General features: G+C 42.3%; 1 protein-coding gene and 1 long non-coding RNA gene across 3 annotated transcripts; both read left to right on the forward strand.

The window, feature by feature from the left end:
• Positions 1 to 17,203: 17,203 nt before the first annotated feature.
• LOC109885889 (zinc finger protein 2 homolog) lies at positions 17,204 to 57,004 on the forward strand. 2 transcript variants are annotated; one of them, XM_031820268.1, is made up of 3 exons: positions 38,307 to 38,993; positions 54,775 to 56,461; positions 56,501 to 57,004. In XM_031820268.1, the coding sequence occupies exons 1-3, from the start codon at positions 38,675 to 38,677 to the stop codon at positions 56,502 to 56,504; spliced, it is 2,010 nt and encodes a 669-aa protein (XP_031676128.1). In that variant the 5' UTR covers positions 38,307 to 38,674; the 3' UTR covers positions 56,505 to 57,004. The 2 variants fall into 2 exon arrangements, with proteins under 2 accessions (XP_031676129.1, XP_031676128.1); XM_031820269.1 differs by lacking the exons at positions 38,307 to 38,993; positions 54,775 to 56,461; positions 56,501 to 57,004 and adding exons at positions 17,204 to 17,825; positions 29,598 to 34,049.
• Positions 57,005 to 58,182: 1,178 nt separating this feature from the next.
• On the forward strand, positions 58,183 to 60,727 carry LOC116371404 (uncharacterized). The gene is made up of 2 exons (XR_004208936.1): positions 58,183 to 58,603; positions 58,823 to 60,727. It is a non-coding gene; the product is annotated as an uncharacterized LOC116371404 (long non-coding RNA).
• The last annotated feature ends 221 nt before the right edge of the window (positions 60,728 to 60,948 follow it).

Below are 60,948 nucleotides of genomic sequence, written 5' to 3' on the forward strand. Positions count from 1 at the left end.
TCCGGGTCAAAAACAACACATAACACAAGACATTTAATGGAAAATGACAGCGAATCCTTAGCTACTTTCCTAGCCTGAGTACTAGTCTCTTTAGATAATATATTGCCAAAGTCTCAACGTTCAAGATGTGCTGAATTTAAGACGAAGTTGCTCTTTGGTTGTTGTAAATAACATTAGTATTTTTCCAGGACAACATGTGGAGCCTCAACAAAAAAAATGTAATTCGAATTTATAACAAAGTCAACGACTTTTATTAAACTGTTATTTAACAATGTCAAATAAAATAATCAAGACGATAACGTTTTGTGGTTGGAAATGCAGTGTTTATTTTTTAAGAATTTAGACATTGAGCCAGCAACTATTAGACAGACCGGTTGCTTAGTAACCGGATACCAACATGTTCCGTGGAGATAAAGTCATCCTTCCAATATTTACATAATCCTTGTTATTAAAAAAAATATATATATATATTAATAGCATGTCAAAAACATATAACATATATATTAATAACAACGATTATGCAAATAGTAGAACATTTGAGGTGCCGGGTACTCAGCTCTGGTGAGCTCCTGTCCAAGTTAAGCACGGGGGTAAAGGGGGAGTTATCTGGAGTTGACCTAATTTATTTATGACAGAAAATTGTATTTTGGGGTTCCCCTCACCATTTCCAATGAGATTGGTAAAGTATAACTTGTGTTCAGTGTTCAGTGCCACTTTGTATGCAGTCTGGTGATATACCAGGGACTGGGGATGCAGTTAGGTTTGTATGCAGTCTGGTGATATACCAGGGCCTGGGGATGCAGTTAGGTTTGTATGCAGTCTGGTGATATACCAGGGCCTGGGGATGCAGTTAGGTTTGTATGCAGTCTGGTGATATACCACGGCCTGGGGATGCAGTTAGGTTTGTTTTCCTCCATCATCATTCACCACTAATTTTAAATGATCACCAATCAATCAACACATGCTTTCCTTTGTACGTCTCAATACAATAATATATTAATGAATTAAATTAAATGAACCACGTTTTGTATGGAAAAAAAAAAAAAAAAAAAAAAAACGTGTCTCAACTGCGTTGACCACTCCAGTCAGCAGATGGCGATGTGCGTCTTATAGGTTCAGGCGACGCTGCCAGAGTGTGACGTCTAATCTAGTGGACGGGCCGCGTCATCAACATGAACAGTTCAGCCACCTCGGTAGCTTACTAGCCAACAGAGCCGAAATATTGGAGCTCTTTAGAAGCTTTCAGAAGGTAGTGCGAACGGCTTTCTGGCGTATATATGTGTTTTAAACACCTTTATGTCGTCTAGCTGTTACCCCGTTTAATTTCATATTGACGTTGTTAGACATCTAGCTAGCTGGTTAAGTTAGCAATAAGACTAAGCTAGTCGCTGATGCTAGTTAGGTAGCAAGCTAACACCCCATGACAGGAGGTCACTAAGTTAACTCTCCTCCTGTTACAGAAGAGGGGGTCTGCTGGACAGAGAAAGAAGAGAAGGCTGTCACAGTAATTAAAAACAAGTAGAGGGTGAGGATGTTACAATAAAAGAGGGAGAGGTTACAGTGAAAGGAGAAGAGGAAGACGCTTTCAGAGTGAAAGAGGAGGAGGATGTTGGCTGCCTTGAAAGAAGAAGAGGAGGATGCAGTTTTTGGAATGAAGGAGGAAAGAGACATGACTGTTACAGTGAAAGAAGAGGAAGACGTTTTTGGTGTGAAGGAGGAAGAGGAGGAGGAGATTACTGTCACATTGGAGGAGGACGAAGAAGAGAAGACTGGAGAACTGATTAACACCAGTAAGTACAGTGAGTACTATCTTATAAAACAGGGACATTGATATTATTAACACCAGTAAATACAGTGAGTATTATCTAATAAAACAGGGATATTGATCTGATTAACACCAGTAAATACAGTGAGTACTATCTTATAAAACAGGCACAAACGCTGCAGTTGTTGAACTAGTGTGTGATTTTAATTCTACACTTGGATATGTAGGAATTGGAAAAGGCTAACGTTAACGGTTCAAATGCTTCATTTGATTTTTTCACAACATTTTAAAACTTTGCTGAATACCTCTCTGTGGTGCTTTGCCCAGTCTCTATACTCAACATCACATGACAGCAAAGTCATTATATATATATATAAATTTTTTTTAATGATTAAATATCAATGGTTTGTTGTTGTTGTTGTCAGTTAGACAGACTGATCTGACTGAAATTGTCACGTTCGTCATATGGATGAGACCAAGGCGCAGCGTGATAAGCATACATTCTTCTTTTAATGAAGGAAAAACACCTAAACGAACTAACAAAGAAACCAAACGAACGTGAAGCTATATAACACGAGTGCTGACAGGCAACTACACATAGACAATAACAACGCAAAAAATAACCAAGGAATATGGCTACCTAAATATCGTTCCCAATCAGAGACAACGATAAACAGCTGCCTCTGATTGAGAAACCAATCTAGGCAACCATAGACATATAATCACCTAGACTAGCAAAACGCCTAGACATACAAAAAAAACCTAGACAATACAAAAAACGCCTAGACATACAAAACCTAAACCAACCACCCTTGTCACACCTTGACCTAACCAAATGATAAAGAAAACTAAGATAACTGAGGTCAGGGCGGGACAGAAATATCTATGATATCATGTATTACAGTCAACTCTGATTTCAAATGATGAAGAGGACAGAATCAAGACAAGGAAGGATCATTTTGATCTGGAATGTTCTAAAATAAAACAAGGCTGGAGAACAGGTTGTAATTGATATTGATGGTAGAAGTGGAGATCAGTTGATGAATTGCCTTGGCAGGGCTGTGGGACAGTGGAGATTAGGGATAATTCAAATGGAACTCTTAACAGCCATTACCCAGGGATCATCATGAAGAACTAACAGCTATTACCCAGGGATCATCATGAAGAACTAACAGCTATTACCCAGGGATCATCATGAAGAACTAACAGCCATTACCCAGGGATCATCATGAAGAACTAACAGCTATTACCCTGAAGAACTAACAGCTATTACCCTGAAGAACTAACAGCCATTACCCAGGGATCATCATGAAGAACTAACAGCTATTACCCAGGGATCATCATGTGCAAGTGCTGGTTAAGGAGTTCAGTTTCAATATTTTTTTTACGGAGGGGGGGGGGGGGGTCGAGGTGAGGAGGATTATTTAAGATGTTTTCGGAAGATGGGCGAGGCCTCTGTTGTCCTAGCTTCAGGGGGAAGCGTGTCTCATCATTGGGGTGCCATGACAGAGAAGAGTTTGGACTGGGCTGAGCGGGATCCACACTCCCCTAAGAGTGGGAGGGCCAAGAGACCTGAGGTGGCAGAGCATAGTGCTCCGGTTGGGGTGTAGGGTTTGAGCATAGCCTGAAAGTAGGGAGGGGCAGTTCCTCTTGCTGCTCTGTAGGCAAGTATTATTACCTGCGCTACTTCCTGTGTGAGGGAGGTGAGGTCGTAATCTACAGATGTTGTAGACCACGGCCCTGCAGGAGCGAGTCACTGATTTGACGTTTGCAGAGAAAGTCAGGGTGTTGTCAAAGGGTCACGCCAACGTTCTTTGCACTCTGGGAGGAAGACACCGTGTCAACCGTGATGGAGAGGTCTATGAGCGGGCAGGCCTTTTCCTGGAGGAAGAGCAGCTCTGACTTCTCGAGGTTGAGTTTGAGGTGGCCGACATCCAAGTTTCCAGGCACGCAGAGATACATGTCTTTATCTGGGTGTCAGAAGGGGGGAAGGAGAAAAGTAGTTGAGTTTCATCCTCATAGCAGTGATAGGAGAGACCATGTGCGCATATGACAGAGCTGAGTGACTTGGTGTATAGACAGAAGAAGAAAGGGCCTAGAACCAAGCCCTGGGGACACCAGTAGCGAGAGTACGTAGTGCAGACACAGATCCTCTGAACGTCACCTGGTATGAGTGGCCTGTCAGGTAGGATTCAAGAGTGTTTCAGACCCCGAGACGCCCAGTCCTGAGAGAATGGAGAGGAGGATCTGATAGAGCCTGAGACACCAGGTCCTGAGAGGATGGGGAGGAGGATCTGATAGAGACTGAGACACCCAGTCCTGAGAGGATGGAGAGGAGGATCTGATAGAGACTGAGACACCCAGTCCTGAGAGGATGGGGAGGAGGATCTGATAGAGACTGAGACACCCAGTCCTGAGAGGATGGGGAGGAGGATCTGATAGAGACTGAGACACCCAGTCCTGAGAGGATGGGGAGGAGGATCTGATAGAGACTGAGACACCCAGTCCTGAGGATGGGGAGGAGGATCTGATAGAGACTGAGATACCCAGTCCTGAGAGGATGGAGAGGAGGATCTGATAGAGACTGAGACACCCAGTCCTGAGAGGATGGAGAGGAGGATCTGATAGAGACTGAGACACCCAGTCCTGAGAGGATGGGGAGGAGGATCTGATAGAGACTGAGACACCCAGTCCTGAGAGGATGGGGAGGAGGATCTGATAGAGACTGAGATACCCAGTCCTGAGAGGATGGAGAGGAGGATCTGATAGAGACTGAGACGCCCAGCCCTAAGAGGATGGAGAGGAGGATCTGATGATTCATAGTGTTGAAAGCAGCAGATAGATCTAGGAGGATGAGAACAGAGAGAGAGAGAGTCAACTGCTTTGGTAGTTTCCAGGACACAGAGAAGAGCAGCCTCGGTTGATTGACCCGCCTTGCCGTCCTTCTGACTGGTTAGAGTCAAGAAGATCGTTCTTGGAGAGAGGATAACGAAAAAGTTGATCAGTGACAGAACGCTCAAGTGCTTTGGAAAGGAAAGAAAGAAGGGATAGCTCTCTGTAGTTTATAAACGTCAGATGAGTCGAGTTTTTGGTTTCTTGAGGAGGGGGATCGACTCGGCCATTTTGAAGTCGAAGGGGATGCTGCCAGTGTTCAGGGATGAGTTGAGGAGGAAAGTGAGGAATGGGAGAAGGTCTCCAGAGATGGTCTGTAGAAGGGAGGAGGGGATGGGGTCAAGCGGGCAGGTTTTTGGGCAGCCAGACGTCACTAGTCGCAGGATTTAATCTGTAGAGAGAGGGGAGAAAGAGGTCAAGGCGTAGGCGTTCTGTGTGAGTGAGACCAGTGGACTCAATAGGCTGAGTGGATGAGACCAATAAACTCAATAGGCTGAGTGGATGGGACCAGTGGACTCAATAGGCTGAGTGGATGAGACCAATAAACTCAATAGGCTGAGTGGATGAGACCAGTAAACTCAATAGGCTGAGTGGATGAGACCAATAAACTCAATAGGCTGAGTGGATGGGACCAGTGGACTCAATAGGCTGAGTGGATGGGACCAGTGGACTCAATAGGCTGAGTGGATGAGACCAATAAACTCAATAGGCTGAGTGGATGAGACCAGTAAACTCAACAGGCTGAGTGGATGAGACCAGTGGACTCAATAGGCTGAGTGGATGAGACCAGTGGACTCAATAGGCTGAGTGGATGAGACCAGTGGACTCAATAGGCTGAGTGGATGAGACCAGTGGACTCAACAGGCTGAGCGGATGAGTAGTGGATGTCATCAAAGTGGTTGAGAGAGAGAGAGAGAGAGTTTGCGGTGGTGCATGACCATCTGGGTACGGGCTGAGTGGTTAGGGGTTGGAGGAAAGAGAGACCGAAAAGGAAACAAAGTAGTGATTAGAGACCTGGAGGGGGGATGCAGTGAGATTAGTAGGAGAACAGCCTCTAGTAAAGATGAGGTCCAGCATATTGCCTGTCTTGTGAGTGGGAGGTGACTGTGAAAGTGGGAGGAGACTGGGAAAGTGGGAGGAGACTGGGAAAGTGGGAGGGGACTGTGGAAGTGGGAGGGGACTGGGAATGAGAGAGTTGGAAATAAATTAATTGAAGGCAGACGTCGGGAGGTTGAAGTCGCCAAGTACAAAGAGCGGTGAGCCATCGACAGGAAATTAGCTTATCAAGGTCTCAAGATCATTGAGGAACTCTCCAAGGGCACCTGGTAGATGGCAATGTTAAGCTTTAGTGGAAAAGTGACAGCATGGAATTCAAATGTGGAGATGGACAGGAGAGGGAGAAAAGAGAAAATCTCCACTTAGGAGAAATGTGTAGCCCTGTACCACCACCGCGATGACCAGTAGCAGTGTTCTCTGGGGTCATCCATGTCTCCATCAGGGCCAAAATGTCAAGGGACTGTAGGGCAGCATATAGGCTGAGATTAACTCAGTGTTCTTGAACAGCAGATCCGCAGTTCCAAACAATGCCAGAAATCCGGAATTCCACGCAGGGAACACTAAACTAGAGATCCGGAATTCCACGCAGGGAACACTAAACTAGAGATCCGGAATTCCACGCAGGGAACACTAAACTAGAGATCCGGAATTCCACGCAGGGAACACTAAACTAGAGATCCGGAATTCCACGCAGGGAACACTAAACTAGAGATCCGGAATTCCACGCAGGGAACACCAATCAACTACCGGCAATCAACAGAATCAATCAATCAACTACCGGCAATCAACAGAATCAATCAATCAACTACCGGCAATCAACAGAATCCAAATATACAGTTGAGACGATCTAGTCGAGAGTAAACAGTTTTATGTTGAGACGATCTAGTCCGGAGTAAACAGTTTTATGTTGAGACGATCTAGTCGAGAGTAAACAGTTTTATGTTGAGACGATCTAGTCCGGAGTAAACAGTTTTATGTTGAGACGATCTAGTCGAGAGTAAACAGTTTTATGTTGAGACGATCTAGTCGAGAGTAAACAGTTTTATGTTGAGACGATCTAGTCGAGAGTAAACAGTTTTATGTTGAGACGATCTAGTCCGGAGTAAACAGTTTTATGTTGAGACGATCTAGTCGAGAGTAAACAGTTTTATGTTGAGACGATCTAGTCGAGAGTAAACAGTTTTATGTTGAGACGATCTAGTCCGGAGTAAACAGTTTTATGTTGAGACGATCTAGTCGAGAGTAAACAGTTTTATGTTGAGACGATCTAGTCGAGAGTAAACAGTTTTATGTTGAGACGATCTAGTCGAGAGTAAACAGTTTTATGTTGAGACGATCTAGTCCGGAGTAAACAGTTTTATGTTGAGACGATCTAGTCCGGAGTAAACAGTTTTATGTTGAGACGATCTAGTCTGGAGTAAACAGTTTTATGTTGAGACGATCTAGTCGAGAGTAAACAGTTTTATGTTGAGACGATCTAGTCCGGAGTAAACAGTTTTATGTTGAGACGATCTAGTCGTGAGTAAACAGTTTTATGTTGAGACGATCTAGTCGAGAGTAAACAGTTTTATGTTGAGACGATCTAGTCGAGAGTAAACAGTTTTATGTTGAGACGATCTAGTCCGGAGTAAACAGTTTTATGTTGAGACGATCTAGTCCGGAGTAAACAGTTTTATCATGTGGAGCTTTAATTTAGATCTCTCTGTTTAACCAAATACTCTGTTTGTCTTTGGCAGGAGAGAGACCAGACTCTCACTCTGACAGCAGGGAGAGTCCTTCAGGGGAACCAGACTCAGAGACGCCCAAACCAGCGAGACGACACCCCTGCTCCCAGTGTAATAAGAGTTTTAAGTGGTTATGGAAGCTGAAAGAGCATGACAGAACACACACAGGAGAAAAGCCATACCACTGCTCTCAGTGTGGAAAAGGTTTTACCAACTTAGGGAACCTAAAAAAACATGCAAAATTACACACAGGAGAGAAGCCTTTCCAATGCTCCCAGTGTGGAAAGGGTTTTACACGGTTAGGGAACCTGAAGGACCATAAAAGAGTACACACAGGAGAGAAGCCTTTCCAATGCTCCCAGTGTGGAAATGGTTTTACTCAGTTAGGGAACCTGAAAAGGCATGAGAGAATGCACACAGGTGAGAGAACATTCCAATGTTCTCAGTGTGGAAAGAGTTTCACACGGTTATGGAGCCTGAAAGAACATAAAATAGTTCACACAGGAGAGAAGCCTTTCCAATGTTCCCAGTGTGGAAAGGGTTTTATTCTGTTAGGGAACTTGAAAAAGCATGAGCGAACACACACAGGAGAGAAGTCTTTCCAATGTTCCCAGTGTGGAAAGCGTTTTACACGGCTAGGGAGCCTGAAAGCTCATGAAAGGATACACACAGGGGAGACATTTTACAATTGCTCTCTGTGTGGAAAGAAATTTACCAAGTTAAAGAACCTAAAAAAACATACAAAATTACACACAGGAGAGAAACCTTTCCAATGCTCCCAGTGTGGAAAGAGTTTTACACGGTTAGGAAACCTGAAGGATCATAAAAGAATACACACAGGAGAGAAGCCTTTCCAATGTTCCCAATGTGGAAAGAGTTTTACACGGTTAGGAAACCTGAAGGACCATCAAATAATGCACACAGGAGAGAAGCCTTTCCAATGTTCCCAGTGTGGAAGTGGTTTTACCCAGTTAGGGAACTTGAAAAGGCATGAGAGAACCCACACAGGACAGAGAATATTCCAATGTTCCCAGTGTGGAAAGAGTTTTGCACAGTTAGGGAGCCTGAAAGAACATAAAATAGTACACACAGGAGAGAAGCCTTTCCAATGTTCCCAGTGTGGAAAGGTTTTTACCCTGTTAGGGAACTTGAAAAAGCACGAGAGAATACACACAGGAGAGAAGCCGTTCCAATGTTCCCAGTGTGGAAATAGTTTTAAAAGGTTAGGGAGCCTGAAGGAGCATGAAAGAACACACACAGGAGAGACATCTTACCATTGCTCTATGTGTGGAAAGGATTTTACCAAGTTAGGGAACCTAAAAAAACACATACAATTACACACAGGAGAGAAACCTTTCCAATGCTCCCAATGTGGAAAGGGTTTTACACGGTTAGGGAATCTGAAGGACCATAAATTAATACACACAGGCGAGAAGCCTTTCCAATGCTCCCAGTGTGGAAAGGGTTTTACCCAGATAGGGAACCTGAAAAGACATGAGAGAACCCACACAGTCTTAACAATGACCCCAGGAGTTGGAACCAGTTCAGAAAACAGAACAGAAAACCGCAAAAAAAAATGTTTTTATTGAGGAACAGAAACAGAACCGGGAAAGAAAGTGATCTCTTGTGTTCTGGAACAGAAACATTATTTTAAAAGTATGGTAACCGGTTAATAACGTTCTTTTAAAGTAACTGTCCTGTGAAAATCTAACTTTTTAAAGTTAATCCTCTCCTAACTCATATCCAAATAATGTTGTTGACTCGTCCGATTCTCGTATTTGAGGCCAAAGCATAAATTACAGATGAAAAAAAACCAAACCTCTTTTAAAAAATTACTATTTCCTCATAGAACATCTCCCTGAGGAGAATGAGCTGGCCAATCCACGGTCTACTCGTGTTATTTTTTGTGACCGGTATACGCCCACAACATTCTATTAGGAAGGCGTTCTTAATGTTTTGTCCACTCTGTGTTCCTCTGCATGATGTATTGTTACACCGCATAGGAGCAGTATAGACCTAGTCTGTTCATTATATACATCTACATGATGTATTGTTACACCATGTAGGAGCAGTATAGACCTAGTCTGTTCATTATATACATCTACATGATGTATTGTTACATTATGTAGTAGCAGTATAGACCTAGTCTGTTCATTATATACATCTACATGATGTATTGTTACACCATGTAGGAGCAGTATAGACCTAGTCTGTTCATTATATACATCTACATGATGTATTGTTACACCGCATAGGAGCAGTATAGACCTAGTCTGTTCATTATATACATCTACATGATGTATTGTTACACCATGTAGGAGCAGTATAGACCTAGTCTGTTCATTATATACATCTACATGATGTATTGTTACACCATGTAGGAGCAGTATAGACCTAGTCTGGTCATTATATACATCTACATGATGTATTGTTACACCATGTAGGAGCAGTATAGACCTAGTCTGTTCATTATATACATCTACATGATGTATTGTTACACCATGTAGGAGCAGTATAGACCTAGTCTGTTCATGATATATTTGTTAATCCGATCTGTTTGTTTGATTGAATTAATTATATTTATTATTATTATTATTAATTATATATAAAATTAATAAGACATTGCCTTAAATGCAGATGTGTTGGAGATGTTTGTTTTAAATCATTAAAATCTGCACTAACCCACTTGCCTCCCTTTATATGTCTCAATATAATATTACTAATTAATTAAATGAATGAAAAATACACGTTGTCAACTTCCGGGTCAGTAGCATCAGTCAAACCTTACACACACCCACACACACCCACACACACACACACACACCAACAGACAAGTGCCTGATATACTATCTCTGATAAGCAGGAAGGTGCTAAGAATAGATATAGATATATTAATTTATTAATTATTAATATATCTAGCCTTAGAAATAAGGTTCATGAAATCAATAACTTGTTAACATCGGATAACGTTCATATACTGGCCACCTCTGAAACTCACTTAGATATTATATTTGATACAGCAGGAGCAATACAGGGATATAACATCTACAGAAAAGACAGGAATGAAAATGGGGGAGGTGTTGCTGTTTACAATGGGGGAGGTGTTGCTGTTTACAATGGGGGAGGTGTTGCTGTATACAATAGTGGTCTGATACTCTTTCCATTTGAATATTATCGCTTGCACAGTGCTCCTTGGGATGTTTAAAGCTTGGGAAATCTTTTTGTATCCAAATCCGGCTTTAAACTTCTTCACAACAGTATCTCGGACCTGCCTGGTGTGTTCCTTGTTCTTCATGATGCTCTCTGCGCTTTTAACGGACCTCTGAGACTATCACAGTGCAGGTGCATTTATACGGAGACTTGATTACACACAGGTGGATTGTATTTATCATCATTAGTCATTTAGGTCAACATTGGATCATTCAGAGATCCTCACTGAACTTCTGGAGAGAGTTTGCTGCACTGAAAGTAAAGGGGCTGAATAATTTTGCACGCCCAATTTTTCAGTTTTTGATTTGTTAAAAAAGTTTGAAATATCCAATAAATGTCGTTCCACTTCATGATTGTGTCCCACTTGTTGTTGATTCGTCACAAAAAAATACAGTTTTATATCTTTATGTTTGAAGCCTGAAATGTGGCAAAAGGTCGCAAAGTTCAAGGTGGCCGAATACTTTCGCAAGGCACTGTATTTACGGCTATAGGCCACCAAGTGCTAAAGGTCTATATGGGATATATAGATACGGCTATAGGCCACCAAGTGCTAAAGGTCTATATGGGATATATATAGATATATATACGGCTATAGGCCACCAAGTGCTAAAGGTCTATATGGGATATATATAGATATATATACGGCTATAGGCCACCAAGTGCTAAAGGTCTATATGGGATATATATAGATATATATATGGCTATAGGCCACCAAGTGCTAAAGGTCTATATGGGATATATATGGATATATATATAGATATATATATGGCTATAGGCCACCAAGTGCTAAAGGTCTATATGGGATATATATGGATATATATATATGGCTATAGGCCACCAAGTGCTAAAGGTCTATATGGGATATATATAGATATATATACGGCTATAGGCCACCAAGTGCTAAAGGTCTATATGGGATATATATGGATATATATATAGATATATATACGGCTATAGGCCACCAAGTGCTAAAGGTCTATATGGGATATATAGATAGATATATATATACGGCTATAGGCCACCAAGTGCTAAAGGTCTATATGGGATATAAAGATATACAGTGGGGCATTTTTAATGAATTTATTTGCAAATTATGGTGGAAAATAAGTATTTGGTCACCTACAAACAAGCACGATTTCTGGCTCTCACTGACCTGTAACTTCTTTTTTAAGAGGCTCCTCTGTCCTCCACTCGTTACCTGTATTCATGGCCCCTGTTTGAACTTGTTATCAGTATAAAAGACACCTGTCCACAACCTCAAACAGTCACAATCCAAACTCCACTATGGCCAAGACCAAAGAGCTGTCAAAGGACACCAGAAACAAAATTGTAGACCTGCACCAGGCTGGGAAGACTGAATCTGCAATAGGTAAGCAGCTTGGTTTGAAGAAATCAACTGTGGGAGCAATTATTAGGAAATGGAAGACATACAAGACCACTCATAATCTCCCTCGATCTGGGGCTCCTCGCAAGATCTCACCCCGTGAATCAAAATGATCACATGAACGGTGAGCAAAAATCCTAGTACCACACGGGGGGACCTAGTGAATGACCTGCAGAGAGTTGGGACCAAAGTAACAAAGCCTACCACCAGTAACACACTACACCGCCATGGGACTCAAATCCTGCAGTGCCAGACGTGTCCCCCTGCTTAAGCCAGTACATGTCCAGGCACATCTGAAGTTTGCAAGAGAGCATTTGGATGATCCAGAAGAAGATTGGGAGAATGTCATATGGTCCGATGAAACCAAAATTTAACTTTTTGGTAAAAACTCAACTCGTCGTGTTTGGAGGACAAAGAATGCTGAGTTGCATCCAAAGGACACCATACCCACTGTGAAGCATGGGGGTGGAAACATCATGCTTTGGGGCTGTTTTTCTGCAAAGGGACCAGGACGACTGATCCGTGTAAAGGAAAGAATGAATGGAGCCATGTATCGTGAGATTTTGAGTGAAAACCTCCTTCCATCAGCAAGGGCATTGAAGATGAAACGTGGCTGGGTCTTTCAGCATGACAATGATCCCAAACACACCGCCCGGGCAATGAAGGAGTGGCTTCGTAAGAAGCGTTTCAAGGTCCTGGAGTGGCCTAGCCAGTCTCCAGATCTCAACCCCATAGAAAATCTTTGGAGGGAGTTGAAAGTCCGTGTTGCCCAGTAACAGCCTCAAAACATCATTGCTCTAGAGGAGATCTGCATGGAGGAATGGGCCAAAATACCAGCAACAGTGTGTGACAACCTTGTGAAGACTTACAGAAAACGTTTGACCTCTGTCATTGTCAACAAAGGGTATATAATAAAGTATTTAGATAAACTTTTGTTATTGACTAAATACTTATTTTCCACCATAATTTGCAAATAAATTCATAAAAAATCCTACAATGTGATTTTCTGGATTTTTTTTCTCATTTTGTCTGTCATAGTTGAAGTGTACCTATGATGAAAATTACAGGCCTCTCATCTTTTTAAGTGGGAGAACTTGCACAATTGGTGGCTGACTAAATACTTTTTTGCCCCACTGTATATATACTCCTGCGTTGTCTTGGCTCTGCGTTTAGGTCGTTGTCCTGTTGGAAGGTGAACCTTCGCCTCCAGTCTGAGGTCCTGAGCTCTCTGGAGCAGGTTTTGATCAAGGATCTCTCTGTACTTTGCTTCGTTCATCTTTCCCTAGATCCTGACTAGTATCCCAGTCCCTGCCGCTGAAAAACATCCCAACAGCATGATGCTGCCACCACCGTGCTTCATCGTAGGGATGGTGCCAGGTTTCCTCAAGAAAGTTGGTTTCATCAGACCAGAGAATCTTATTTTTCATGGTCTGAGAATCCTTTAGTGTCTTTTGGCAAACTTCAAGCGGGCTGTCATGTGCCTTTTACTGAGGAGTGGCTTCTGTCTGGCCACTATACCAAAAACGCCCTGATTGGTGGAGTGCTGCAGAGATGGTTGTACTTCTGGAAGGTTCTCCTGTCTCCACAGAGGAACTCCGAAGCTCTGTCAGAGTGACCTTCGGTGTCTTGGTCACCTCCCTGACCAAGGCCCTTCTCCCCTGATTTCTCAGTTTGGCCGAGCGGCCATCTATAGGAAGAGTCTTGGTTTGTTCCAAACGTATTCCCTTTAAGAATGACAGGGGCCAACCTGCAATGCTACAGAAATGTTTTGGTACCCTTCCCCAGATCTGTGCCTCAACAAAATCCTGTCTCTGTGCTCTACGGACAATTCCTTGGACCTCATGGCTTGGTTTTTGCTCTGACATGTACTGTCAACTGTGGGACCTTATATAGACAGGTGTGTGTCTTACCAGTCCACTCCTTTGCATGGCCTGATGCCCCTAATCTGGGTAACAGTCTCTTTAGGTAACAGTCCACTCCTTGTCATTACAAAAGAGACTGGCCTTTCAGCGATCTCAACTGTGAGAGTATACGTGCCTACATACAGATTGTAACATGTAATAATCAACTAACAACTGATAAGTCAATTCCGCAATAGAGTGAATATTGGAAGAACCAAGCCTCAACAGGAACGGAAGTGCTGACTGCTAAGGGAACAGAGTGGAGGATTTTAAGGGGACGTTTTTGGTACAAACTTCATTACAAACCTAAAGGAACATTTCTTTGGAAGACTGTTGTGGAGGGAGAAGAGTAGATAGACACAATGTGTAGCTACAACACAGACTGCTATGGAAGGTTGAGTTAAAAGCTATAGCATGTAGCTACAACACAGACTACTATGGAAGGTTGAGTTAAAAGCTATAGCATGTAGCTACAACACAGACTGCTATGGAAGGTTGAGTGAAAGCTAGGATGTAGCTACAACACAGACTGCTATGGAAGGTTGAGTTAAAAGCTATAGCATGTAGCTACAGGACAGACTGCTATGGAAGGTTGAGTGAAAGCTAGGATCTAGCTACAACAGACTGCTATGGAAGGTTGGGTGAAAGCTAGGATGTAGCTACAACACAGACTGTTATTAAAGGTTGAGTGGAAGCTAGGATGTAGCTACAACACAGACTGTTATGAAAGGTTGAGTGGAAGCTATGTAATGTAGCTACAACACAGACCTCTATGGAAGGTTGCATTAAAAGCTATAGCATGTAGCTACAACACAGACTGCTATGGCAGGTTGAGTTAAAAGCTATAGCATGTAGCTACAACACAGACCTCTATGGAAGGTTGCATTAAAAGCTATAGCATGTAGCTACAACACAGACTGCTATAGAAGGTTGCGTTAAAAGCTATAGCATGTATTTACAACACAGACCTCTATGGAAGGTTGCGTTAAAAGCTATAGCATGTAGCTACAACACAGACTGCTATAGAAGGTTGAGTTAAAAGCTATTGAATGTGTAGCTACAACAGACTGCTATGGAAGGTTGAGTGAAAGCTAGAATGTAGCTACAACACAGACTGCTATGGAAGGTTGAGTGAAAGCTAGGATGTAGCTACAACACAGACTACTATGGAAGGTTGAGTTAAAAGCTATTGAATGTGTAGCTACAACAGACTGCTATGGAAGGTTGAGTGAAAGCTAGAATGTAGCTACAACACAGACTGCTATGGAAGGTTGAGTCAAAGCTAGGATGTAGCTACAACACAGACTGCTATGGAAGGTTGAGTGAAAGCTAGGATGTAGCTACAACAGACTGCTATGGAAGGTTGAGTGAAAGCTAGGATGTAGCTACAACACAGACTGCTATGGAAGGTTGAATGAAAGCTAGGATGAAGCTACAACACAGACTGTTATGGAAGGTTGAGTGAAAGCTAGGATGTAGCTACCTGTAGAATTCTAGTGTCATCCAGGGGATGGATTGGAATGGAAAGTAAGAGGTTGGATATTGTGATGGCATGCTGCTAAATTGCTTAATTGTTTAGTTGGTTGGTTCAGCGTAACTGTAGCTAGCTATATGGTAACAGCAGCTAGCTAAACTAGCTAGCTAGATTACATTCAATTTGGCTCCATTGTGGCTAGTTAACTCTCTCTCACTAACGCTAGCTAGCTAGCTGTTTTAGATGCTAACCAGACAGGCCATCTTTTCTTTTCTAGCTAAACTAGGTAGCTAGCTATTTAGTGTGAGTGTGGCCCAGTGTCTTTCCCAGCCCATTCTTGTGACCAGCGTCCTCTGGAATCAGCCATGGGTACACATATCACTGGGACATTGTTATTACATTATCATAAACAGACAGGTTTACACATCACTGCGACATTGTAATTACATTATCATTAACAGAGCAGCAGGTAGCCTAGTGGTTAGAGCAGATAGCCTAGCGGTTAGAGCAGGTAGCCTAGTGGTTAGAGCATTGGACTGGTAAACCCGAAAGGTTGGTGGATTGAATCCCCGAGCTGACATTCTGCCCCTGAACAGGGCAGATAACCCACTATTCCTAAGCCAAAATCGTAAATAAGAATTTGTTTTTAATTCAAATTCAAATCAAATGTATTTATAAAGCCCTTCTTACATCAGCTGATGTCACAAAGTGCTGTACAGAAACCCAGCCTAAAACTCCAAACAGCAAGCAATGCAGGTGTAGAAGCACAGTGGCAAGGAAAATCTCCCTAGAAAGGCCGGAACCTAGGAAGAAACCTAGAGAGGAACCAGGCTATGAGGGGCTGGCCAGTCCTCTTCTGGCTGTGCTGGGTGGAGATTATAACAGAACATGGCCAAGATGTTCAAATGTTCATAGATGACCAGCAGGGTGGGGGGGGGGGATTCCATCTTCTTTGAAGCCACCTGTTCTTATGATGTCATCCTCACATCAGATGGCAGTGTATTAATTTGCTGCTACACAGATTACAGACACACAATCAGTCTGTTCATTTAGATGGAAAATCTAAAGGTTTTGTACTGAATAATCAGATGTGATCAAATCAACGTTTTATTGGGTCACATGTGCAGGATACAGGTTGTAGGCTAAAACGGTGTAGTGAAATGTTTACTCACGGGCTCTTCTTAACAGTACACCTCCACTATTGTGCAGTGATGTGTAAACCTGTCTGCTAATTGATCATGTAATTACAATGTCTTAGTGATATGTAAACCTGTCTGTTAATTAATAATGTAATTACAGTGTCTCAGTGATATGTAAACCTGTCAGTTAATTGATCATGTAATTACAGTGTCTCAGTGATATGTAAACCTGTCAGTTAATTGATCATGTAATTACAATGTCTTAGTGATATGTAAACCTGTCTGTTAATGATAATGTAATTACAATGACCCAGTGATGTGTAATCCTGTCTGTTATTTGATCATGTAATTACAGTGATGATTACAGTAATTTTAGTATTGTAATTACAGTCTCAGTGATGATGCAATCTCTATTGCACTCCACACTGCCCTTTCTCACCTTTCTCACCTGGACAAAAGGACCAACTATGTTGAGAATGCTGTTCATTGACTACAGCTCAGCGTTCAACACCATAGTGCCCTCAAAGCTCATCACGAAGTTAATAAGGACCCCGGGACTAAACACCTCCCTCTGCAACTGGATCCTGGACTTCCTGACGGGCCGCCTCCGGTACAGTAGGGGGCGGTGTTTCCACCTCTCGGTCCGCTGCGATCCGCCGATAAAAACTAAAAGAAGAAGAACAACAACAGCCATCTCAGCCATCTCGGTAGCTTGCTCGGAAACATAGCGGAAACATTCAAGCTCTTAAAGACTCTTTCTGGTATTTTAGGCACTGTGTTTTGATCACATTTCTGTCGTTTAGCTAATTATCTCATTTAATTTCCTATTTACGTTTTTGTTGTTATTATTTAGCTGACGTGGCTGGTTAAGTTAGCATTAGCATAGTTAGCTAACTGTTAGCTATCATCCTTGACCATGAGTTCACCAAGCTACTCTCCTCCTGATGAAGAGGAGGAAGTCTGCTGGACGGAGAAAGAGGGTCTGTGGCTGAATGTTGTCGTGAAAGAGGAAGAGGAAGAAGAGGATGTCACAGTAACAAAAGTAGAGGAAGAGGAGGTTGTTACAGTAAAACAAGAAGTAGAGGGTGAGGCTGTTACAGTGAAAGAAGAGAAAGACGCGTTCAGAGTGAAAGAGGAGGAAGAGGAAAAGGAGGATGTGACTGTGAAAGAAGAGGAGGAAGAGGATGATGCAGTTTTTGGAGTGAAGGAGGAGAAAGAGGAGGAGGGGGAGATGACTGTCACATTGAAAGACGAGGAAACAGGAGATCTGATTAACACCAGTAAGTACTGTCTTAAAAATAGGGGCATTTACTCCGCAGTTGTTGAACTGATGTGACAAAAGCAATGAAAAGTACCCAGATTTTTAATTGATAAGAAATAGTCATTTCATATCCACAAAATATGCTGTCAAATCAAACTATTTGTCACATGCGCCGAATACAACAATACCATGAAATGCTTACTTACAAGCCCTTAACCAACATTGAATTTGACCTTTATTTAACTTGGCAAGTCAGTTAAGAACACATTCTTATTTGCAATTACGGCCTGGGAACAGTGGGTTAACTGCCTTGTTCAGGACGACAGCCTACTGGATGGTGGACTAACTGCCTTGTTCAGAACGACAGCCTACTGGATGGTGGACTAACTGCCTTGTTCAGAACGACAGCCTACTGGATGGTGGACTAACTGCCTTGTTCAGGGGCAGAACGACAGACTACTGGATGGTGGACTAACTGCCTTGTTCAGAACGACAGCCTACTGGATGGTGGACTAACTGCCTTGTTCAGGGGCAGAACGACAGCCTACTGGATGGTGGACTAACTGCCTTGTTCAGGGGCAGAACGACAGCCTACTGGATGGTGGACTAACTGCCTTGTTCAGAACTACAGCCTACTGGATGGTGAACTAACTGCCTTGTTCAGGGGCAGAACGACAGACTACTGGATGGTGGACTAACTGCCTTGTTCAGAACTACAGCCTACTGGATGGTGGACTAACTGCCTTGTTCAGGGGCAGAACGACAGCCTACTGGATGGTGGACTAACTGCCTTGTTCAGGGGCAGAACGACAGCCTACTGGATGGTGGACTAACTGCCTTGTTCAGAATGACAGCCTACTGGATGGTGGACTAACTGCCTTGTTCAGAACTACAGCCTACTGGATGGTGGACTAACTGCCTTGTTCAGAACTACAGCCTACTGGATGGTGGACTAACTGCCTTGTTCAGAATGACAGTCCACCATTCAGTAGGCACTGAAAACATTTGAAAAAGGTTGTTTTATCTTGACGGTAAAACCTCAACACCAAAGTTTTTTTTGTTGCAGCTTTGAAATAGTACCCTCTAAAGAGGACAATCACAACTCTATCAATAACCTTATAATAGAACAACTGATTGGCTGATTGCCGGGGCGCAGGGTAGCCTAGTGGTTAGAGCGTTGGGCTAGTAACCGAAAGGTTGCAAGTTCGAATCCCATAGCTGACAAGGTACAAATCTGCCCCTGAACAAGGCAGAACGACAGATTTGTTCCAAGGCCGTCATTGTATAATAAGAATTTGTTCTTAACTGACTTGCCTCGTTAAATAAAGGTTAAATAAATAAAACCTCTTATGTGGATGACAACCAGATATGCTTAATGTGACTCCAAAGAGGGAAGTGGCCATAATGGGGCTTCTCAAAGTGGCCATACGGGGGCTTCTTAAAGTGGCCATACGGGGGCTTCTTAAAGTGGCCATACGTGGGCTTCTTAAAGTGGCCATACGGGGGCTTAAGTGGCCATAATGGACTTCTTAAAGTGGCCATAATGGGCTTCTTAAAGTGGCCATAATGGGCTTCTTAAAGTGGCCATACGGGGGCTTCTTAAAGTGGCCATAATGGGTTTCTTAAAGTGGCCATACGGGGGCTTCGTAAAGTGGCCATACGGGGGCTTCTTAAAGTGGCCATAATGGACTTCTTAAAGTGGCCATAATGGGGGCTTAAGTGGCCATACGGGGGCTTCTTAAAGTGGCCATAATGGACTTCTTAAAGTGGGTTTCTTAAAGTGGCCATAATGGGTTTCTTAAAGTGGCCATACGGGGGCTTCTTAAAGTGGCCATACGTGGGCTTCTTAAAGTGGCCATAATGGACTTCTTAAAGTGGGCTTCTTAAAGTGGTCATAATGGGCTTCTTAAAGTGGGCTTCTTAAAGTGGTCATAATGGGCTTCTTAAAGTGGGCTTCTTAAAGTGGGCTTCTTAAAGTGGGCTTCTTAAAGTGGCCATAATGGACTTCTTAAAGTGGGCTTCTTAAAGTGGCCATAATGGACTTCTTAAAGTGGCCTTAATGGGTTTCTTAAAGTGGCCATACGGGGGCTTCTTAAAGTGGCCATAATGGGTTTCTTAAAGTGGCCATAATGGACTTCTTAAAGTGGGCTTCTTAAAGTGGTCATAATGGGCTTCTTAAAGTGGGCTTCTTAAAGTGGGCTTCTTAAAGTGGGCTTCTTAAAGTGGGCTTCTTAAAGTGGGCTTCTTAAAGTGGCCATAATGGACTTCTTAAAATGGGCTTCTTAAAGTGGCCATAATGGGCTTCTTAAAGTGGCCATAATGGGCTTCTTAAGTGGCCATAATGGGCTTCTTAAAGGTTACGCTGTGTAAACAGTCTTCACATTTATGAGTTAGCACAATAGAATCGCTTCTAACAGAGAGTCACCTTGAATTGATTCAGAACACCAAGTCAGTTCTCTCATTAACCTGGTCTTCAATAAAGAGTCATTTTGAAATGATTCAGAACACCAAGTCAGTTCTCTCATTAACCTGGCTCTTCAATAAAGAGTCATTTTGAAATGATTCAGAACACCAAGTCAGTTCTCTCATTAACCTGGCTCTTCAATAAAGAGTCATTTTGAAATGATTCAGAACACCAACATCATTGCTGTCATTAACTCGGCTCTTCAATAAAGAGTCATTTTGAATTGATTTACGAACACCAAGTCAGTTCTGTCATTAACCTGACTCTTCAATAAAGAGTCATTTTGAATTGCTTCAGAACACTAACATCAATACTGTCATTAACCTGACTCTTCAATAAAGAGTCATTTTGAATTGATTCAGAACACTAACATCAATACTGTCATTAACCTGACTCTTCAATAAAGAGTCATTTTGAATTGATTCAGAACACTAACATCAATACTGTCATTAACCTGACTCTTCAATAAAGAGTCATTTTGAATTGATTCAGAACACTAACATCAATACTGTCATTAACCTGACTCTTCAATAAAGAGTCATTTTGAATTGATTCAGAACACTAACATCAAATCAAATCAAATGTATTTATATAGCCCTTCGTACATCAGCTGATATCTCAAAGTGCTGTACAGAAACCCAGCCTAAAACCCCAAACAGCAAGCAATGCAGGTGTAGAAGCACGGTGGCTAGGAAAAACTCCCTAGAAAGGCCAAAACCTAGGAAGAAACCTAGAGAGGAACCAGGCTATGTGGGGTGGCCAGTCCTCTTCTGGCTGTGCCGGGTGGAGATTATAACATCAATAATGTCATTAACTTGACTCTTCAATAAAGAGTCACCATGAATTGATTCAGAACACCAAGTCAGTTCCCTCATTAACCTGGCTCTTCAATAAAGAGTTGCCATGAATTGATTCAGAACACCAAGTCAGTTCCCTCATTAACCTGACTCTTCAATAAAGAGTCGCCATGAATTGATTCAGAACACCAAGTCAGTTCCCTCATTAACCTGGCTCTTCAATAAAGAGTCACCATGAATTGATTCAGAACACCAAGTCAGTTCCCTCATTAACCTGGCTCTTCAATAAAGAGTCACCATGAATTGATTCAGAACACCAAGTCAGTTCCCTCATTAACCTGGCTCTTCAATAAAGAGTCACCATGAATTGATTCAGAACACCAAGTCAGTTCCCTCATTAACCTGGCTCTTCAATAAAGAGTCGCCATGAATTGATTCAGAACACCAAGTCAGTTCTCTCATTAACCTGGCTCTTCAATAAAGAGTCGCCATGAATTGATTCAGAACACCAAGTCAGTTCTCTCATTAACATGGCTCTTCAATAATTATGACTTAGTTTAAAATATCATCAGCTGATCCAGGAAGTAATTTTCTGAATGACATTTAAGTGATGATGTGATACAGCACGACATGCAACAACAGCCAAAGTTCTGGAAAAACTGTGTTCACAAAGAATGTCATTCGCTACGCTGGTGAAGACAGTTGGTTGCGTGCTCCACGTTGGCCCTAATATCCCTACATTGATGTTCCTCATCTGTTATTGTGTGATTGATTTACAGGAGGGTCTGATTGATTTACAGCAGGGTCTGGTTGATTTACAGCAGGGTCTGATTGATTTACAGTAGGGTCTGGTTTATTTACAGTAGGGTCTGGTTGATTTACAGCAGGGTATATTCTGGTTGATTTACAGCAGGGTCTAGTCTGGTTGATTTACAGCAGGGTCTGGTTGATTTACAGTAGGGTCTGGTTGATTTACAGCAGGGTATATTCTGGTTGATTTACAGCAGGGTCTAGTCTGGTTGATTTACAGCAGGGTCTGGTTGATTTACAGTAGGGTCTGGTTGATTTACAGTAGGGTCTGGTTAATTTACAGTAGGGTCTGGTTGATTTACAGCAGGGTCTAGTCTGGTTGATTTAAAGCAAGGTCTGGTTGATTTACAGTAGGGTCTGGTTGATTTACAGCAGGGTCTAGTCTGGTTGATTTACAGCAGGGTCTATTCTGGTTGATTTACAGCAGGGTCTGGTCTGGTTGATTTACAGCAGGGTCTAGTCTGGTTGATTTACAGCAGGGTCTAGTCTGGTTGATTTACAGCAGGGTCTAGTCTGGTTGATTTACATCAGGGTCTAGTCTGGTTGATTTATATCAGGGTCTAGTCTGGTTGATTTACATCAGTGTCTAGTCTGGTTGATTTACAGCAGGGTCTAGTCTGGTTGATTTACAGTAGGGTTTGGTTGATTTACAGCAGGGTCTAGTCTGGTTGATTTACAGCAGGGTCTAGTCTGGTTGATTTACAGCAGGGTCTGGTCTGGTTGATTTACAGCAGGGTCTAGTCTGGTTGATTTACATCAGGGTCTAGTCTGGTTGATTTACAGCAGGGTCTAGTCTGGTTGATTTACAGCAGGGTCTAGTCTGGTTGATTTACAGCAGAGTCTGGTTGATTTACAGCAGGGTCTAGTCTGGTTGATTTACAGTAGGGTCTGGTTGATTTACAGCAGAGTCTGGTTGATTTACAGCAGGGTCTGGTTGATTTACACAGGGTCAAATCAAATCAAATTTATTTATATAGCCCTTCGTACATCAGCTGATATCTCAAAGTGCTGTACAGAAACCCAGCCTAAAACCCCAAACAGCAAGCAATGCAGGTGTAGAAGCACGGTGGCTAGGAAAAACTCCCTAGAAAGGCCAAAACCTAGGAAGAAACCTAGAGAGGAACCAGGCTATGTGGGGTGGCCAGTCCTCTTCTGGCTGTGCCGGGTGGAGATTATAACAGAACATGGCCAAGATGTTCAAATGTTCATAAATGACCAGCATGGTCAAATAATAATAAGGCAGAACAGTTGAAACTGGAGCAGCAGCATGGTCAGATGGACTGGGGACAGCAAGGAGTCATCATGTCAGGTAGTCCTGGGGCATGGTCCTAGGGCTCAGGTCAGTTGAAACTGGAGCAGCAGCACGGCCAGGTGGACTGGGGACAGCAAGGAGTCATCATGTCAGGTAGTCCTGGGGCATGGTCCTAGAGCTCAGGTCCTCCGAGAGAGAGAAAGAAAGAGAGAAGGAGAGAATTAGAGAACGCACACTTAGATTCACACAGGACACCGAATAGGACAGGAGAAGTACTCCAGATATAACAAACTGACCCTAGCCCCCCGACACATAAACTACTGCAGCATAAATACTGGAGGCTGTGACAGGAGGGGTCAGGAGACACTGTGGCCCCATCCGAGGACACCCCCGGACAGGGCCAAACAGGAAGGATATAACCCCACCCACTTTGCCAAAGCACAGCCCCCACACCACTAGAGGGATATCTTCAACCACCAACTTACCATCCTGAGACAAGGCTGAGTATAGCCCACAAAGATCTCCACCATGGCACAACACAAGGGGGGGCGCCAACCCAGACAGGATGACCACATCAGTGAATCAACCCACTCAGGTGACGCACCCCTTCCAGGGACGGCATGAGAGAGCCCCAGTAAGCCGGTGACTCAGCCCCTGTAATAGGGTTAGAGGCAGAGAATCCCAGTGGAAAGAGGGGAACCGGCCAGGCAGAGACAGCAAGGGCGGTTCGTTGCTCCAGAGCCTTTCCGTTCACCTTCCCACTCCTGGGCCAGACTACACTCAATCATATGACCCACTGAAGAGATGAGTCTTCAGTAAAGACTTAAAGGTTGAGACCGAGTTTGCGTCTCTGACATGGGTAGGCAGACCGTTCCATAAAAATGGAGCTCTGGTTGATTTACAGCAGGGTCTAGTCTGGTTGATTTACAGCAGGGTCTGGTTGATTTACAGCAGGGTCTAGTCTGGTTGATTTACAGTAGGGTCTAGTCTGGTTGATTTACAGCAGGGTCTAGTCTGGTTGATTTACAGCAGGGTCTAGTCTGGTTGATTTACAGCGGGGTCTAGTCTGGTTGATTTACAGCAGGGTCTAGTCTGGTTGATTTACAGTAGGGTCTAGTCTGGTTGATTTACAGTAGTGTCTAGTATGGTTGATTTACAGTAGTGTCTAGTCTGGTTGATTTACAGCAGGGTCTAGTCTGGTTGATTTGCTAAACGACTAATCTGTACCTCCGCACATTGACTCTGTACCGGTACCCCCTGTATATAGCCTCCACATTGACTCTGTACTGGTACCCCCTGTATATAGTCTCCACATTGACTCTGTACCGGTAGCCCCTGTATATAGCCTCCACATTGACTCTGTACCGGTAGCCCCTGTATATAGTCTCCACATTGACTCTGTACCGGTACTCCCTGTATATAGCCTCCACATTGACTCTGTACCGGTACCCCCTGTATATAGCCTCCACATTGACTCTGTACCGATACCCCCTGTATATAGCCTCCACATTGACTCTGTACTGGTACCCCCTGTATATAGCCTCCACATTGACTCTGTACTGGTAGCCCCTGTATATAGTCTCCACATTGACTCTGTACCGGTACTCCCTGTATATAGCCTCCACATTGACTCTGTACCGATTCCCCCTGTATATAGTCTCCACATTGACTCTGTACCGGTAGCCCCTGTATATAGCCTCCACATTGACTCTGTACCGGTAGCCCCTGTATATAGTCTCCACATTGACTCTGTACCGGTACTCCCTGTATATAGCCTCCACATTGACTTTGTACCGGTACCCCCTGTATATAGCCTCCACATTGACTCTGTACCGATACCCCCTGTATATAGCCTCCACATTGACTCTGTACTGGTACCCCCTGTATATAGCCTCCACATTGACTCTGTACTGGTAGCCCCTGTATATAGTCTCCACATTGACTCTGTACCGGTACTCCCTGTATATAGCCTCCACATTGACTCTGTACCGATACCCCCTGTATATAGTCTCCACATTGACTCTGTACTGGTACCCCCTGTATATAGCCTCCACATTGACTCTGTACTGGTACCCCCTGTATATAGCCTCCACATTGACTCTGTACCGGTACTCCCTGTATATAGCCTCCACATTGACTCTGTACCGGTACCCCCTGTATATAGCCTCCACATTGACTCTGTACCGGTAGCCCCTGTATATAGCCTTGTTATAGTTAGGTAATCTTATTGTGTATATTTTATTTTATATTTTAGTAAATATTTTCTTAACTCTGCATTGTTGGTTAAGGGCTGGTCAGTCAGCATTTCACTGTCTACTAAACCTGTTGTATTCTGCATTTCACTGTAAGGTCTACTACACCTGTTGTATTCAGCATTTCACTGTGAGGTCTACTACACCTGTTGTATTCAGCATTTCACTGTGAGGTCTACTACACCTGTTGTATTCAGCATTTCACTGTGAGGTCTACTACACCTGTTGTATTCATCATGTGACAAATCATATTTGATTTGATTTACAGCAGGTCTAGTTAGATTTAACTGAGAAAGCATCAAGGTAATGTGTTTTCAAATGTTACTGTGTCAGTTTGGACACACAGATACTTAGCTCATAATGTGTAGAGAACTGTTCCTTGATGGATAGGCTATTGTACAAAACACAGAGCTATTTTCCTTTTTTCAGGACATTTAGAATGACAGCACATTACAGAGTAGCCTAGTGGGATTATTCACAAAATTATTTGGTGATCAGGTTATGAAATGTCATGACAAAGACATTTTAGTTTCCATGTTTCACCTGAAATATTAAATGATTTATAGTCCTAGGTCTGTTGTAAGGGTCCTACAGTAGGTCTGTGTTGTAAGTTATGGGTTCTACAGTAGGTCTATGTTTTTGCTAGGTGAAGTTATGGGTCCTACAGTAGGTCTGTGTTGTCAGTTATGGGTCCTACAGTAGATCTGTGTTGTCAGTTATGGGTCCTACAGTAGGTCTATGTTGTATGTTATGGGTCCTACAGTAGGTCTATGTTGTATGTTATGGGTCCTACAGTAGGTCTATGTTGTAAGTTATGGGTCCTACAGTAGGTCTATGTTGTATGTTATGGGTCCTACAGTAGGTCTATGTTGTAAGTTATGGGTCCTACAGTAGGTCTATGTTGTAAGTTATGGGTCCTACAGTAGGTCTATGTTGTAATTTATGGGTCCTACAGTAGATCTGTGTTGTCAGTTATGGGTCCTACAGTAGATCTGTGTTGTCAGTTATGGGTCCTACAGTAGATCTGTGTTGTCAGTTATGGGTCCTACAGTAGGTCTATGTTGTAAGTTATGGGTCCTACAGTAGGTCTATGTTGTAAGTTATGGGTCCTACAGTAGATCTGTGTTGTCAGTTATGGGTCCTACAGTAGGTCTATGTTGTATGTTATGGGTCCTACAGTAGGTCTATGTTGTAAGTTATGGGTCCTACAGTAGGTCTATGTTGTAAGTTATGGGTCCTACAGTAGGTCTATGTTGTAATTTATGGGTCCTACAGTAGGTCTATGTTGTTATTAGGTGAAGTTATGGGTCCTACAGTAGGTCTATGTTATCATTAGGTGAAGTTATGGGTCCTACAGTAGGTCTATGTTATCATTAGGTGAATTTATGGGTCCTACAGTAGGTCTATGTTGTCATCTGAGACCATTCAACAGTCTAGATTTACCAGGTTATTACTGCTAAACAATAAACAGTTTTTGGGGTTGTCGTAGACTTACAATTGTTGTTTTGATTATTTCTTACATTTTCTAAGATACTATTTGGTTGTGATAATTGCAAAACATGTATTTTGGATGCAGCAGTTGTTAGCTTAAATGCTAATGCTAGGCTGGAAGCATAGCTGTTAGCTAGAATGCTAAAGCTTATTGACATAGGCTGGTAGCAAAGCTGTTAGCTAGAATGCTAATGCTAGGCAGGTGGCAAAGCTGTTAGCTGAAATGCTAACGCTTATTGACATAGACTGGGAGCAAAGCTGTTAGCTAGAATGCTAATGCTAGGCTAGTAGCAAAGCTGTTAGCTGGAATGCTAGCGCTTATTGACATAGACTGGTAGCAAAGCTGTTAGCTAAAATGCTAATGCTAGGCGAGTAGCAAAGCTGTTAGCTGGAATGCTAGCGCTTATTGACATAGGCTGGTTGCAAAGCTAGCCAAAGAGCTTTTTACTGGTTGAAATTAAAGTAGTTGTTTTTTAAATATAAAGCATTTGATTTGAAACAATGGCACAAACGAGCATTTACAATTATAATCCAAAAGTAGTATGAAATTCACTCACAAGCAACCTGTAAATGGAGGCTATTTTTGCTGTCAACCTATGAGAACTCCCCTGGGTTTTCCCCCCACGGTGGTGAATTAGTACCTAGGGTTTTAATAACTGTATTAACTACTATCATCCACTAGAAGGGAGGGCAGGGTAGCCTAGTGGTTGGAGTGTATTAACTAGCTGACAAGCTGACAAGGTACAAATCTGTTGTTCTGCCCCTGAACCAGGCAGTTAACCCACTGTTCAGGCCAATACGGCTGTTTTTGCTCACTTGAATGTCCTTAAGACAGGGAGGGCAGGGTAGCCTAGTGGTTGGAGTGTTGGAATGGTACCTGGAAGGTTGCCAGTTCAAACCCACAAGCTGACAAGGTACAAATCTGTTGTTCTGCCCCTGAACCAGGCAGTTAACCCACTGTTCCAGGCCAATACGGCTGTTTTTGATCACTTGAATGTCCTTAAGACAGGGAGGGCAGGGTAGCCTAGTGGTTGGAGTGTTGGAATGGTACCTGGAAGGTTGCCAGTTCAAACCCACAAGCTGACAAGGTACAAATCTGTTGTTCTGCCCCTGAACCAGGCAGTTAACCCACTGTTCCAGGCCAATACGGCTGTTTTTGCTCACTTGAATGTCCTTAAGACAGGGAGGGCAGGGTAGCCTAGTGGTTGGAGTGTTGGAATGGTAACTGGAAGGTTGCCAGTTCAAACCCACAAGCTGACATGGTACAAATCTGTTGTTCTGCCCCTGAACCAGGCAGTTAACCCACTGTTCCAGGCCAATACGGCTGTTTTTGCTCACTTGAATGTCCTTAAGACAGGGAGGGCAGGGTAGCCTAGTGGTTGGAGTGTTGGAATGGTAACTGGAAGGTTGCCAGTTCAAACCCACAAGCTGACAAGGTACAAATCTGTTGTTCTGCCCCTGAACCAGGCAGTTAACCCACTGTTCAGGCCAATACGGCTGTTTTTGATCACTTGAATGTCCTTAAGACAGGGAGGGCAGGGTAGCCTAGTGGTTGGAGTGTTGGAATGGTAACTGGAAGGTTGCCAGTTCAAACCCACAAGCTGACAAGGTACAAATCTGTTGTTCTGCCCCTGAACCAGGCAGTTAACCCACTGTTCAGGCCAATACGGCTGTTTTTGATCACTTGAATGTCCTTAAGACAGGGAGGGCAGGGTAGCCTAGTGGTTGGAGTGTTGGAATGGTAACTGGAAGGTTGCCAGTTCAAACCCACAAGCTGACAAGGTACAAATCTGTTGTTCTGCCCCTGAACCAGGCAGTTAACCCACTGTTCCAGGCCAATACGGCTGTTTTTGCTCACTTGAATGTCCTTAAGACAGGGAGGGCAGGGTAGCCTAGTGGTTGGAGTGTTGGAATGGTAACTGGAAGGTTGCCAGTTCAAACCCACAAGCTGACAAGGTACAAATCTGTTGTTCTGCCCCTGAACCAGGCAGTTAACCCACTGTTCAGGCCAATACGGCTGTTTTTGATCACTTGAATGTCCTTAAGACAGGGAGGGCAGGGTAGCCTAGTGGTTGGAGTGTTGGAATGGTAACTGGAAGGTTGCCAGTTCAAACCCACAAGCTGACAAGGTACAAATCTGTTGTTCTGCCCCTGAACCAGGCAGTTAACCCACTGTTCAGGCCAATACGGCTGTTTTTGCTCACTTGAATGTCCTTAAGACAGGGAGGGCAGGGTAGCCTAGTGGTTGGAGTGTTGGAATGGTAACTGGAAGGTTGCCAGTTCAAACCCACAAGCTGACAAGGTACAAATCTGTTGTTCTGCCCCTGAACCAGGCAGTTAACCCACTGTTCAGGCCAATACGGCTGTTTTTGATCACTTGAATGTCCTTAAGACAGGGAGGGCAGGGTAGCCTAGTGGTTGGAGTGTTGGAATGGTAACTGGAAGGTTGCCAGTTCAAACCCACAAGCTGACAAGGTACAAATCTGTTGTTCTGCCCCTGAACCAGGCAGTTAACCCACTGTTCAGGCCAATACGGCTGTTTTTGATCACTTGAATGTCCTTAAGACAGTTTTCAAATAAGTTTGTAAAAGCATTTTTAAACATTTCATTACAGACTTAAATTGTTGTAAAACATCACGGGCAATCACCTTTCACCTCAAATAAACAGTGGATTTACCGCTGTTGTGGGCCTTTAATCATCTGTCTGACTTTGTTGTTCACACAGGAGAGAGACGGGACTATAGTGGATCCTCTGGGGATCCTCAACAACCTCATGATGCTGACGAGGCAGAGCAGAGTCTCTCCGCATCGGAACAACCCAAGAAACACCAGCGGAGAATCACAGGAAAGACACCTCACTGCTGCTCTGACTGTGGGAAGAGTTACTCAAGATCAGATTCACTAAAACTACACCAGAGAATTCACACAGATGATAAATCTCACTGCTGCTCTGACTGTGGGAAGAGACTTACCTCTTCGGCAGACCTTATAAGACACCAGAGAATCCATACAGGAGAGAAACCGTATAGCTGTGATCAATGTGGAAAGAGTTTTAATGTTCCAAGCAGCCTGAAAACACACCAGAGAATTCACACAGGAGAGAAGCCTTATAACTGTTCTCAATGTGGGAAAAGTTTTTCTTCATCAAGCCGTCTGACTACACACCAGAGAATACACACAGGAGAGAATCCTTATATCTGTGATCAATGTGGGATGAATTTTACTACATCTAGCCAGCTGACTTTACACCAGAGAACACACACAGGAGAGAAGCCTTATAGCTGTAATCAATGTGGGAAGAGTTTTGCTCACTCACGCAGCATGACAGCACACCTGAGAATACACACTGGAGAGAAACCTCACTGTTGCTCTGACTGTGGGAAGGGATTCCACTCTTCAGCAGACCTTAAAATACATCAGAGAATCCATACAGGAGAGAAACCTTATAGCTGCTCTGACTGTGGGAAGAGCTTTTCAAAATCATCTACATTACAATCACACCAGAGAATTCACACCGGAGAAAAACCTTATAGCTGCTCTGACTGTGGGAAGACCTTTTCAAAATCATCTACATTACAATCACACCAGAGAATTCACACTGGAGAGAAACCTTATAGCTGTTTTCAATGTGGGAAGAGTTTTACTGAATCTAGACGGCTAACTACACACCAGAGAACACACACCGGAGTGAAACCTTACCACTGCTCTGACTGTGGAAAGAGATTTGTTTCGTCAGGACATTTAAAATCACACCAGAGAACACACACAGGAGAGAAGCCTTATAGCTGTGATCAATGTGGGAAGAGCTTTACTCACTCAAGCAGCCTGACTATACACCAGAGAAAACACACAGGAGAGAAACCTTATAGCTGTGATCAATGTGGGAAGAGTTTCGTTACATCTAGCCAGCTGACTATACATCAGAGAACACACACAGGAGAGAAATCTCATAGCTGTGATCAATGTGGGAAGAGTTTTGTTACTTCTAGCCGTTTGACTATACACCAGAGAACACACACAGGAGAGAAACCTTACAGCTGTGATCAATGTGGGAAGAGTTTTGTTACATCTAGCAGTCTGACTATACACCAGAGAACACACACAGGAGAGAAACCTTATAGATGTGCTCAATGTGGGAAGTGTTTTACTACATCGAGCCATCTGACTATACACCAGAGAACACACACAGGACAGAATCCTTATAGTTGAAATCAATCTGGGAAGAATTTTGCTCAGCCAAACTAGCTGATATCACACACAGGAAATAAATATTGTAGCTGTGATCAATGTGACAAGAGATACTCTGGTAAAAAGATATCTGATTAAACATCAGAAAATACATGGAGTTGTTTCATGATATCAATGAAATGATGTCACAATGTAGAACGTTGTAGAAGGGGTATTTTAATTATGTCATAATGTAGAATGTTGTAGAAGGGGTATTTTAATGATGTCATAAGGTAGAATGTTGTAGTAGGAGTATTTTAATGATGTCATAAGGTAGAATGTTGTAGTAGGAGTATTTTAATGATGTCATAATGTAGAATGTTGTAGAAGGTGTATTTTAATTATGTCATAATGTAGAATGTTGTAGTAGGAGTATTTTAGTTAATCATGTCACAATGTAAAATATATATTGAGTGAGAGATCCTTCCTTCCCTTGTGCTCCTTCACTCCGGGTCTTTGTCCACTACTTAGTACACAAAACCTACAGACAAGAACAGTATCCCACATGCTTCAAGTGCGCATCCCACATTTCTGAGGGATTTCCGTTCACACAATTTCTGAGACTGAAGCTCTTGTGTGTTGTAGTAAAACAGAGGCTGGAAATGTAGAGGGAGTTTGAGTCTCATCGCCCCCTCCCCTAAAGAATGGCTTGATGATGCTCTCAGTAGAAATGTAGAAGGAGTTTGAGGCTCATCGCCCCCTCCCCTAAAGAATGGCTTAATGATGCTCTCAGTAGAAATGTAGAGGGAGTTTGAGGCTCATTGCCCCCTCCCCTAAAGAATGGCTTGATGATGTTCTCAGTAGAAATGTAGAGGGAGTTTGAGGCTCATACCCCCCCCCCTAAAGAATGGCTTGATGATGCTCTCAGTAGAAATGTAGGAGGAGTTTGAGGCTCATACCCCCCCTAAAGAATGGCTTGATGATGTTCTCAGTAGAAATATAGAGGGAGTTTGAGGCTCATCGCCCCCTCCCCTAAAGAATGGCTTGATGATGTTCTCAGTAGAAATGTAGAGGGAGTTTGAGGCTCATACCCCCCCCCCTCCCCTAAAGAATGGCTTGATGATGCTCTCAGTAGAAATGTAGGAGGAGTTTGAGGCTCATCACCCCCTCCCCTAAAGAATGGCTTGATGATGCTCTCAGTAGAAATGTAGAGGGAGTTTGAGACTCATACCCCCCCCCCCTCCCCTAAAGAATGGCTTGATGATGTTCTCAGTAGAAATGTAGGAGGAGTTTGAGGCTCATCACCCCCTCCCCTAAAGAATGGCTTGATGATGCTCTCAGTAGAAATGTAGAGGGAGTTTGAGGCTCATACACCCCCTCCCCTAAAGAATGGCTTGATGATGCTCTCAGTAGAAATGTAGAGGGAGTTTGAGGCTCATACCCCCCCTAAAGAATGGCTTGATGATGCTCTCAGTAGAAATGTAGGAGGAGTTTGAGGCTCATCGCCCCCTCCCCTAAAGAATGGCTTGATGATGCTCTCAGTAGAAATGTAGAAGGAGTTTGAGGCTCATACCCCCCCCTAAAGAATGGCTTGATAATGGTCTCAGTAGAAATGTAGGAGTTTGAGGCTCACCCCCCCCCCCCAAGGCTCATCCTCATCTTGAAGAGACGTCGCTCTAGTCTTGATGAGACGTTGCTCTAGTCTTGATGCCATGTCCTCCCTCTAGTCTTGATGTCCTCCCTCTAGTCTTGATGCCATGTCATCCCTCTAGTCTCGATGTGACGTCCTCCCTCTAATGTTAGTTGACAGATAAGAACACGAGACTTTAAGGAGAAATTACCCAACATCCCCTATTGCATGTAATTTCTCAGAGGCCCTGTCTCCTCCATGTCCTTCTGCTCTATACAGTAGATAAACCTTCAGGTAGGGGTGGTTCTCAGAGGCCCGTCTCCTCCATGTCCTTCTGCTCTATACAGTAGATAAACCTTCAGGTAGGGGTAGGGGTGGTTCTCAGAGGCCCGTCTCCTCCATGTCCTTCTGCTCTATACAGTAGATAAACCTTCAGGTAGGGGCGGTTCTCAGAGGCCCGTCTCCTCCATGTCCTTCTGCTCTATACAGTAGATAAACCTTCAGGTAGGGGCGGTTCTCAGAGGCCCGTCTCCTCCATGTCCTGTTCTATACAGTAGATAAACCTTCAGGTAGGGGTGGTTCTCAGAGGCCCGTCTCCTCCATGTCCTTCTGTTCAGCAGATAAACCTCCACGTAGGGTTGGTCATCTTGAACTTAGTCTTCTCCACCCAGAATGCAGGTGGATGTTCTATTTAAAAACTCTCCACCCATCAGGCGTGAATGAAGAATTGTTATTTGAGTGTTGTCTGTAACTGGTATATTGCCTGTTATTGGTGTTCCATACCTCCCTCTAGTGGTGCCTCTAGCTCCATACCTCCCTCTAGTGGTGCCTCTAGCTCCATACCTCCCTCTAGTGGTGCCTCTAGCTCCATACCTCCCTCTAGTGGTGCCTCTAGCTCCATACCTCCCTCTAGTGGTGCCTCTAGCTCCATACCTCCCTCTAGTGGTGCCTCTAGCTCCATACCTCCCTCTAGTGGTGCCTCTAGCTCCATACCTCCCTCTAGTGGTGCCTCTAGCTCCCTACTCCTACCATCCTGTTTGATTTATTCTGAGGAAACGTTCCCATGTATAAGCAATACATGTTTCTCTGTCCGCTTTTCTTTATTTGGTATATAATGTAGAGCATGCATTCTGTTGTACTAGGTACTGATTTAGAGATGTTCTGATGCGTTTTCTTGGCACCATCATGTGACATGTAATTATCATTGAAATAGAAGCCTGGGACCTATTCACAGTGATGATGGCCTGAGATCATGTAATTATCATTGAAATAGAAGCCTGGGACCTATTGTTCTTTTGTTTTCACCTTTTATTTAGGCACTTTCTTGTATTATTATATATTCTTTGGGCAGTTTCAATAAACCTCTCTGGTGCAAAGTCAGATGGCTAGATCTTTATTTTACCGTTTAGGATCTTTGTTGTGACAGGGTCTCTATCTCTTCCAACAATGTTAAAGTCAGATGGCTAAATCATTATTTTACCGTTTAGGATCTTTGTTGTGACAGGGTCTCTATCTCTTCCAACAATGTCGAATTAAAGAGTTACTATTGATGTGATTTAAGAAAAAGTGTTGCGTTACACTTACCGCGTTGGTGACCCACTTGAAACAAAAATGCAACACTTCAAAATGTAGCGATCTGTTTTCTACGAGTTGTCCTCTAACCAGTGATATACACATTATTCCCAGATTCCGTGTGGTTTTTGGTGCTGTATCGTTTTAACAGGACGTGCAACCTCATCTCCCTTCCTCTCGGCACAATTGATTTCAACACGATATCGATGTGATTGATGACAAATAAGTGTTGCGTCCCTTTTATTTTAGCGACCCGTATCAGTGAGTTATGGCCTCGTGTCAAAACTACAGCGTTTTTGGTGCTTGGGCAGTTTAATATATATATATATATACAAGCAATATGAATCCTATTGTGTAGATAGTACATTTTATATTTAGGTTTTCAATATATCACAAACTGTTTCTGCATATTGGTTATTGATTTGGACACGTTAAAACTGTTTTGACGTTGGGGCTATCCCATCTAGCAAAATGTCATTGGACAGAAGACTTTGCCCGACGTCCAAAATACGTCCGGTTTTTGGTTGAAAATAATTATTTTTCAGGTTGTTTCAACGACTTGAAAACAACTTGATTTAAATGTATGGTCTATGAACAATTTGGTTAACAATCTTACATCACTCCAGTATTTCTTGACAACATTCAAGTGCTAATTGTCTTTATTCCGCTACTGAAGAAGCATGTCTCAAATCACCTCATATTTCAAACATTCAGCCTGACAACAGATACATGTTTTATTATTCCATGCCTCACCATGAAGTGACGTATTGCCACTACATATTAACAAAGGGGTGTACATTTGGTTTTGATTTTCATATTTACAATTCATGTAACATTTAGTAATAATTATTATATAATTATTGTTTATGAAACAACCTGACTTTTTTTGTTGTTGTTCAACTACGTTGAAAGTTTTTTTTGGGGGGGGTGTATAATAAACTGGTATTATAAATACAGAGTTCTGGTCAGTATCAGATTGGGGGGGGGGGGTGTATAATAAACTGGTATTATAAATACAGAGTTCTGGTCAGTATCAGAATGGGGGGGTGTATAATAAACTGGTATTATAAATACAGAGTTCTGGTCAGTATCAGAATGGGGGGGGGGTGTATAATAAACTGGTATTATAAATACAGAGTTCTGGTCAGTATCAGAATGGGGGGGTATAATAAACTGGTATTATAAATACAGAGTTCTGGTCAGTATCAGAATGGGGGGGGGGGGTGTATAATAAACTGGTATTATAAATACAGAGTTCTGGTCAGTATCAGAATGGGGGGGTATAATAAACTGGTATTATAAATACAGAGTTCTGGTCAGTATCAGAATGGGGGGGGGGGTGTATAATAAACTGGTATTATAAATACAGAGTTCTGGTCAGTATCAGAATGGGGGGGTATAATAAACTGGTATTATAAATACAGAGTTCTGGTCAGTATCAGAATGGGGGGGGGGTGTATAATAAACTGGTATTATAAATACAGAGTTCTGGTCAGTATCAGAATGGGGGGGGCTATAATAAACTGGTATTATAAATACAGAGTTCTGGTCAGTATCAGAATGGGGGGGTGTATAATAAACTGGTATTATAAATACAGAGTTCTGGTCAGTATCAGAATGGGGGGGTATAATAAACTGGTATTATAAATACAGAGTTCTGGTCAGTATCAGAATGGGGGGGGGTGTATAATAAACTGGTATTATAAATACAGAGTTCTGGTCAGTATCAGAATGGAGGTGTATAATAAACTGGTATTATAAATACAGATTTCTGGTCAGTATCAGAATGGGGGGGGGGGTGTATAATAAACTGGTATTATAAATACAGAGTTCTGGTCAGTATCAGAATGGAGGTGTATAATAAACTGTTATTATAAATACAGATTTCTGGTCAGTATCAGAATGGGGGGGGGGTGTATAATAAACTGGTATTATAAATACAGAGTTCTGGTCAGTATCAGAATGGAGGTGTATAATAAACTGGTATTATAAATACAGATTTCTGGTCAGTATCAGAATGGGGGGGGGGGTGTATAATAAACTGGTATTATAAATACAGAGTTCTGGTCAGTATCAGAATGGGGGGGGTGTATAATAAACTGGTATTATAAATACAGAGTTCCAGTTTTTTTATTTTATTTCACCAGTATCTGGGGGGCGGGGGGGGGGGGGGGGGGGGTTGAGTTGAGTTTGAGTTAATTTTTATTTTTACAGGGACAGTGCACATTAATCAACATTTCAGTAAAAGTGCCGGTTTTAGCCAACCGGCTAATTTTCAACCGCAGTCCCTGGGCAGGTTATTAAAAACAATTACAATATAGACAATAGCAACATAGAACAAGCAAGACATAGCAACATAGGACAAGCAAGACATAGCATACAGACAGAGCAACATAGGACAAGCAAGACGTAGCATACAGACAGAGCAGCATAAAACAAAAAGCAGCAAGACAAAATTCATAAAAGCAACAAAGTGTTTCCACACCTCACAAGCTACAGACAACAGACAACATGGAGAGTGGAAACACACAGCTAGGGACCATGTTCACAAATCTGATTGACCTTTAGCCATGTCTTCAAGCATTTTGTGAAAGTGTGATATGTGGTGCAGTTATGTGTGTCTGATGGCAGTGTATTCCAGACATGGGAAGCTCTCACAGAGAATGCAGATTTACTAAAGGTGCTTTTCCTTAGGGGAACTATACAGTCACCTCTCATGGCAGACCTTGTGGATCTGCTGCCATATGTCTGGGTTTTCTGTTTAACAAAAATATTGAGTGGAGGGGGAGCCAGGCCATTGAGGATCTTGAATACAAGACATGCGTCGGTGTATTGCACAAGATTTTCCCAACTCAATAGCTCATGCTTTCTAAGGATGTGACAATGATGATGGCTATTGGGCTTCCTATCAAGCACTTTGAGAGCCTGTTTGTAGACAGACTGAATAGGTTTTAATGTTGTACAGCAAGCTTGGGCCCAACTAGTCAAACAGTATGTTAAGTGGGGGAGTATCATAGATTTGAAGTACAGTTTTGCTACCTCTGTAGTCAAACAATTTCGTATAAATCTGAAATTAGCTAGGTTGAATTTGGTTATTTGAATGACCTTTTTCACATGCTTTTTAAAAGAGAGGTTGGAATCAAGTATGATGCCAAGGTAATCGGATACCACCTGGAGCTTCTCCCCTGACACATAGACATCTGGCTCAGTAGCATCTGTTGCCCTCTTTGTGAAGAACATGCAAACAGTTTTTTTCACATTGAGATGCAAACACGAGTCACTGAGCCACTTTGTAACCTGGACCATTACAGTAGTGAGTTCTTGTGCAGCTTATGATGATAGTACTGTCTGATGAGATACCAGGGACCGGGGATGCAGTTAGGTTTGTATGCAGTCTGATGAGATACCAGGGACCGGGGATGCAGTTAGGTTTGTATGCAGTCTGTTGATATACCAAGGACTGGGGATTCAGTTAGGTTTGTATGCAGTCTGGTGATATAACAGGGCCTGGGGATGCAGTTAGGTTTGTATGCAGTCTGGTGATATAACAGGGCCTGGGGATGCAGTTAGGTTTGTATGCAGTCTGGTGATATAACAGGGCCTGGGGATGCAGTTAGGTTTGTATGCAGTCTGGTGATATACCAGGGCCTGGGGATGCAGTTAGGATTGTTTGCAGTCTGTTGATATATCAGGGCCTGGGGATGCAGTTAGGTTTGTATGCAGTCTGGTGATATAACAGGGCCTGGGGATGCAGTTAGGTTTGTATGCAGTCTGGTGATATACCAGGGCCTGGGGATGCAGTTAGGATTGTTTTGCACTATCATCTCACTCATTTCAAATCAGCACCAATCAATCAAACACACACCCTTTTCCTTTGTACGTCTAAATAAAAGAATATTATTTAATGAAAAAACATTACATAAAAAGAAAAATGTTATCGAAATAAAATAAAACTTCTCTCAACTGCGTTTCTCACTCCAGTCAGCAGATCGCGATGTGCGTCTTTCAGGCGACGCTGCCAGAGTGTGACGTGTATTCTAGTGGACGGAGCGCGTCATCAACATGAACAGTTCAGCCATCTCGGGAGCTTACTAACCAACAGGGCCGAAATATTGGAGCTCTTTAGAAGCTTTCTGGCGTATATATACGCCACTGTTGTTTAAAAACACATATTTTTGGTTGTTGTCATCAAGCTATTATTACATTTAATATAATATTTAACGTTGTTAGATTCTCTAGCTAGCTGGTTAACTTAGCAGTAGGACTAGGCTAACGCTAACTAGCTAGCTAGCTAACATCATCGACCATAAAGTCACAAAGCTACTCTCCCCCAGTTGCTAAAGAAGAGGTCTGCTACACGGAGAAAGAGGGTTTCGAGGAGGCTGTTACAGTGAAATAAAAGGAAGACGCTTTCAGAGTGAAAGAGGAGGAGGATGTTGACTACCGTGAAAGAAGAAGAGGAGAAGGAAGAGAAAGAGGAGGCTGCAGTTTTTGGAATAAAGGAGGGGGAGAAGACTGTCACAGTGAAAGAAGAGGAAGACGTTTTTGGATTGAAGGAGGAAGAGGAGGGGGAGATGACTGTTACAGTGAAAGAAGAGGAAGACGTTTTTGGAGAGGAGGAGGGGGAGATGACTGTTACAGTGAAAGAAGAGGAAGACGTTTTTGGAGAGAAGGAAGAGGGGGAGATTACTGTCACATTGGAGGACGAAGAAGAACAGAAGACTGGAGATCTGATTAACACCAGTGAATACAGTGAGTACTATCTTATAAAACAGGGACATTGATCTGATTAACACCAGTAAGTACAGTGAGTATTATCTTATAAAACAGGGACATTGATCTGATTAACACCAGTAATTACAGTGAGTACTATCTTATAAAACAGGGACATTGATCTGATTAACACCAGTAATTACAGTGAGTATTATCTAATAAAACAGGGACATTGATCTGATTAACACCAGTAATTACAGTGAGTATTATCTTATGAAACATGGACATTGATCTGATTAACACCAGTAAATACAGTGAGTACTATCTTATAAAACAGGGACATTGATCTGATTAACACCAGTAATTACAGTGAGTACTATCTTATAAAACAGGGGCATTGATATTATTAACACCAGTAATTACAGTGAGTATTATCTTATAAAACAGGGGCATTGATATTATTAACACCAGTAATTACAGTGAGTATTATCTAATAAAACAGGGGCATTGATCTGATTAACACCAGTAATTACAGTGAGTATTATCTAATAAAACAGGGGCATTGATCTGATTAACACCAGTAAATACAGTGAGTATTATCTAATAAAACACCAGTAAGTTGTTAAACTAACGTGTGCTTTTAGAAGGATATTATACTCTTGGATATGTTGTTCTGTACTGTCGGAATTGGAAAAAGCTACAAAAGAGTGAACAAAATGTTAATGGATAAGATGCTTTTATTTATTTTTAAACCGTCTCTGAATGTCTCTGTTGTGCTCTGAATATCTCTGTTGTGCTCTGAATGTCTCTGTTGTGCTCTGAATGTCTCTGTTGTGCTCTGAATATCTCTGTTGTGCTCTGAATATCTCTGTTGTGCTCTGAATGTCTCTGTTGTGCTCTGAATGTCTTTGTTGTGCTCTGAATGTCTTTGTTGTGCTCTGAATATCTCTGTTGTGCTCTGAATATCTCTGTTGTGCTCTGAATATCTCTGTTGTGCTCTGAATATCTCTGTTGTGCTCTGAATATCTCTGTTGTGCTCTGAATATCTCTGTTGTGCTCTGAATATCTCTGTTGTGCTCTGAATATCTCTGTTGTGCTCTGAATATCTCTGTTGTGCTCTGAATGTCTCTGTTGTGCTCTGAATATCTCTGTTGTGCTCTGAATGTCTCTGTTGTGCTCTGAATGTCTTTGTTGTGCTCTGAATATCTCTGTTGTGCTCTGAATATCTCTGTTGTGCTCTGAATGTCTCTGTTGTGCTCTGAATGTCTCTGTTGTTTTGCTCAGTCTCTGTACTCGACATCCCATGAGAGAAAAGTTATTATTTAAAAAAAACATGATTAAATATCAAATCGGGTTAGTATTAGGTCCGTCGTTGTTCAGTTATAGGACTGATCTGATTTTAAATATCTATGATACCATACCACTCGTGTCTGATTTCAAATGATGAAGAGGACAGAATCGAGACGAGGAAGGATCATTGTGATCTGGAACGTTCTGTTAGTTAATGTTCCAACACACTGAGGGCTGTTCTTAAGGACGACGTGGAGAGGAGTGATCTGGAACGTTCTGTTAGTTAATGTTCCAACACACTGAGGGCTGTTCTTAAGGACGACGTGGAGAGGAGGGATCTGGAACGTTCTGTTAGTTAATGTTCCAACACACTGAGGGCTGTTCTTAAGGACGACGTGGAGAGGAGGGATCTGGAACGTTCTGTTAGTTAATGTTCTAAGGGCTGTTCTTAAGGACGACGTGGAGAGGAGGGATCTGGAAAGTTCTGTTAGTTAATGTTCTAAGGGCTGTTCTTAAGGACGACGTGGAGAGGAGGGATCTGGAACGTTCTGTTAGTTAATGTTCCAACACACTGAGGGCTGTTCTTAAGGACGACGTGGAGAGGAGTGATCTGGAACGTTCTGTTAGTTAATGTTCCAACACACTGAGGGCTGTTCTTAAGGACGACGTGGAGAGGAGGGATCTGGAACGTTCTGTTAGTTAATGTTCCAACACACTGAGGGCTGTTCTTAAGGACGACGTGGAGAGGAGGGATCTGGAACGTTCTGTTAGTTAATGTTCCAACACACTGAGGGCTGTTCTTAAGGACGACGTGGAGAGGAGTGATCTGGAACGTTCTGTTAGTTAATGTTCCAACACACTGAGGGCTGTTCTTAAGGACGACGTGGAGAGGAGGGATCTGGAACGTTCTGTTAGTTAATGTTCCAACACACTGAGGGCTGTTCTTAAGGACGACGTGGAGAGGAGGGATCTGGAACGTTCTGTTAGTTAATGTTCTAAGGGCTGTTCTTAAGGACGACGTGGAGAGGAGGGATCTGGAACGTTCTGTTAGTTAATGTTCTAACACACTAAGGGCTGTTCTTAAGGACGACGTGGAGAGGAGGGATCTGGAACGTTCTGTTAGTTAATGTTCCAACACACTGAGGGCTGTTCTTAAGGACGACGTGGAGAGGAGGGATCTGGAACGTTCTGTTAGTTAATGTTCCAACACACTGAGGGCTGTTCTTAAGGACGACGTGGAGAGGAGGGATCTGGAACGTTCTGTTAGTTAATGTTCCAACACACTGAGGGCTGTTCTTAAGGACGACGTGGAGAGGAGGGATCTGGAACGTTCTGTTAGTTAATGTTCCAACACACTGAGGGCTGTTCTTAAGGACGACGTGGAGAGGAGGGATCTGGAACGTTCTGTTAGTTAATGTTCCAACACACTGAGGGCTGTTCTTAAGGACGACGTGGAGAGGAGGGATCTGGAACGTTCTGTTAGTTAATGTTCTGAGGGCTGTTCTTAAGGACGACGTGGAGAGGAGGGATCTGGAACGTTCTGTTAGTTAATGTTCTAAGGGCTGTTCTTAAGGACGACGTGGAGAGGAGTGATCTGGAACGTTCTGTTAATGAACGCAGGTTTCTTCTTTCTTTATAAAACAGTTATATATATATATATTTAAAAGATGACCAACATATTTCCATAAATTTTTATTGAGTAAATGCATTTGATTTATCCTTCTATGACCGGTGTAGATTGTGTTGCGTTTTGATCGCGAACAAACAGACAAGGGGACGTTGCTTCCAGAGGCAGTTGGAACTCGGTAGTGAAATTTTAAACCGAGGACTATTTTTTGGTGGCTGCGCACTTTAGGACACTGTTCAGTAATGTTGTAATCAATGTTCATAAATTACAATGATCTTTATCTGTCTGAGACCCAGAGGTTGTAAAGTCCTGGTCTGAAATAAAACAGACAGAATTCCCAGCTCACATTTGATCAGATCCCGATTTACTTGCGAGAGCTCTGCAGTTTATACACAAATACATTCCTTTTATACCATCATAACCTACGCATATACATACACACATACATAGGGATTTTCTCATGAGTCTCACCACAGTTTATAACCACTCAGCTGACAGTTCCAGGCTCCCCCAGATACTAGAGCTCTGGAGGGGCTCTCCCTGTCCTGTCTTATCTCCCCAGATTTACATCCCGATCGGTTCAAACACAGGTTAATGCTCCTCTCCGTTCTCTTTCTCCACATACATTAATTTCTTCCTAGGTACATGTCATATAACCCCTTCCTAGGTACATGTCATATAACCCCTTCCTAGGTACATGTCATATAACCCCTTCCTAGGTACATGTCATATAACCCCTTCCTAGGTACATGTCATATAACCCCTTCCTAGGTACATGTCATATAACCCCTTCCTAGGTAGATGTCACATAACCCCTTCCTAGGTACATGTCATATAACCCCTTCCTAGGTACATGTCATATAACCCCTTCCTGGGTACATGTCATATAACCCCTTCCTAGGTACATGTCATATAACCCCTTCCTAATGAACACACATTATTGAACACTACAAGAATGACATTTCTTCCTAGGTACATGTCATATAACCCTTCAGACAGGGTAGAATTCTTGCCGTATACCTCATTTAGTCATTATTCATAAAAAATCCCATAACAGACACACAGCCAGAGATACACATTATATATATATATATTATAACACCCAGACAGATTCCACCTCTAGAGACACACATTATATAACACCCAGACAGATTCCACTTCTAGAGACACATGACTTTGGTGAGAAAAGTGCAAATCAATCCCAGAACAACAGCAAAGGACCATGTGAAGATGCTGAAGGAAACAGGTACAAAAGCATTTACTCAGCCACCAATTGTGCAAGTTCTCCCACTTAAAAAGATGAGAGAGGCCTGTAATTTTCATCATAGGTACACTTCAACTATTACAGACTATGTTAGAAAAAAAAATCCAGAAAATCACATTGTAGGATTTTTTATTTATTTATTTGCAAATTATGGTGGGTGCGGAAAATGTGGACCAACCCAACACAACAGGGTACCAGGTCCAGAGCATGAACACCAAAAAAACATACACACGTAACATATGAGTAATCCTGCACGGATTGGGCAGGTAAACGTACTTTAAATAAAGAAGCCCATCAAGCACACAAATAGACACAGGTGCAACTAATAAGACAAAACAAATAGACACAAGTGCAACTAATAAGACAAAACCAATAGACAACGAAAAAGGGATCGGTGGCGGCTAGTAGGCCGGTGACGACGACCGCCGAGCACCACCCGAACAGGCAGGAGAGCCAACTTCGGTGGAAGTCGTGACACACTGCAGCTAATGTAGAAGGAAAAACTGTGTACATTTGTAAATACTCTGCCAAATGATATGTAAAGAATGCAACAAAGATGCAGAATCATCTGGACAAGTGCATGAAGTTCCCTCAGTGCTCACAACAAGCAACCTCTGACAAAAGTCCCTCTACTTCTATTCGAGGTGAAAATGAAGAATCAGACACCTTTATCGATAGCAACAGCTCATGGTCCTCCTGGAATCAGAAGTATTTTTGACTCAATGGAGGAACATAATCAGAGAAAATGCTGATGAATGTCTTGCTCGAGCTGTGTATGCAACTGGTTCACCTCTGATGCTCACAGGCAATGTGTATTGGAAGAGATTTCTGAATGTTCTTCGCCCAGCATACACCCCTCCAACCAGACATGCTTTACCTACTCATTTGCTGAATGTAGAGTTCAACAGAGTTCAAGTGAAGGTCAAGCAAGCACAGACAAAAGGGACAACAGACACACCGGTCTCTACATTGCAGATGAGTTGAAGGCAGTCATCAAAGACCTTGGACCACAGAAGGTATTTGCACTGGTGACAGACAATGCTGTGAACATGAAGGCTGATTGGTCTAAAGTGGAGGATTGGCTCCCATTGGCTGTGCTGCTCATGCATTGAATATGCTCCTCAAGGACATCATGGCACTGAAAACAATCGATACACTACAAGAGATCCAAGGAAATGGTTAGGTATTTGAAGGGTCATCAAGTTATAGCAGCAATCTACCTCCCCAAGCAAAGTGAGAAGAATAAGAGCACCACATTGAAGCTGCCCAGCAACACCCGTTAGGGTGGTGTTGTCATCATGTTTGACAGTCTCCTGGAGGGGAAGGAGTCTCTCCATGAAATGGCCATATCACAGTCTGCCGATATGGACAACCCCATCAAGAGGATACTCCTGGATTATGTATTTTGGGAGAGAGTGGTAAGCAGCCTGAAACTCCTGAAACCTATAGCAGTAGTCATTGCACAGATTGAGGGAGACAATGCCATCCTGTCTGATGTTCAGACTCTGCTTGCAGAGTAAGAGAAGAAATCCGTACTGCCCTGCCCACTTCACTGTTGCTCCAAGCAGAGGAAACTACAGTTCTGAAAAACCTCAAAAAGTGTGAAGACTTCTGCCTGAAGCCCAGACACGCCGCAGCATGTTGGACCCCAATTATGCTGGCAAGAGCATCCTGTCTGCTGCAGAGACCAACAATACCCTAGGGTGTCATCACTACCGTGTCTCACCACCTTGGCCTGGATGAGGGCAAGGTTCTTGGCAGTCTGGCAAAGGTCACTTCCAAGGAAGGGCTTTGGGATGGAGATGCAATATGGCAGTCGTGCCAACATATCTCATCAGCCACCTGGTGGAAGGGACTTTGTGGATCTGAGGCTCTTTCCCCTGTTGCCTACATCATCCTCCAAATCCCACCAACATCAGCCCCCACAGAGCGCAACTGGTCCTTGTTTAGGAACACACACACCAAACCATGCAACAGGCTGACCAATACAATGGTTGAAAAATTTGTGGCCATCCGGGCAAATTTGAGGCTTTTTGAGCCTGACAACGAGCCATCCTCAACAAGGTTGGAAAGTGACAGTGAAGATGAGGCCTTCAGAGTCTGATGTTCAAGAGGTGGACATTGAGGAGGTCCAGGGAGAAGACATGGAAGCCTGAGAGAAAAACAAACAAAGCTTTAGTTTCTAGACTATCATTTTACAGATGTATGTTGAAAATGTTTTTGGGAGATGCGATGGATCATTGGGGATCATTCAAAATTCCCTTTCCTTTACTGTTCAGTGAAATCATTCCATGTGATTCCAAGAACACAGGATGAGATGTTACTATCCTTTGTGCAAGCACTTCCAAGAGTTCATCAACAGTGAGCCTGGTGAAATTTGGGGAGCGCATCATCAGTAGTGTACCTTTGGTTTCTAAGAGTCAACTCATTTAATAAAAGTTAAATTCGGGAACTAAATTGTTTTTATTTATTTATATTGGAAGGATTTAATCATTTGTAATCATGTCTACTTCTGAGAAGGTAAAAGGTTTATGTTTCCGTCTCCGTATAATATGGAAGGATTTAATCATTTGTAATCATGTCTACTTCTGATAAGGTAAAAGGTTTATGTTTCCGTCTCCGTATAATATGGAAGGATTTAATCATTTGTAATCATGTCTACTTCTGATAAGGTAAAAGGTTTATGTTTCCGTCTCCGTATAATATGGAAGGATTTAATCATTTGTAATCATGTCTACTTATGATAAGGTAAAAGGTTTATGTTTCCGTCTCCGTATAATATGGAAGGATTTAATCATTTGTAATCATGTCTACTTATGATAAGGTAAAAGGTTTATGTTTCCGTCTCCGTATAATATGGAAGGATTTAATCATTTGTAATCATGTCTACTTATGATAAGGTAAAAGGTTTATGTTTCCGTCTCCGTATAATATGGAAGGATTTAATCATTTGTAATCATGTCTACTTATGATAAGGTAAAAGGTTTATGTTTCCGTCTCCGTATAATATGGAAGGATTTAATCATTTGTAATCATGTCTACTTATGATAAGGTAAAAGGTTTATGTTTCCGTCTCCGTATAATATGGAAGGATTTAATCATTTGTAATCATGTCTACTTATGATAAGGTAAAAGGTTTATGTTTCCGTCTCCGTATAATATGGAAGGATTTAATCATTTGTAATCATGTCTACTTATGATAAGGTAAAAGGTTTATGTTTCCGTCTCCGTATAATATGGAAGGATTTAATCATTTGTAATCATGTCTACTTATGATAAGGTAAAAGGTTTATGTTTCCGTCTCCGTATAATATGGAAGGATTTAATCATTTGTAATCATGTCTACTTATGATAAGGTAAAAGGTTTATGTTTCCGTCTCCGTATAATATGGAAGGATTTAATCATTTGTAATCATGTCTACTTATGATAAGGTAAAAGGTTTATGTTTCCGTCTCCGTATAATATGGAAGGATTTAATCATTTGTAATCATGTCTACTTATGATAAGGTAAAAGGTTTATGTTTCCGTCTCCGTATAATATGGAAGGATTTAATCATTTGTAATCATGTCTACTTATGATAAGGTAAAAGGTTTATGTTTCCGTCTCCGTATAATATGGAAGGATTTAATCATTTGTAATCATGTCTACTTATGATAAGGTAAAAGGTTTATGTTTCCGTCTCCGTATAATATGATATATATATAATATAGCATGGTAAATATATCTAATGAAAAAAACATCTACATTTAAATGGTACAGTGCCTTGCAAAAGTATTCATCCCCCTTGGCGTTTTTTCCTATTTTGTTGCATTACAACCTGTCATTTAAATAGATTTTTATTTGGATTTCATGTAATGGACATACAGAAAATAGTCCAAATTGGTGAAGTGAAATTTCAAAAATAATATGTTTTAAAATTAAAGACATGTTTAAAAATACGGAAAAGTGGTGCGTGCTAAATGTTATTCACCCCCAATGCTACGAATCCCCTCAATAAGATCTGGTGTGCTAAATGTTATTCACCCCCAATGCTACGAATCCCCTCAATAAGATCTGGTGTGCTAAATGTTATTCACCCCCAATGCTACGAATCCCCTCAATAAGATCTGGTGTGCTAAATGTTATTCATCCCCAATGCTACGAATCCCCTCAATAAGATCTGGTGTGCTAAATGTTATTCACCCCCAATGCTACGAAGCCCCTCAATAAGATCTGGTGTGTTAAATGTTATTCACCCCCAATGCTACGAAGCCCCTCAATAAGATCTGGTGTGCTAAATGTTATTCAACCCAATGCTACGAGTCCCCTCAATAAGATCTTGTGTGCTAAATGTTATTCACCCCCAATGCTACGAAGCCCCTCAATAAGATCTGGTGTGCTAAATGTTATTCACCCCCAATGCTACGAATCCCCTCAATAAGATCTGGTGTGCTAAATGTTATTCACCCCCAATGCTACGAAGCCCCTCAATAAGATCTGGTGTGCTAAATGTTATTCACCCCCAATGCTACGAATCCCCTCAATAAGATCTGGCGTGCTAAATGTTATTCACCCCCAATGCTACGAAGCCCCTCAATAAGATCTGGTGTGCTAAATGTTATTCACCCCCAATGCTACGAAGCCCCTCAATAAGATCTGGTGTGCTAAATGTTATTCACCCCCAATGCTACGAATCCCCTCAATAAGATCTGGTGTGCTAAATGTTATTCACCCCCAATGCTACGAATCCCCTCAATAAGATCTGGTGTGCTAAATGTTATTCACCCCCAATGCTACGAAGCCCCTCAATAAGATCTGGTGTGCTAAATGTTATTCAGCCCAATGCTACGAAGCCCCTCAATAAGATCTGGTGTGCTAAATGTTATTCACCCCCAATGCTACGAAGCCCCTCAATAAGATCTGGTGTGCTAAATGTTATTCACTCCCAATGCTACGAAGCCCCTCAATAAGATCTGGTGTGCTAAATGTTATTCACCCCCAATGCTACGAATCCCCTCAATAAGATCTGGTGTGCTAAATGTTATTCACCCCCAATGCTACGAAGCCCCTCAATAAGATCTGGTGTGCTAAATGTTATTCACCCCCAATGCTACGAATCCCCTCAATAAGATCTGGCGTGCTAAATGTTATTCACCCCCAATGCTACGAAGCCCCTCAATAAGATCTGGTGTGCTAAATGTTATTCACCCCCAATGCTACGAAGCCCCTCAATAAGATCTGGTGTGCTAAATGTTATTCACCCCCAATGCTACGAATCCCCTCAATAAGATCTGGTGTGCTAAATGTTATTCACCCCCAATGCTACGAATCCCCTCAATAAGATCTGGTGTGCTAAATGTTATTCACCCCCAATGCTACGAAGCCCCTCAATAAGATCTGGTGTGCTAAATGTTATTCAGCCCAATGCTACGAAGCCCCTCAATAAGATCTGGTGTGCTAAATGTTATTCACCCCCAATGCTACGAAGCCCCTCAATAAGATCTGGTGTGCTAAATGTTATTCACTCCCAATGCTACGAAGCCCCTCAATAAGATCTGGTGTGCTAAATGTTATTCACCCCCAATGCTACGAATCCCCTCAATAAGATCTGGTGTGCTAAATGTTATTCACCCCCAATGCTACGAATCCCCTCAATAAGATCTGGTGTGCTAAATGTTATTCACCCCCAATGCTACGAATTCCCTCAATAAGATCTGCTGTGCTAAATGTTATTCACCCCCAATGCTACGAAGCCCCTCAATAAGATCTGGTGCAACCAATTACCTTCAGAAGTCACATAATTAGTTAGATTGCACACAGGTGGACTTTATTTAAGTGTCACATGATCTCAGGAAATATACACCTCTTCTGAAAGGCCCCAGAGTCACCCAGAGGCACCACCAAGCAAGCGACACCATGAAGACCAAGGAGCTCTCCAAACAGGTCAGGGACAAAGTTGTGGATAGGAACAGAATAAGGTTGGTTTATAAAAAATATACAAAACTTTGAACATCCCACGGAGCACCATTAAATCCATTATTGTAAAAAGGAAAGCACGTATGGCACCACAACAAACCTGCCAAGAGGGTGCCGCCCACCAAAACTCATGGACCAGGCAAGGAGGGCATTAATCAGAGAGGCAACAACGAGACCAAAGATAGCCCTGAAGGAGCTGCAAAGCTTCACAGCGGAGATTGGAGTATCTGTCCATAGGACCACTTTAAGCCGTACACGCCACAGAGCTGAGCTTTATGGAAGAGTGTCCAGAAAAAAGCCATTGCTTAAAGAAAAAAATAAGCTAACACTTTTGGAGTTCACCAAAAGGCATATGGGAGACTCCCCAAACATATGGAAGAAGGTACTCTGGTCAGATGAGACTAAAATTGTGCTTTTTGGCCATCAAGGAAAATGCTGTGTCTGGCGCAAACCAGACACCTCTCATCACCCCAAGAACACCATCCCCATAGTGAAGCATAGTGGTGGCAGCATCATGCTGATGTTTTTCATCGGCAGGGTCTGGGAAACTGGTCAGGATTGAAGGAATGATGGATGGCGCTAAATACAGGGTAATTCTTGGGGAACCCTGTTTCAGTCTCCCAGAGATTTGAGACTGGGACGGAGGTTCACCTCAAATCAAATCAAATCAAATTTATTTGTCACATACACATGGTTAGCAGATGTTATTGCGAGTGTAGCGAAATGCTTGTGCTTCTAGTTCCGACAATGCAGTAATAACGAACAAGTAATCTAACTAACAATTCAAAAAAAAACTGCTGTCTTATACAGTGTAAGGGGATAAAGAATATGTACATAAGGATATATGAATGAGTGATGGTACAGAGCAGCATAGGCAAGATACAGTAGATGATATCGAGTACAGTATATACATATGAGATGAGTATGTAAACCAAGTGGCATAGTTAAAGTGGCTAGTGATACATGTATTACATAAGGATGCAGTCGATGATATAGAGTACAGTATCTACGTATGCATATGAGATGAATAATGTAGGGTAAGTAACATTATATAAGGTAGCATTGTTTAAAGTGGCTAGCGATATATTTACATCATTTCCCGTCAATTCCCATGATTAAAGTGGCTGGAGTAGAGTCAGTGGCATTGACAGTGTGTTGGCAGTAGCCAGCAGGACAATGACCCTAAGCATACTGCTAAAGCAACACTTGAGTGGTTTAAGGGGAAACATTTACATGTCTTGGAATGGCCTAGTCAAAGCCCAGACCTCGATCCAATTGAGAATCTGTGGTATGACTTAAAGATTGTTGAACACCAGCAGAACCCATCCAACTTGAAGGAGCTGGAGCAGTTTTGCCTTGAAGAATGGGAAAAAAATCTCAGTGGCTAGATGTGCCAAGCTTATAGAGACATACCCCAAGAGACTTGCAGCTGTAATTGCTGCAAAAGGGCTCTACAAAGTACTGACTTTGGGGGGTGAATAGTTATGCACGCTCACGTTTTATTTTTTGGTGTTATTTCTTGTTTTTTTCACAATAAAAAATATTTTGAATCTTCAAAGTGGTAGGCATGTTGTGTTAATCAAGTGATACAATCCCCCCCAAAATCTATTTTAATTCCAGGTTGTAAGGCAACAAAATAGAAGAAAAAAAATGCCAAGGGGGTGAATACTTTCGCAAAGCCACTGTAACGGTTGTCTTCGTCGTCTGACGACGAGTATGAAATATCGGACCAATGCGCAGCGTGTTCATGATGTTTTATTACTGAACACTGAAATACAAAATAACTGTGAAAAACCGAAACAGACATACCAGATGAGACTAAAATTGTGCTTTTTGGCCATCAAGGAAAATGCTATGTCTGGCGCAAACCAGACACCTCTCATCACCCCAAGAGTCACCATCCCCATAGTGGTGGCAGCATCATGCTGATGTTTTTCATCGGCAGGGTCTGGGAAACCTAAGGTGCAGAAAACACTAAACAGAAAATAATCACCCACAAAACAAAGGCTACCTAAGTATGATTCTCAATCAGAGACAACGAACGACACCTGCCTCTGATTGAGAACCATACTAGGCCAAACACGGAGAAAATATAACATAGAAAAAAGAACATAGACAACCCAACTCACGCCCTGACCAACCTAACACAAAGACATAACAAAGAACATAGACAACCCAACTCACGCCCTGACCAACCTAACACAAAGACATAAAAAAGAACATAGACAACCCAACTCACGCCCTGACCAACCTAACACAAAGACATAAAAAAGAACATAGACAACCCAACTCACGCCCTGACCAACCTAACACAAAGACATAAAAAAGAACATAGACAACCCAACTCACGCCCTGACCAACCTAACACAAAGACATAACAAAGAACATAGACAACCCAACTCACGCCCTGACCAACCTAACACAAAGACATAAAAAGAGGTCAGAACGTGACAGCCACTGTATTAATATGCATTTGCATATATTTCCGCAAATTCCCATATATTCCCGTTAATTCCCATATTCCCACGGAAGGTTTCCACCTCTGAATATTCCCCAAAATTCCCTAGGTATGTGCCTTTCCATATCATGTCCAATCAATTGAAATGACCACAGGTGGACTCCAATCAAGTTGTAGAAACGTCTCAAGGATGATCAATGGAAACAGGATGCATCTGAGCTCAATTTCGAAGTATCATCGCAAAGGGTCTGAATAATTATGTAAATAAGGTATTTCTGTTTTTTATTTGTAATACATTTGCAAAAAAATTTGTAAAAAAATGTTTTTGCTTTGTCATTTTGGGGTTTTGCGTTTAGATTGCTGAGGATTTTTATTTATTAAATCAATTTTAGAATAAGGCTGTAACGTAACAAAATGTGGAAAATGTGAAGGGGTCTGAATACTTTCTGAAGGCACTGTATATCGAGGCTCTTCAAGATGTCGAAAGTATTCCACAGGTTTGCTGCCCCATGAATGCTTCCCACAGTTGTGTCAATTTGTCTGGATGTCCTTTTGGTGGTGGACCATTCTTGATAAACACAGGAAAGTTCAGTTCTTGACACGAACCGGTGTGCTTTGTACCTACAACCATACACCTTTCAAAGACACTGAAGTATTGTGTCTTGCCCATTCACCCTCTGAATGGCACACATACACAATCCATGTCTCAGTTGTCTCAAGGCTTAAAAATCCTTCTTTAACCTGTCTCCTCCCCTTCATCTACACTGATAATATTGATGGTAGAACAGGTTGTAATTGATATAAAACAGGTTGTAATTGATATAAAACATGTTTTAATTGATATTGGTGGTAGAACAGGTTGTAATTGATATAAAACAGGCTGTAATTGATATAAAACAGGTTGTAATTGATATAAAACAGGTTGTAATTGATATAAAACAGGCTGTAATTGATATTAATATAAAACAGGTTGTAATTGATATTGGTGGTAAAACAGGTTGTAATTGATATAAAACAGGTTGTAATTGATATTGATATAAAACAGGTTGTAATTGATTTTGGTGGTAGAACAGGTTGTAATTGATGTTGGTGGTAAAACAGGTTGTAATTGATATTGATATAAAACAGGTTGTAATTGATTTTGGTGGTAGAACAGGTTGTAATTGATGTTGGTGGTAAAACAGGTTGTAAAACAGGTTGTAATTGATATTGGTGGTAAAACAGGTTGTAATTGATATTGGTGGTAGAACAGGTTGTAAATGATATTGGTGGTAGAACAGGTTGTAATTGATATAAAACAGGTTGTAATTGATATAAAACAGGCTGTAATTGATATAAAACAGGCTGTAATTGATTTAAAACAGGTTGTAATTGGTATAAAACAGGTTGTAATTGATATTGGTGGTAGAACAGGTTGTAATTGATATAAAACAGGCTGTAATTGATATAAAACAGGTTGTAATTGATATAAAACAGGTTGTAATTGATATAAAACAGGCTGTAATTGATATAAAACAGGCTGTAATTGATATAAAACAGGCTGTAATTGATATAAAACAGGTTGTAATTGATATAAAACGGGCTGTAATTGATATAAAACAGGCTGTAATTGATATAAAACAGGTTGTAATTGATATAAAACAGGTTGTAATTGATATTGGTGGTAGAACAGGTTGTAATTGATATAAAACAGGCTGTAATTGATATAAAACAGGCTGTAATTGTTATAAAACAGGTTGTAATTGATATAAAACAGGTTGTAAATGATATTGGTGATAAAACAGGTTGTAATTGATATAAAACAGGTTGTAATTGATATTAAAATAAAACAGGGTGTAATTGATATTGGTGGTAGAACAGGATGTAATTGATGTTGATGGTAAAACAGGCTGTAATTGATATAAAACAGGCTGTAATTGATATAAAACAGGCTGTAATTGATATAAAACAGGCTGTAATTGATATAAAACAGGTTGTAATTGATATAAAACAGGTTGTAATTGATATAAAACAGGTTGTAATTGATATTGATATAAAACAGGTTGTAATTGATTTTGGTGGTAAAACAGGTTGTAATTGATTTTGGTGGTAAAACAGGTTGTAATTGATATTGGTGGTAAAACAGGTTGTAATTGATGTTGGTGGTAAAACAGGTTGTAATTTATATAAAACAGGTTGTAATTGATTTTGGTGGTAAAACAGGTTGTAATTGATATTGGTGGTAGAACAGGTTGTAATTGATTTCGGTGGTAAAACAGGTTGTAATTGATATAAAACAGGTTGTAATTGATATAAAACAGGTTGTAATTGATATTGATGGTAGAACAGGTTGTAATTGATATTGGTGGTAGAACAGGTTGTAATTGATGTTGATGTATAACAGGTGGTATTTCATATTGGTATATAATATATATATATATATATATATATATATTGGTATCTATATAAATAATGAGGGTAAAAAGTGTCCAATATTAAATCATCACAATAAGTTCTAGCCACATTCTATTTTACAGACAAAATGGTTCTAACAGTTGCAGAGGTTTATTTATTCAAATCCCTTCTGTTGCAAACCAAATGCTGGACTAGAAGCACGGGGTAATTATGTCAAAATGTGTTTTTGTCCAGTGGAGATTAGTTTATAAATTGCCTGGCAGGGCTGTGGGACAGTGGAGATTAGTTTATAAATGGCCTGGCTAGGCTGTGGGACAGTGGAGATGAGTTTATAAATTGCCTGGCTGGGCTGTGGGACAGTGGAGTTAGTTTATAAATTGCCTGGCAGGGCTGTGGGACAGTGGAGATGAGTTTATAAATGGCCTGGCTAGGCTGTGGGACAGTGGAGATGAGTTTATAAATTGCCTGGCAGGGCTGTGGGACAGTGGAGATTAGTTTATAAATTGCCTGGCAGGGCTGTGGGACTGTGGAGAGTAGTTTATAAATTGCCTGGCAGGGCTGTGGGACAGTGGAGATTAGTTTATGACTTGCCTGGCTAGGCTGTGGGACAGTGGATGTGTAGGGGTAATTCAAATGGAACTGTTAACAGGCATTTCCCATTAATTATCTTGAATAACTAAAGCAATCAACCAATCAGCATCCAGGATTCAAATTTGCTATTTTATAATGAGCGATCTAGTCTGGATTAAACCTCAATTTTACAGTTTTATCATGTGGAGCTTTAATTTAGATCTCTCTGTTTAACCAAATACTCTGTTTGTCTTTGGCAGGAGAGAGACCAGACTCTCACTCTGACAGCAGGAAGAGTCCTTCAGGGGAACCAGACTCAGAGACGCCCAAACCAGTGAGACGACATCACTGGTCCCAGTGTAAAAAGAGTTTTAAGTGGTTATGGAAGCTGAAAAGTCATGATAGAACAGACACAGGAGGGAAGATTTCACAATGTTCCCAATGTGGAAAGAGTTTTACCCGGTTAGGGAACCTGAAAAGACATGAGAGAATACACACAGGAGAGAAACCTTTCCAATGTGCCCAATGTGGAAAGAGTTTTACACGGTTAGGGAGCCTGAAAGAACATAAAATAATACACACAGGAGAGAAGCCTTTCCAATGCTCCCGGTGTGGAAAGGGCTTTAGGTGGTTAGGGAACCTGAAAAAGCATGAGAGAACACACACGGGAGAGAAACCGTTCCAATGCTCCCAGTGTGGAAAGAGTTTTCCACAGTTGGGGAGCTTGAAGGAGCATGAAAGGACACACACAGGGGAGACATCTTACCATTGCTCCCTGTGTGGAAAGGATTTTAACAAGCTAAGGAACCTAATAAAACATACAGAATTACACACAGGAGAGAAGCCTTTCCAATGCTCCCAGTGTGGGAAGGGTTTTACACGGTTAGGGAACCTGAAGGATCACAAAAGAGTACACACAGGAGAGAAGCCATTCCAATGTTCCCAGTGTGGAAAGAGTTTTACACGGTTACGGAGCCTGAACGAACATAAATTAATACACACAGGAGAGAAGCGTTTCCAATGTTCTCAGTGTGGAAAGGGTTTTACCCTGTTAGGGAGCCTGAAAAAGCATGAGCGAACACACACAGGAGAAAAGCCGTTCCAATGCTCCCATTGTGGAAAGAATTTTACACAATTAGGGAGCTTGAAGGTGCATGAAAGGGCACACACAGGGGAGACATCTTACCATTGCTCTCTGTGTGGAAAGAATTTTACCAAGTTAGGGAACCTAAAAAAACATAAACAATTACACACAGGAGAGAAACCTTTCCAATGCTCCCAGTGTGGGAAGGGTTTTACACGGCTAGGGAACCTGAAGGATCATAAAAGAGTACACACAGGAGAGAAGCCGTTCCAATGTTCGCAGTGTGGAAAGAATTTTACATGGTTAGGAAACCTGAAAAAGCATGAGAGAACACACACAGGAGAGAAGCCATTCCAATGCTCCAAGTGTGGAAATAGTTTTAAAAGGTTAGGGAGCCTGAAGGAGCATGAAAGGACACACACATGGGAGACAGCTTACCATTGCTCTATGTGTGGAAAGAATTTTACCAAGTTAGGGAACCTAAACAAACATGAAAAATTACACACAGGAAAGAAGACTTTCCAATGCACCCAGTGTGGGAAGGGTTTTACACGGTTAGGGAATCTGAAGGACCATAAAAGAACACACACAAGAGAGAAGCCTTTCCAATGTTCCCAGTGTGGAAAGGGTTTTACCCAGATAGGGAACCTGAAAAGGCATGAGAAAATACACACGGGAGAGAAGTCTTTCCATTGTCCGCAGTGTGGAAAGGATTTTACCCAGTTGGTGAACCTGAAAAGGCACGAGAGAACACACACAGTTTTAACAACGACCCCAGGAGTTGGAAACAGTTCGAAGAACAGAACAGAAAACCGCGTGAGAACAAAAACAATGAAGAAACAGAAACCGAACCGGGAAAGAAAGTGATCCGTTTTGAAACAGAAACCGAACCGGGAAAGAAAGTGATCCGTTTTGAAACAGAAACCGAACCGGGAAAGAAAGTGATCCGTTTTGAAACAGAAACCGAACCGGGAAAGAAAGTGATCCGTTTTGAAACAGAAACCGAACCGGGAAAGAAAGTGATCCGTTTTGAAACAGAAACCGAACCGGGAAAGAAAGTGATCCGTTTTGAAACAGAAACTTTATTTTAATAGTAAAGTATTAATAACGTTCTCTTACAGTAACTGTCCAGTGAAACTCTTCTTTAAAAAGTTAACATTCTGTTAACTCATCGACATAATGTTGAGACATGCTATACTCATATTTGTGGCCAAAGCATAAATTGACACTTCAAAAACCCTCAAACTTGTATCTCAAACAGACTGTTTAAAAAAAATACTATTTCCTCATAGAACACGTTACCTTCCTGCGGAGGATGAGCTGGCCAATCTGTTGTTGGGGTACGACCCACACCATTCTGTTGTTGGGGTACGACCCACACCATTCTGTTGTTGGGGTACGACCCACACTATTCTGTTGTTGGGGTACGACCCACACCATTCTGTTGTTGGGGTACGACCCACACCATTCTGTTGTTGGGGTACGACCCACACTATTCTGTTGTTGGGTACGACCCACACCATTCTGTTGTTGGGGTACGACCCACACTATTCTGTTGTTGGGGTACGACCCACACCATTCTGTTGTTGGGGTACGACCCACACTATTCTGTTGTTGGGGTACGACCCACACCATTCTGTTGTTGGGGTACGACCCACACCATTCTGTTGTTGGGGTACGACCCACACCATTCTGTTGTTGGGGTACGACCCACACTATTCTGTTGTTGGGGTACGACCCACACCATTCTGTTGTTGGGTACGACCCACACTATTCTGTTGTTGGGGTACGACCCACACCATTCTGTTGTTGGGGTACGACCCACACTATTCTGTTGTTGGGGTACGACCCACACCATTCTGTTGTTGGGGTACGACCCACACCATTCTGTTGTTGGGGTACGACCCACACCATTCTGTTGTTGGGGTACGACCCACACCATTCTGTTGTTGGGGTACGACCCACACCATTCTGTTGTTGGGGTACGCCCACACTACTCTGTTGTTGGGGTACGACCCACACCATTCTGTTGTTGGGGTACGCCCACACCATTCTGTTGTTGGGGTACGCCCACACCATTCTGTTGTTGGGGTACGACCCACACTATTCTGTTGTTGGGGTACGCCCACACCATTCTGTTGTTGGGGTACGCCCACACCATTCTGTTGTTGGGGTACGCCCACACCATTCTGTTGTTGGGGTACGACCCACACCATTCTGTTGTTGGGGTACGCCCACACCATTCTGTTGTTGGGGTACGCCCACACCATTCTGTTGTTGGGGTACGCCCACACCATTCTGTTGTTGGGGTACGCCCACACTATTCTGTTGTTGGGGTACGACCCACACCATTCTGTTGTTGGGGTACGCCCACACCATTCTGTTGTTGGGGTACGACCCACACCATTCTGTTGTTGGGGTACGCCCACACCATTCTGTTGTTGGGGTACGACCCACACTATTCTGTTGTTGGGGTACGCCCACACCATTCTGTTGTTGGGGTACGCCCACACCATTCTGTTGTTGGGGTACGCCCACACCATTCTGTTGTTGGGGTACGCCCACACCATTCTGTTGTTGGGGTACGACCCACACCATTCTGTTGTTGGGGTACGCCCACACCATTCTGTTGTTGGGGTACGCCCACACCATTCTGTTGTTGGGGTACGCCCACACCATTCCTACACAGAAAAGATGCTTTTAACATATTTATTAAAGAAACGATTGGAAGGAAAGTATTTCACTCATATTATAAGTAATTATAAGTCATATTTCATAGAAATCTGGAAACACTGGGAACTTACTTTAATTAAGTTCCAGGCAGTTACAGGGCCTCTCGAGTGGCGCAGCGGTCTAAGGCATCGCAGTGCGAGCTGTGCGCCTAGAGATCCTGGTTCTAGTCCAGGTTCTGTCTCAGTGGTAGCTGTGTCAATAGAGATCCTGGTTCTAGTCCAGGTTCTGTCTCAGTGCTAGCTGTGCCACTAGAGATCCTGGTTCTAGTCCAGGTTCTGTCTCAGTGCAGGTTCTGTCTCTGTCTCAGTTCTGTCTCAGTAGAGCTCCTGGTTCTAGTCCAGGTTCTGTCTCAGTGCTAGCTGTGTCACTAGAGATCCTGGTTCTAGTCCAGGTTCTGCCTCAGTGCTAGCTCTGTCACTAGAGATCCTGGTTCTAGTCCAGGCTCTGTCTTAGTGGTATCTGTGTCATTAGAGATCCTGGTTCTAGTCCAGGCGTGCCACTAGAGATCCTGGTTCCAGTCCAGTTTCTGTCTCAGTGCGAGCTCTGTCACTAGAGATCCTGGTTCTCGTCCAGGTTCTGTCTCCATTGGAGCTGTGTCACTAAAGATCCTGGTTCTAGTCCAGGCTCGCATTCGTCCACAACCGGGAGAACAATGAGGTGGTGCACAGCATCGTCCGGGTTAGGGGAGGGTTTGGCCCAGCATCGTCCGATTTAGGGGATGTTTTGGCCCAGCATCGTCCAGGTTAGGGGAGTGTTTGGTCCAGCATCGTCCGGGATAGGGGAGGGTTTGGCCGGCAGGGATGTTGTTGTCCCATCGTGAACTAGCGACTCCTGTGGCGGGCCGGGCACAATGCACGCTGACACGGTCGCCAGGTATACAGTGTTAACTCCACCACATTGGTGCAGCTGGCTTCCGGGTTAAGTGGGCATTGTGTCAAGAAGCAGTGCGGCTTGGCTGGGTTGTGTTTCGGAGGACGCACGGCTCTCGACCTTTGCCTCTCCCGAGTCTGTACTGGAGTTGCAGCGATGGGACAAGACTGTAACTACCAATTGGATGTCATGAAATTGGGGAGAATTTTCTTATTTTTTTTAAAACAGAATAAAATAAAATAAAATATATAGTTTTTAAAGCCAACAAAGGGCAAAGCCCTAATTCTCACTCAGAACTCTCCCAGCTGAAAATGTTTTCCATTGTGTTTTGAGAAGCATCATAGCTGTAGCCCCTCCCCCTCAGAAGCATCATAGCTGTAGCCCCTCCCCCTCAGAAGCATCATAGCTGTAGCCCCTCCCCCTCATAAGCATCATAGCTGTAGCCCCTCCCCCTCAGAAGCATCATAGCTGTAGCCCCTCCCCACCAGAGGCATAAACTACTGTACTGACGTTTTCAAGTTTGATTCAGAAGATAAGAGAGATTTTTAATTAGAGAAGAAGGGATTCACTTTTTCAATGATACTATAGTTATCACGTTTCACATTGGATTTATTAACTACAGAAAGGTAAGATGTGTTTTTAATGCTGGTGACACTGAAGTTCAACGTTCCTCCATAGAAGCCTCCTCCTCCGTAGGTATAATTCTGTGGGTCTAATTCAGATAATGATACGCTACAACAAGATGCCCAGCTCTTCAAGACAAGCCTGCTCCTCCCTCTCTCGCTCTCTCCGCCCGCAAAATGTATGTGGCTTCTTGCGCTCTACACTTGTCTGTCCAACACGCATGTAAATAACTAGCTTGCCCGCTCCCATAGCAAGCTGCTCTGTCCACACTGATTGGTGCGGAATGAAAGGAGTTCTGGTTCTAGAATTTTGGTTCCAACCCCTGGGGTGTATTCATTACAAAACGGGGAGGGACTTATCAGAATTTGTCCAATAGAAAATCCCTCAAAATTACTAAATGTTCCCGAATGAGCGAATGTTTTACCCAGTTAGGGAACCTGACAACACATGAGAGGGAACACACAGGGGAAGATAAGACCACACTTTCCAGGACACCTACAATAAGATCATAAAGGGGGCCTGTGTTCTGACATGTGTTTTGACTGAGAATTTGTGTTTTTGTTGATGTCGCATGAAATCATGTTTGTATGAAATATTACCAGAAAAAAAAATAGGCCTACTTGAGTTTTTTTTCCTCTCGAGACGAGACATTTTAAAACGTGTATTTTATTTTGATTATGGATTTGGATTTATTGAATAGAAATATGAAATATGAACCCTTTAGATGTTAATGCTTTGATTTGGAAAGGTGTAGATTTTATTAAATAGATTTGAATGAATGTGTATTTCTTGTTTCTAACTTTGAAAAAAACTTGTCAATTTAGTCGTTTTGTTTCATTTAATTAATTTGTGTTGTCGTGTCTGTGACTATCATTAAATGTGAAGACTTATTTATCAAATCAGTTCTCTGTGTGTACTGTGTTACTGATTAAACTAATCATGTAAACTTTAATTAACTAGGAAGTCGAGGCACCACGGGAAGATTTTGTTTATAGAATGTCAATTTCCCGAATATAACTCTTCAGATATTTTTTATATATTATCACTAGGCTACCCTGGGGCGGCAGGGTAGCCTAGTGGTCAGAGCGTCGGACTAGTAACCAGAAGGTTGCGAGTTCAAACC

Source organism: Oncorhynchus kisutch, unplaced genomic scaffold (genome assembly GCF_002021735.2).
Source record: "Oncorhynchus kisutch isolate 150728-3 unplaced genomic scaffold, Okis_V2 scaffold3202, whole genome shotgun sequence".
In the NCBI taxonomy this organism is placed as follows: domain Eukaryota; kingdom Metazoa; phylum Chordata; class Actinopteri; order Salmoniformes; family Salmonidae; genus Oncorhynchus; species Oncorhynchus kisutch.

Bases quoted from the DNA above. Each gene is read 5' to 3' on its own strand.
- LOC109885889 (XM_031820268.1), top strand. From the start codon at position 38,675: ATGTTGACTACCGTGAAAGAAGAAGAGGAGAAGGAAGAGAAAGAGGAG. The intron at 38,994-54,774 runs GTGAGTACTATC...TGTCTTTGGCAG, and splicing joins GATTAACACCAGTGAATACA to GAGAGAGACCAGACTCTCAC.